Source organism: Arachis hypogaea, chromosome 2 (genome assembly GCF_003086295.3).
Source record: "Arachis hypogaea cultivar Tifrunner chromosome 2, arahy.Tifrunner.gnm2.J5K5, whole genome shotgun sequence".
NCBI classification, from domain to species: domain Eukaryota; kingdom Viridiplantae; phylum Streptophyta; class Magnoliopsida; order Fabales; family Fabaceae; genus Arachis; species Arachis hypogaea.
The window spans coordinates 51,514,870-51,584,615 of record NC_092037.1 but is presented as its reverse complement, the minus strand read 5'-3'; the positions used below and the strand labels follow the sequence as shown (position 1 = coordinate 51,584,615).

Below are 69,746 nucleotides of genomic sequence, written 5' to 3'. Positions count from 1 at the left end.
TTAAAACTAAAATATATGGTCTAAAGATATTTCTATGAATAAAATATAAATTTTAATGTATGTTTAAGATCTAATAGATTTAATAATTTGTACCAATATACCCCCACACCCCTCATAAAAGAGGAAGAACAATAAAATACCACAAAAGAGAAAAAAAAATATCACATAGAGATGTAAAAAAAAAACTAAAATAAACTAAAAGATAAAACAGAGAAAAAATAAAAAATGAGATGATAGAAATGGCGAAGAAAAAGGTAAGAGATGAAAGAAAAGGGGATGAGAGGAAGGCAAAAAACGTTAGAAAAAAACAGAAGTAAAGAGAAAGGAATAAAAATGAAAGAAAACAAAAGAAGAAAGAAAAATGATAATAAAATAAAAAAGTGGAAGAGAGAAGAGAAAGGCCATTGCTTTGCAAGGTTAGTGGTGGAACCCTCCTTTCAAGGCAACAACAAAGACGAAAAAGAGAAAGCAAGTTGAAACCCTACGAGAGAAATAATAATGAACTAATATAAAGAGATGAGCGAATTTGTATTATATTTTAAATGGTTTTAATTGATCGACTTTATGTAATTAATTGTGTGTAGTATAGTGATAATTTAGGAACTACGTTTTTTTAAGATCTTGAGATCATACCTTAGTCCTAGGTAGATCCATAATTTATATAATATGATTATGCTTTAGAAAATCATTCTTGTTGTACTAACACACACATATTTATATTTAGGTAAAGTATACTTTTTCTATAATTTACCCAAAAGTATACAAACACTTACATATTTAGAAAATCATTTTTGTTGTCTCAAAAATTTTCGATTTGCATCAAATATATTCTTGATGGTTAAATTTTTAGAAAAGTTAAGACCAATTTAACAATAATGCATGAAAATTATACTTGATTTACTTGTGTTAAAGGTTGTTCTTATGAAATTGTTGTTGAATTGGTCTTAAAAATTTTGAAAAATTAGCTGTCAGGGATATATTTGATGCAAATAGAAATTTTTTGGAACAAAATAAAACTTAGAGATATTTTTAAAACTTTTGTCAAACTTTAGAAAAAAAATACTTTACCCTTTATACTTTCAAACACACTTCACGATCTAACACTTCCACTTAACTTTCACATACTCGTCCTTTATTCACAAATATTTGCGCCACATACACCTCTTTCATACATATAAACAAAAATTTTATTCACACATTTATTTCAAAAAATAACAAATAAACATATCACAAACATGAAGAACGAAGATTGAAAAAAATAAAATACGTATAAAATAATAATAAACCAGAAAAACTTAACTTCACTGATTTTCTGATATGCTTCTAAGTAAAAGATTTTTTTGTGATAAAATTTTTAGATTTCTTCCTCAAATTATTTTAACAATGATGATATATGAACTCTCCTCTTTGCACTTTATTTTTTTTAACTTTCTATTTGAAAATTTTTGTCCTTAGGTCCCTTTTTTTTAACCCTTCTTTTACTCTTGTACTAAATTGTTTGTGATAATATTTATAAGAAAGATGCTCATTCATTAATGCAAATTGAGGCAAAAAATTCTATCACCTGCACATATTTTGGCGAGTATTTTTAATGATTGTTTGCAAATAAGTTGATGATAGCCTTATTTTTCAAGATCTTGGTGCTGCTAATTTTATTAGAAGATCCTATTTCTGATTTTGATTTGCTACGAGTATGCTACTTTTGATTTTTCATACTTTTGATTTTTTTTTATTATTTTTCTTTTGAATATTGATGTAAGAAAAAATATTGAAATAAAATATTTTATTTTTATGATATTTTTGTTTTTATTTTTCTAAATAATAATAATAATAATAATAATAATAATAATAATAATAATAATAATAATAATAATAAGTTTTTATGTGAATAAATTTAGATATCAACACCAAAATTTTTCAACCTAATTCACAAAGTTCTAACCATTCATCCACGAATAAAATAAAAAGTGAATTACAGCTATGTCAATTAGGTCATTCCAACCATTTTAATTACAACTATTTATGTTCAAGTATGTAATTCAAGATTGACATAGATTATAAGTCAAAGTCAAATAACTAAATTACTCTATTTTTAACCTAGATAATTCATCAAATACTTAAAGTATCTAAATAAGCATAAACTTGCAATTAATAAAATTGTAATTCTAAAATCACCAAATTTACAATAAACATAAAACTAACATCAAGACAATACCCAAAAAAAAGTAATTCATTAAACTTAAATAAAAGGTTCAAACATAAAGCACTCATAACATTAATTGAAATAATGTGGGAAAAAATTGCAAACCATAAAAAGAATGAAGAAGATGAACAGTTGAAAGTTTGATTTTTTTCGTCGTATATCCTTAAAACTTTGATGTATTGGAAGCATTTTTGGGATCCAAAATGCAAGTCACGTGCTTTATTATAGACGTATGTGAATACATATACGCGCGACTCATTTTCTTTGTCCAATACAGACATATGCGTACTATGTTGAAGCACTGAATGTTAGTTTTTTTATGCTGCTAAAAATGTCCCATTTAGACTTTTATAGCTCAAGCTATATCAAATTAATGCGAAAATACCAGGATTGACAACATGAAATATTCTTGCCACTAATCATTGGTTGTGAATTACATCTATAATCATTGAGAACTGGAAAAGTTTTCAACATAAAAGGTTATAGAGTTGGAGTTTTTCTTTTCAACAACTCTAGGTTTGTTCCAATTCGATTAGTATAGCTCTTTGTGATGCCTTTTTTTATAAATATATCTTGTATTTCAACACAAAAAAATTAAACAAAATTTATCATGGACAGCAGTTTGATATTAAACCAATTATACTCAAAATAAAGACAAAATTCATTCAAATTATTAATTATTATGATTGGAGAGGAGAATTCAAATGCAACTAAAAATTACATAAAAAATAGAAAAAAATTTATTTAAATCAAAGTAAATGTATACATTTTCTACTTAATAAAATGACTTCTATTAACCTGTCATTGCCTATCATCATTGTGGTTTTGAACAAAAAAATGTGTAAGAGAAGGAGAAATGAAAGGAAACAACCCCTAGGTGTGAATATGAGGATGCGAAAATGATATATGCAAGAAGAATTATAAGAAAAAGAGATGAGATCAACACAAGAGAACTGAAATAAATAAAGAGAAAACAAAAGAATGGAAGAGTAATCCTATCCTATTTTTTTCAATTTTTTAAGAACAAATTTTGTAAGTAAACTTGTAAAGGTATAGGAGGATATTTAGGACAAGTTGAAAAAATTATATATAATTGTTTCTGGTTCAAGACTAATAAAATTCAGTTGAGGTGTATAAATACTCATTTATATAAACTGAAAGCTTTATTCCAATATCAATCTCAGTTTTTTTTTCTCTGGATTCTTCTTGCTTTCTCTCTGCCATCATTCTCATATGGCATCAAAAGAACTCCATGATCTATGTCCGAAGTAGTAGACAATACTACACTTGAGGTGTAAGCCACCAGTCCTACCACTACTTCAGCTAAACCATTCATTATTCCACTCAAATCTATGAAGAAACAAGGATCAACCTCTGAATATCTTCTTTAGATATAGAAAATTGTTAACTCTTCAGTAGTGACAGAACCTCTTCATATTTATTCTGAATACACTAGTGTAATTTTAGATAGTCTCAATGCTAATTATGAGTCTTTCATCATTTTTGGGACTACAAAAGAACTACCATGTGTTATTCTTGATCTTGAGACACTTTTTATTACCTAAGAAGACATAAGTGACCACTTTCACAAACTAGATTCCAATATGGTTCACGTAAATGTCACTCGAACCACTTCATCAAATATCAAGTATGGCAGAAGATCTTGTGATGTTCTTACTTGAGGCCCCTTTAGGTGTAGAGGTTATGAAGGCAGGACCACATATACTGACAGAGGTTCTTGACCTCCACAAGTCACCCTTAATGTCAAATGTATGGATTATTAGGACATGTAGTAAGCTACTATTTCTTCTAATTTGATTAAACTTTTCTATATGCTCAACAACATACTCTTTTTTTTCCAATGCATAATGCATTTTCACCACCATCCTTTCACAATTTAAAAGCACTCATAGTCACCCCCTCCTCAATTTTTGGTCCTTCATGGTGTGTGGATTCAAGAGCTATACATCATTGCACCCCTGATGTCTTCAACCTTTATCAATAATAGGAATATACAGTCAAGAACTGGTTTATATGGGTAATGTCTCAGGTATGTTAATCAAGCATATATAAAATTCTATTTGCATCACATCCCCACTTTTAAATCTTACAACTTATATGATTTGATTCATATTTCTTCTCTGCAATAAGGTTGATAGAGGAATGTATCATTTTGAATATGTCCCCCACACCCGACCCGAAGCACGCGCGACTGGCCACAAAGCGGCTCGAGTCACCACGCCCAGCAAACGATCGGGTCGGTACCCTCGAGGCGGGACTCGAAACCCCCGACCCGGAACCTGGAACGTCCTGCCCTTCTCCACGTGGACTAGGGCAGCTCATGGAAACATCCTGGCCAGTGGGCTAGGTCACCTATGGGCCCTCCCAGCGCAGTATATGAGGGAAGAGGTCAGCTCTTCCCCCAAAAGTATGTGACATCTTACCCAATTCGGCTATCATCTCGTACGGACGCTGACTTGATCATCGAAGTGTCCTTGCAGGTGGCCATCCCTCCCGTCCATGCTGTCTCCGACGTCACCAACTTCCAGCTTACATCTCTACTCCCGCTCTAAGTCCATTCAAGGCCTCATCCACTTATTCTCTCCACACCAACTGACCCGTCGAGTAGCCACGGTATCCTAGGTAACGAACATTGGCACCGTCTGTGGGGACCCTGAAGCAAATATGGAGCGACTCTCCACGTTAGAGAAACTTCGCGAAGGAGGAAGGGTTCGCCTGCGTAGGGCGAGTTCGACAGCTCGCACCGACAAACAACCACGACCCTCCGCTCAGCCAAACTAGCCAATCTACACCAAGACCCCTGAAAGACGTCCCTTCAGAGGGACGGGAGCCGACAGCGCTAAGATTATGCAAGAGCTTAGACACAGAGTGCAAAACCTTGAAAGGGAGCTAGCAACGAGGAGCCAATCCCACAGAGACGTCAGCCAATCCCGCGTCCACTCCCCCTCCCGAATATATGAGAACCGAGAAAGGAGTTCAACAAAACACGAAGATGAAACGCACACACAAACGACCTCCCGCTCTACCCGAGGTAGATCTAAAAACCGCGGGGAGTCCCAAAAGGAAAAAGCCAGAAAACGGCTGGAACCCACCATCATGGGAGCCATTCCTTTCCACCCCTCGATCCTCAAGGTCCGGCTTACAAAAAACTTCGACAAGCCAACGAACACGAGGTACGACGGGACTAAGGACCCCAAGAACACCTCACGACATTTGAAGCAAGAATGAATTTGGAGGGAGTAGGCGACGCAGTCAGGTGCTGAGCATTCCCTGTGACGCTGGCTGGCCCAACAATTCGATGGTTTAATGCACTCTCACAGAGATCCATCACGACCTTCTCAGACATCTCCCAAAGCTTCCTAGCTCGATTCACCACATGCATAGCCAAGGCAAAACACTCAATCAACTTGTTGGGGGTTACCCAAAAACCCGGAGAGCTGACCAGAAAGTTCCTGGACAGAATCAATGATGAATGCTTGGAAATCGATGGCCTCACCGACTCGGTAGCTAGTCTCTGCCTGACGAACGGCTTGCTAAATGAGGACTTCAGAAAGCACCTCACCACCAAGCCTGTCTGGACCATGCAAGAAATTCAAAGCGTGGCTAAAGAATACATCAACGATGAGGAGGTTAGCTAGGTCGTGGCAGCCAATAAACGGCAGCCTTCGAACCCCTCGGCACGGTAGGCCCCTCAACTTGACAGATATAGGGAAGCTCCCAAGGACAGAACCTCGGCAAAACAACCAAAACAACACCCACGGGTAGGGAGGTTCACAAACTACACGCCATTCACGGCGTCCAAAGTGTAAGTCTACCAAGCAGATCGCGGACAAGGGAATCCTGTCCAGACCCAGACCATTGAAAGAAAGAACATGAGGAAACAAAAGCCTTTACTGTGATTACCATAAGAGGTTCGGTCACAAAACACAGGACTGCTTCGATCTCAAAGACGCTTTAGAGCAAGCCATCAGGGAAGGAAATTTGAATGAGTTCTCCCGACTCATATGAGAACCGAGGAAACGAGAGTGAGAATGCTCCGAAGAGGACTGCATCTAGACCGTCAGACCAAGGCAAGAGCCCACAGGGAACGCCGACAACCCCCAACTTTCATGGTCAACATCGTGGTCGGGCACGATACCCCCCAAGTCCAGATCGGCAGCAAAAAAGGATACCCGAGTCCTATCCATCTCAACGGGAGGTCCCGCCGCCTCGAACAGAGAATCCCTGATGATATCTTTCGGTCCAGAAGACCAGTGATTTCACGATCTCTGCGAAAACTCCCCCATGGTAATCACAGTGATGATTGGGACGGGGTTAGTCAGGTGAATCCTTGTTGACACTGGGGCCGACTCCAATATCCTATTCAGGAATGTATTCGACGCCTTGGGACTCAAAGAGTCTGACCTCAAGAGCCACTAGCACGGGGTCATGGGACTAGGCGATAACTATATAAAACCCGACGGGACAATCTCCCTCCCAATTTGCCTAGGAACTGAAGACACCAGGAGGTCGGTTATGGCGGACTTCGTAGTCCTCAGAGACTCCACAGCCTACAACATCATCTTGGGGAGAAAAACCATCAATGAGTTCTCAGCCGTAATATGCACCAAATTCTTAACGATGAAGTTCTTAACGGACAAGAAAGCCGTTGGCTCCATTAGGGGAGACCTAGAAGCAACGGTCGCCTGCGACAACAGCAGTCTCTCCCTAAGGAAAGATTCAAAGAAAGCAGCCGACGTGTTCCTGGCAGACCTGGACGTAAGGATGGAAGATAAGCCAAGGTCGGAACCAGAAAGAGACATGGAGAAGTTCCAAATAGGATACTCGGCAGAGCAGTTTACCTTTGTAAACAGGAACCTTCCCCACAAGCTCAAGGGCCCCCTCATGGAGGTCGTCAGGGCGAACGGCGACCTCTTCGCATGGACGCCGTCAGACATGCCGGGGTTGGATATGAAGTTATGTTCCACCGACTATCCGTCAAACCAGACGCCAAACCAGTAGCCCAACGACGAAGAAAGATGTCTCAGGAAAGGGCCGATGAGGTGGCAAAGCAAACAGCTAGGCTACTAGAAGCCGGGTTCATCAAAGAGCTCGAGTACTCAACGTGGCTATCCAACGTCGTCCTCGTCAAAAAAGCCAGCGGGAGTTGGAAAATGTGTGTCAACTATTCCGATCTAAACAAAGCATGCCCAAAAGACTCTTTCTCCCTCCCCAATATCGACACCTTAGTAGACTCAGCGGCAGGGTATCGCTTCCTCAACTCCATGGACGCGTACTCCGGCTATAACCAAATTCCGATGCACCGACCTGACGAAGGCAAAACGGCATTCAGAACGCCAGCAGGCACCTACTGCTACAAGGTGATGCCATTCGGATTGAAGAACGCTGGAACCACCTACCAAAGACTAATGAGCAAGGTCTTCCACTGCCTCATCGGCAAAACGGTAGAAGTGTACGTCGACGATATCCTGGTGAAAACAGTAGAATCGAGCAGTCTGATTGATGACCTCTAAGCCGTCTTTGAGGCACTAAGGAAATTCAAGATGAGGCTCAACCCACTCAAATGCGTATTTGCCATGGAAGCCAGAAAATTCCTAGGCTTCATGATAACACAAAGAGGGATAGAGGCCAACCCAGACAAGTGCAAAGCCGTTCTCAAGATGACGAGCCCGAGATGCGTAAAAGATGTAAAGCGGCTCGCCGGAAAACTCACGGCTTTATCCCGGTTCCTCGGAGCCTCGACAGAAAAGGCCATTCCATTCTTCAATCTAATGAAGAAAGGGATAGCCTTCGAGTGGACCCCTGCGTGCGAAGAAGCATTCAACCATTTTAAAAAGATATTTTCAGAACCTCCTGTGCTCAGTAAGCCCAGAGAAGGAGAACCTCTGTACCTATACCTGGCAGTGACCATACAAGGGCAGTTATACAAACGAAGACTCCACCAACCCTTACTCAAGTGCTTACGCCCCGACCAAACGAACTACTTCATAAGCGAAGTCCATGCGGGGTGTTATGGTCACCATGTCGGAGGAAGGTCGTTAGCGAGAAAGCTCATTAGGGCAGGGTATTATTGGCCCACAATGATGTCGGACGCTCAGGAGTTCGTCAAGAAATACAAAAAATGCCAAGAAAATGTCAACTTCCACAAAGCTCCACCTAAAGAACTCAGTCTGATGATGGCACCACGACCTTTTGCCCAATGGGGAGTCGACCTCCTAGGGCCATTCCTACCCGGCCCCGGGCAATTAAAACACCTGATAATAGCCATAGACAACTACACCAAATGGGTAGAAGCCGAGCTACTGGCCAACATATCTTCAGCTAATTGTAAAAAATTCATGTAGAGAAATGTAGTCACCAGATTCGGAATTCCAGTGTCTATCATATCAGATAACGGGACGCAGTTCACCGACAAGAAGTTCAAAGAGTTCCTATCAAGACTAGGAATCAAGCAGAAGTTCTCCTCAGTCAAGCACCCCCAAAGCAACGGCCAGGTTGAAGCAGCCAATAAAGTCATCCTTAAAGGACTAAAAAAACAACTTGATGGGAAGAAGAGCTCATGGGCAGACGAGCTAGCTTCGGTCCTATGGTCTTACAGAACCTCTCCCAATCATCTACCAACGAAACCCCCTTCCGACTCACATACGGGGTCGACGCATTCATCCCAGTCGAGATCGGGGAGCCAAGTCCGAGGTTACTCCTCAGAGGGGGAGACGAGGCAATCAAAAAAGACCTGGTCGACGAAACAAGGCAGATGGCACACCTGACAAAAACAAAAACAAACAAGAAACAAGAAAACCAAATCCTACTAGCAAAACTAGCAAACAAACCAAAAATCAAGTTATTCACAATATTAGCATATATACAATAACCAATAATAAGCACACATTGCAATTTCCCAGCAACGGCACCAAAAACTTGATGGGATGATTATTGTCGGTTAGGAATTTCACAAAAATAATTCCGTTGATAGTATAATTTCCAACCAACAAACAATCCTCCATCATAGTTTAATTTTAGTTGTCATGAGTGCAAACTAATAAAAATACCGAGAGTATTAAATCTCGCATCGCCTCTCAAAGAAATTGCAATGTGGTATGCGTAATATTGGTTATGAAGTCCATGAGGTGGTTTGCATATAAGAAGATTATAATTTAAATGACGAAATGTAAATCAAACAACTAAGAAAAGCAACTACTAAAAGGAAGCATTCATGGCAAGAATTGAAAATCTAGACTTTCTATCCTAGTCATTAATCATAATACAATACTTAACAAGAGCTAATCTTATTTCATCATCTCCAACATAGGAAGAAGGTATAATGTTATCTTCATATTGAGAGAAAGTCAAATAGGACTAGTTAATCTCAATCCATAAGTTCTAATCAACTTACTAATTGAATTAGCAAAAGATTAGAGTCAATGGAAGTAATATTAATTAACAACTCTAGATCACCAACATAAGTTGAGTATTAATGGCTCAAGGTCACCTAATTTCTTTTTCCAATCCAAGAATGCTCAAAAACTACTCCAAAGTTCAAACAAGCATTTTGTCAAGCACTTGGAAGGCATAAAAGGAAAGCATGGTAAAATAACAAGAAACATAAATTCTACAACTACCCAATGCAAGACAATAACACTAACAACTCAATTAAACATCAATGACATGAAAATATAAAATTGCATTAAAGAAAAACCAAATCCAACAATAGTGTTCACAAACTAACAAGAGGCATAAAAGAGAAATTAACAAGAGAAACTAAGAAGATTGAAGCAAATCAACAAAAAAAGTAAAGAAAACTAAATCAAAACAAGTAATTGAACATAAATCTAAGAAAATACTAAACTAAAACCCCTAATTTCTAGAGAGGATGGAGCTTCTCCTCTCTAGCCTAAGGCATGTTTCCTACACTATCTAATTACTCCCCCCTTGTTCCCTCTTAAATTCTGCATCAAATAACCTCAGAAATGAGTTGGATTTGGGTCCGAAAAGCTCATAAATCGTCCCCAGCGTATTCACTTTAATGGGGTCACGTGACCAACGTCACGCGTGTGCGTGGACGATGCGTGCGCGTCGCTGGCAGATTTACTTTTCATGCATACGCATGGGCGTGGCCTTGAATCCTCCAAGTGCTCATTTCTTCATGAATTCTCCACTTTAAATGATTTTCTCATCACTTCTTCAATCCGATCCTTACCTTATGAGCCTGAAATCACTCAACAAACATATTAAGGTATCGAATGGAATTAAAGTGAATTAAAATCAGCAATTTAAAGGCTTAAAAAATATGTTTTCACTTTTAAGCACAAATTATGGAGAATTGCAAAAACATTGTATTTCATTGAATAAATGTGAGAAAAATTGATAAAACTCACCAAATTCAACACAAGAAAAACCACAAAATTTGAGTTTACCAGGCCGGCGACTGTCGGTCTCTCATTTGTGGCCATCTAGGTAACTTTAGCTTCCGTGGCTAGCTGAGTGACCAAGCACAAAAAGGCGAGGTTGCCAACATAGTGAGCCCACCCCATGTATCGTCTGATATGCCTAGGAAGGTACAGCTCTCCCGTCTAAGACACACCAAACCATGATCGCCATATCAGCAGTAATCCTGGTCTCATGGGTGCTCGACATCACGTAGTTAGACAGAAGCTGCTGCCAAATGCGGGCTTCATTGGTCAAAGAGCGAACAGAAATGAGGAGTCGTCATGTCAAAACCAAATATCCACTGACTCTCAGGTTTGCCAATCGTTGTCCATACTCTATCCCAATCAAAAGTCATCATCTTCCTATCACTTTCAACCACTTCAAATGCATTTTTCCCGCTCGGTCCAAGCAAAAAGTGGAGGGCATGCTCAATAGCCTCCTCAGTAACCAAAATCTTCTTGCCTCTCAAGTGAACTGCATCAAGGGCCCCAGCGTAATAATTAGCATAAAATTTCTTGTCCCACGATGCATTTATTGTCAGGAGTTCCTAACCTAGGAACCTCCAACCCCGCTGAGCAATTCTGTCATCAGTATATATGCTTAGTTCCTCCGGAATTTGGAGTATCCTCTCAACATGCAAGTTCCTCTTTAGGAACTTTTCAAATTTTTGCTCGAAATACATGTGGCTGAACTTGTACATGTCGGTGGAAGGTGTACTTTGGTCCAGTTTGCCTCTCCCATTGATACGCCTCTCATAAATTGCTACATCGGATGCCTCAGTGGATGCTGAGGTCCGTTTCGTCTTTCCAGACCCTGTGGCCTTGCACTTCCCCTTCTTGTCAACCATCTGAAAAACAAGAAAGGAAATGGGGATATGAACATAATCTAAAGGCATTCAAAGTATGGAGACGTAATAAACAGGCAAAAAGCAGATACTGATTTTTAAAACAACATATATGCAAAGTGAACAAATAATGTAAATTTGAATGGAAGCATGCATGAGATTCAAGTTAAACACAAACAGAAACAACTCCCAATCAAATTAAATAATCCAGGATAGCTAACTTGCTTGTTTCTTAAGGATAAAGAGAAGAAAGAAACATTATTGCTATACACGAATAAAAGAGAAAACAGTTGGTTGAAAAAGAAAGTACACAGTAAAAATTTTCCTTAATTCTGAAAATTTTAACACATTCTAAACATTTTATTATCCAAACTTTGTTGAAATTTTCAGAATTAAAGAACGTTTTTACTTTGTACATAACTTTTGACTTTTCTTTTTCAACTAACTGTTTTCTCTTTTCTTCGTGCATAACAACAATGCTCCTTTCTTCTCTTTATCCTTAATAAACAAGCAAATTAGTTATCCTAGATTATTTAATTTGATTGGAAGTTGCTTCCGTTCACGCTAAACTTGAATCTAATGCATGCTTCCATTCAAATTTACATTATCTGTTCACTTCGCATATATGTTGTTCTTTGAATCAGTATCTGCTTTTTGCCTGTTTATTACGTCTCCCACCTCAGCATCCACTAAGACATCCAATACAACATTTTACGACAGGCGTATCGGTAGAAGAGACCGAAAGGACCAGAGTACACCTCCCACCGACACGTACAAGTTCAGCAACTAGTATTCGAAGCAAAAATTTGAAACGTTCCTAAACAGGAACTTGCATGTTGAGAGGATACTCCAAATTCCGGAGGAGCTAAGCATCTATGCTGATGACAGAATTGCTCAGCGGGGTTGGAGGTTCCTAGGTCGGGAACTCCTGACAGTGAATGCATCGTGGGTTAAGGAATTCTATGCTAACTATTACACTGGGGCCCACGATGCAGTTCACTTAAGAGGCAAGAAAATTTTGGTTACTAAGGAGGCTATTGAGCATGCCCTCCACTTTTTGCCAGCATCGAGCGGGAAAGATGCATTTGTAGTAGCAGAAGCTGAGAGGAAGATGAAGACTTTTGATTTGGATAGTGTACTGGCAGCGATTGCCAAACCTGAGAGTTAGTGGATATTTAGTTCTGACACGACGACTCCTCAGGGGATTCATGTTCGCTCTTTGACTAATGAAGCACGTATTTGGCAGCAGCTTCTGTCCAACTAAGTGATGTCGAGCCCCCTTGAGACCAAGATTACTGCTAATATGGCGGTCATGGTCAGTGTGTCTTGAACGGTAGAGAGTTGTATCTTCCTAGGCATATCAGACGATACATGGGGCGGGCTCACTATGTTGGCAACCTCGTCTTTCCGTGCTTGATCACTCAGCTAGCCACGGAGGCTGAGGTTACCTGGATGGCCACAAATGAGAGACCGACAGTCGCCAGCCACAAGAAGGAAATTCCACACTTGAGTTTGCATCTAGACGACGAGGCAGACAGCAACCAACATCTTCTACAGAGGTAGGACCTTCAGCCTTAGCTCCTTCAGACTTAGCGGCACCACCAGCATTCTTATAGCAACTATACCACCTAATCCACCAACTGTTTGACAACATAGCCTGTTCGGAGCGCCACTCCATACGCCACTATGAGCACTTGAGGAGGATCATCCTCTCCGGCGGTACTAACATCCCACTTGAGCCAGATACTCCATCTAAGCATTTTGGTGCGGCGAAGGCCTAGCATGATGAGTTAGAGGAGGCACGAGACCCACTAGCAGACAGTGAAGGTGATGCTAGTGACAACTCTTTCTATTCCGCCTGATTCTGAGTACCGAGGACGGTGCTAATTTTTAGTGTGGGGAGGTCGTCCGACCAATCGGCCGAATTTTGAGTGAAATTTTCTATTCTATTATATGTAATTATGTTGCATATAAATTTCTAAAGTGGATTGATCAATTTACTAATTCAAAATATATATTTTTTATTTTTAAAAATAGTAATGAAAAAATATTTCAAAAAAAAAGTCACTCCATTAGAAACAAAAAGCCACTACTAGAATCTGAAGTCACTCCTTTAGTCTCTTCTAACAAAAAGATATTCTTAAAATATCATAAAGAGTTGACTTCGTAATCGAATGGGAGACGAGTGGTTGAATGATTGTTTGGTTACATATATAGGAAGAAAGACATTCAATCAAGTTGATAATAAAATAATTATTCAACATTTTCAAAATAAAAAAATAAAAAGAGAAGTACCTTCGACCTTTGAAGTGAAAAAATTTAGCGATTAATGTGCACTTTTATTTTTTTAAATTTAAATATATCTTTTGATAGTAATGTGTATTATTTTTGCCCCTTCAACATAAATTTTCTGGATCCGTTACTGATTGTTGAGTTCTTCACTTCTTTAGTCTTTAATGTTGATCCAAGTGTCATAGAAGTGAAGTTGTTCATTTTTATGTAGTTTGAGCTTGAGTTGGTCCTTGATTGACTGATTTTTATGTTGCAATGAGAATTTGCAATGTGAAATGACTTAGTGCTTATGTACATTTGTCTATATTCTTGTGTGTAACATCTTGGGGATGAATTTTGGTATTAATGTTGGAGGATGATGGACCTTTTGGTACTATGCTTAGTATTCAACCTTTTGCCCCCAGTATGGTTACGTTACATTGTTTGATAATTGAGTCCCTCAATTGCTCCTCGCATACCGTGAGAAAGTAAATATAGCTAAACTCAAGGAACAATTAGATGACAAGCGGTCTCAACGAAAATAAAAGCGAAAAAAGGCCACAACTGATCTAAAGGCTGTTTTTAGAGCCTAGTCTGAGGCTCAGGAGAAATTAAGGCGACACATTGATGCTGCCTTAAGAAGAGAGAGAACTACATAAAACAAAAAATAAACTTCAATTTTGAAAGGTTTGTCACTAAAGTAGTAAGAAACGGTATTCCCTTTGCTTTTGAAGCTTATAAGTTGTCATTTTGTCTGTATGTTGTAGGAGTTAGAGAGAGAAAGGTGTTTGCTAGTTGAAACCTTGAGGTCCAAACTGGTATGGCTCTGCTTATGTTTAAGCTACAATATGTATATTTCATAAATAGGTTTGTGCATTCGTTCCATTTTCTTGCAGGAGGATACTACAAAAAAAATGGTTGTGTCTGATAATAAGGTTCACCAATTGGAAACTGAATTGCATGAGAAGCTGACCACTACAAATCAAACAAAAAGGTAAATTATGGTTGTGTGCATTATGTCCCCTTTTCATATTTTGCATTTTCGTTCAACGAGATAGTAACCAAATCCAAAAATATGAAAAGGAGACATAATACACGCACAAAATCATATAACTACCTTTGTTTGATTTGCAGGAATCAGCTTCTCTTCGTACAATTCAGTTTCAACTGGAGGAACCTTATTGTCAAACACAACAATCTTTTACCTAATCCTCCTACAACAAAATGGAACGAAACCACAGACCTATTTATGAAATACACAAATTGTCGTCCATTGTAGGCTAGACATAAATAAGAACCATGTCAGTTTGGACCTCAAGGTTTCAACTAGCAAACACATGACTCTCTCTGACTCCTACAATATACAGAAAGAATGGCAGCTTACTTCAAAAGCAAAAGGAATATAGTTTCTTACTACTTTAGCAACAAAGCCTTCAAACCTAAAGCTTATTTATTGTTTTATGTAGTTCTCTTTCTCTTCTTAAGGCAGCATCAGTGTGTCGTCTTAATTCCTCCTATTAATTCCTCCTAAGCCTCAGAATGGGCTCTAAAAATAGCGGCCTTTAGATCAGTTGTGGCCTTTTTTTGCTCTTTTTTTTCGTTGAGTCCTCTCGTCATCTAATTGTTCCTTGAGTTTAGCTATATTTACTTTTTGACTGCATGTAGATGAGCAACTGAGAGGGACTCAATTATCAAACAGTGCAAGTTGAATACAGCTAGCGTAACCATGCTGGGGCAAAAGGTTTAATACTAAGCATGATACCAAAAGGTCCATCCTCCTCCAACAATCAGTACCAAAATTCATCCGCAGGATGTTACACACAAGAATATAAACACATGTACATAAGCACTAAATCATTCCACATTGCCAATTCTCATTACAACATAAAAATCAATCAATGAAAGAGCTGCTCAAGCTCAAACTACATAAAAATGAACAACTTCACTCTTATGACACTTACATCAACATTGAGGACTAAAGAAGTGAAGAACTCAACAATCAACAATTAAATAGCTCAGAATTATATAGATCATACCTACTTATTATAGCATTTGCTTCAGCACATGACTGCATAGAAGCACTCGCCTTCCATTGATGTCTTCAATGGCATGTTTCTGTTCAGCATTTACTCTATTAACATCGCCTAGTTCCTTGTGATTTAGATCTACACTTTGTTTAAATTTTTTAATTGATAAAGGTAACATTTTGCAACAGACTCCTTGGCTGATTGTAATTCCTATAAAATGGATTGCAGATTAGGTAAGACATTGTAGACCACATATTAATATAACAAAGAACAACTTGAGATTGAACATTCTTATTTTAAAATATGCATGCAGAGTTTTAGGAGAGAACATAAATTGAAAATACATCAGCTACATACATGTTCATGACGATCAGCAGCTAACACGGTTGTCATTACGCAAAGTATCAATTAATACGACCTGATTCTCCAACGGCTTCCTCAGCTCCTGCCAAGAATAAGATAGGATACAATTGACATGAGAAAAAAGAAGGGTAAGAAAGGAAGAGTTTACCATGCTTAGGATATTGCATCCTTTTAAATTAAGGTACTGTGTTTGATCTTTGAAGGCTTCGAAAATCATCAAGAGAAATGGGACCTGATGACAAGTCATCATATACCCATTTTTCAAGCTAATTTCACTTGTTTTGTTAGCATTTATGCACTTTCTTGTATCCTAAGTAAGTGATTTGGAGTGAAAATGCATAACTTCTTTAAATCAAGCAACCACCATGAATTTAGTGTTAATCCATGAGGTTTGAGCTAATTTTAATTGAATTTTAATTGATTTATAAGCCTCTTGAATTTAGTGATACTTGGAGTGGTTGTTTTGGTTTATTGTAGGTGAAGAAAAGAAAAGAAAAGGAAAAGCGTGGCCTAAGAAGTGTAGCCCAAGGAAAGGAAAGCGTGGCCAAAGCAATAGGAAGCGTGCCGCATGCAAAGGGGGAGGCAACATTGCCCTCCACAAGGGCACACTGCCCTCTAGGAGGGCAACATAAGAGAACCAAGAAGAGAAGGCAACTCTGCCCTGCCCACTACAAGGGCAGAGCACAAAATGGTGCCTTGGAACCAAGAAGAAGAGAACCTTGCCCTGCCCTCCACAAGGGCAGTATCGGGCTCTCCAAGGAAAGAAATCAAAGGAAAAATGCCTATGATGCATGCCACAAGGATCGAACAAGGAACCATGAGGAAGCTAGGACTTAAGGTTGATTGCCGTGCCAAGAAACCAAGAAAAATGATGAGCGTGTGCTTCTGCCGTGTTTCGAACACGGGACGTGAAAGAGGGAACATTGCCCTGCCCTTGGCGCGGGCAGGGCAGCATCTTGTGTGTGGCGCACCAAGAAGCAAATCTGGCGCACCATGGCACGTTCCTGGCAGCATCTGGCGCACCATGGCACGTTCCTGGCAGCATCTGGCGCACCATGGCACGTTCCTGGCAGCATCTGGCGCACCAAGCTCGATCCTGGCAGCACCAAAATTTCCTGCCCTGCCCTCCGCGAGGGCAGGGCAGCATCCTATGCACCAAGGAAATTTCTGGCGCACCAACTTTTGATTCTGGCGCACCAATTCCTGATTCTGGCAGCACCAAAGCAATTTCTGGCGCACCAACTTTTCCTGCCCTGCCCTTGGCGCGGGCAGGGCAGCATCTCACGCACCAAGGCCGCACCAGCTTGCACCACGGACGCACCACAACGCACCAATTTTCTGCCCTGCCCTCCACAAGGGCAGGGCAGCCTCCTGGGAGTCACAATTTTGGGCCGAAAAATTCAATTAAAAATCCAATTGAATTCATTTCTTCACCAATTCAAAAGCCCATCCAAATCCCAATATCCAAGAATAGAAAGTGTATAAATAGGAGTTAGTTTGATGTAATTAGGGACTTTTACACTTACTTTTGAATTTTACTTTTACTTTCACCTTTCTTTTGAGCTTTGGCAATTGTTCTTGGGTAACTTGACTGAGAATTCTGAGAATTGGGGAGGAGAATTGATCTCTCTTCTTCCTCATTCTTGCCTGAGCACTTCTAATCTTCTGTTTCTGAGTTTTGGGTGTGTGAAATTGAGGAAATTCTGTCTCAATTCACATCTAAAATCTCTTCAAATCCTTTTCTGCATAATTGAATTTGATTTCTGTTCTTCTACTGCTTCTCCTTTAATTTTCTGTCAATTACTTTGTGAACTTGGATCTAGGAAGGCAAATAGAGATCTAGGCTCTGCTACCTAGTCTCTTGAGACCTGAGACCACAATTTACTTTTGGTTCTTCTGTGAACCTCTACTGCATTTTATTTCCTTTCTGTTTGAATGCTTATTGCTTCTGATTCAATTTCTGCTCAATCAATTATTGCAATTTACTTTCTCTTTGTTTAGATTCTGCAATCCCAGTCCTCAAATCCCTTTTACATTCAAGCAATTTACATTTCTTGCCATTTAAGTTACTGCAATTTATATTTCTTGCACTTTAAGTTTCAGTCATTTAATTTCTTGTTCTTTAAGATTCAGTCTATTTACTCTCCTGTTCTTTAATTTACTGCAATTTCCCCTCTCCCTTTACATTTCAAGCACTTTATCTTCTGTCAAATACAACCCACTTAACCAAAACTTGATTCGCTTGACTAAATCAACCACTAAACTAAAATTGCTCAATCCTTCAATCCCTGTGGGATCTGATGTGTGGAAAACGATCCAACACAAAACTCACCGGCAAGTGTACCGGGTCGCATCAAGTAATAATAACTCACATGAGTGAGGTCGATCCCACAGGGATTGAAGGATTGAGCAATTTTAGTTTAGTGGTTGATTTAGTCAAGCGAATCAAGTTTTGGTTGAGTGGGTTGTATTTGACAGAAGATAAAGTGCTTGAAATGTAAAGGGAGAGGGAAAATTGTAGTAAATTAAAGAACAGGAGAGTAAATAGACTGAATCTTAAAGAACAAGAAATTAAATGACTGAAACTTAAAGTGCAAGAAATGTAAATTGCAGTAACTTAAATGGCAAGAAATGTAAATTGCTTGAATGTAAAAGGGATTTGAGGACTAGGATTGCAGAATCTAAACAAAGAGAAAGTAAATTGCAACAATTGATTGAGCAGAAATTGAATCAGAAGCAATAAGCATTCAAACAGAAAGGAAATAAAATGCAGCAGAGGTTCACAGAAGAACCAAAAGTAAATTGTGGTCTCAGGTCTCAAGAGACTAGGTAGCAGAGCCTAGATCCCTATTTGCCTTCCTAGATCCAAGTTCACGAAGTAATTGACAGAATATTAAAGGAGAAGCAGTAGAAGAACAGAAATCAAATTTAATTATGCAGAAAAGGATTTGAAGAGATTTTAGATGTGAATTGAGACAGAATTTCCTCAATTTCACACACCCAAAACTCAGAAACAGAAGATTAGAAGTGCTCAGGCAAGAATGAGGAAGAAGAGAGATCAATTCTCCTCCCCAATTCTCAGAATTCTCAGTCAAGTTACCCAAGAACAATTGCCAAAGCTCAAAAGAAAGGTGAAAGTAAAAGTAAAATTCAAAAGTAAGTGTCAAAGTTCTCAATTACATCAAACTAACTCCTATTTATACACTTTCTATTCTTGGATATTGGGATTTGGATGGGCTTTTGAGTTGGTGAATAAATGAATTCAATTGGATTTTTAATTGAATTTTTCGGCCCAAAATTGTGACTCCCAGGAGGCTGCCCTGCCCTTGTGGAGGGCAGGGCAGAAAATTGGTGCGTTGTGGTGCGTCCGTGGTGCAAGCTGGTGCGGCCTTGGTGCGTGAGATGCTGCCCTGCCCGCGCCAAGGGCAGGGCAGGAAAAGTTGGTGCGCCAGAAATTGCTTTGGTGCTGCCAGAATCAGGAATTGGTGCGCCAGAATCAAAAGTTGGTGCGCCAGAAATTTCCTTGGTGCATAGGATGCTGCCCTGCCCTCGCGGAGGGCAGGGCAGGAAATTTTGGTGCTGCCAGGATCGAGCTTGGTGCGCCAGATGCTGCCAGGAACGTACCATGGTGCGCCAGATGCTGCCAGGAACGTGCCATGGTGCGCCAGATGCTGCCAGGAACGTGCCATGGTGCGCCAGATTTGCTTCTTGGTGCGCCACACACAAGATGCTGCCCTGCCCGCGCAGAGGGCAGGGCAATGTTCCCTCTTTCACGTCCCGTGTTCGAAACACGGCTGTGGCACACGTTCTATTAATTTTCTTGGCTTCTTGGCACGGCAATCAACCTTAAGTCCTAGCTTCCTCATGGTTCCTTGTTCGATCCTTGTGACATGCATCATAGGCATTTTTCCTTTGATTTCTTTCCTTGGAGAGCCCGATACTGCCCTTGTGGAGGGCAGGGCAAGGTTCTCTTCCTCTTGGTCCCAAGGCACATTTTGTGCTCTGCCCTTGTAGTGGGCAGGGCAGAGTTGCCTTCTCTTCTTGGTTCTCTTATGTTGCCCTCCTAGAGGACAGTGTGCCCTTGTGGAGGGCAATGTTGCCTCCCCCTTTGCATGCGGCACACTTCTTCTCTCTTTGGCCACACTTTCCTTTCCTTGGGCTACACTTCTTAGGCCACGCTTTTCCTTTTCTTTTCTTTTCTTCACCTACAATAAATCAAAACAACCACTCCAAGTATCACTAAATTCAAGAGGCTTATAAATCAATTAAAATTCAATTAAAATTAGCTCAAACCTCATGGATTAACATTAAATTCATGGTGGTTGCTTGATTTAAAGAAGTTATGCATTTTCACTCCAAATCACTTACTTAGGATACAAGAAAGTGCATAAATGCTAACAAAACAAGTGAAATTAGCTTGAAAAATGGGTATATGATGACTTGTCATCACAACACCAAACTTAAATCTTGCTTGTCCCCAAGCAAGCATCAAAACTAAGAGTAAATGGAATGAATAAGAAAAGGATATTTATCCTTATTATGCAGATAGCAGAACTTGATATATGGGGCATTTATGCAGACAATGACAACTCAATTATTGTTGCTGTTACATGATATACATTTTGCATCAAAGGTTTGCTAAACTTGCTGTTATAAGACTCACTTTTTGATTCCTCCCTTGCTAACTTTTCTTGGCTTATAATGCTTAACAAGCTTATTATTCTTTTGGAGGTTTGGTGTCAAATGTTGCAGTAATAGCCTTTGGCTTTATTTTTTTTTCTTTCTTTTACTCAACATCTCTCCACCACAGACACTTGGCTCACTAATTCTTCCTAGGATCATTGATGCCCAGCATCTCTTTGGATAACTAAATGTTCTGTATCTAAGTTGCTCTTTATTGTGGATTTTCAATTGGCCATCCCAAATCAGTTGATCTAAGTGACCGGGTTTTAAAATACCCCTTAGAATTTACTCATCCAAGCAGATCTTAGTACAAGAACACCACAGGCATATGTCCTAAGGTTCAAGCTATTGGTGTCCAACCTTTATTCTTTATTTTTCTTGCCATTTTGGCTTTTTCTTTCCCTTTTCTTTCTGTTTTTGTTACCAAGGGCTTTTTCATTACTGATAAGAGTCTTTGTAACAGCAAGTTAACTCACAATTGGATGAGAATGATATTATGCAACAATTATTTCATGAGTTATGCATTTAATCAAACACATATACCACCACCAACTTCCATTCATATTTATGCAACATTGGATATTTCACTTTTCAATTCAAACCAAACTCTTTTATTTAAGCATATGGGAAACAAAGCAATTTTCAAGCTAAGTGATGGATAACAAGCATTATGCAGATTTAGCATTTTTCTAGCTATTTATTAACTAACTAAAATGAAAAGCAAAGAACAGAAATTGCATAAAGTAAAAGAAATAATTGATGGAGGCATATCATGTTTCAGACATGCATCTCCTTATTAGAGACATGAAAGAGGAAATATGAAAGAGCTTTGCCACCTTCTAATGATCATGGCTGCTGCTTGATTCTCCCTTCTTCTTCTTTCTCTTCCCTGTCTTGGAATAATCTCGGATCTCTTCACCAGGACATCTTCTACCCCAAACAGAATCTAAGAGTCCTGAGAGCCCAAAATCTTCCAATCTTTTAAAGGTTGACTCAGTGTATTGATGAGATTTTGCTTGTTGCTTGGCTAAGAATTCAGGGCATTGTTCAAATGGCTTGATCTCAGGATTGAGTGTTGGCAGATTGTGGGTTAAGTACTCCAACCTTGCTTGCATGTTTTCATCATACTCCATTCTTTGTACGTGTCTAACTTCTCCCATGGTATGATGAACATTCTTCCATTGATACAGGGTGTGACTATATTCCCTTGCTTTAACTTGACTAAAATACAGCTTATCATATGATTCTTTGAATTCTTTGTATTGCTCTTTTTGTCCTTCAAGAATCTGTGCTTGAAATTCTTGCTGCTGAGTCATCATTTGTTGTTGCCATCTCTCTTGTTTCTCCTCCATTTGATGCTGCCAAGCCTCTCGTTCCTCTTTTTCTTTCAAAAATTGCTCCATAAATTCAGGATGGGGCTCTAGATATTTCTCTTGGCCCTCCTGATTTTGGCCTTGTTGGGCCTGCATGAGTTGATTTTGACCTTGTTGAGCCTGCATGAGTTGCTGAGATAGTTCTTCAATTGATCTTTGCAATTGGCTCATATCTATGGCATCATAAGCTTGATTTCGTCCTTCCTCTCTTTGTGATCTCCTTTGTCTAGGAGCTACTACCCCTTCTTGGTCTTCTTCTTCATTCGTTCCCTCCATGCTCTTCTTGGTAATCCATTTCCCTTTCTTCACTTTTGTTGTGTCCTCATCTTCAAAGAGTACGTTAGCTCTGTCACATAGCCTTTGGATGGTGCTTGGATGTCCAAGACCTTTTGATTTGCTTGTGCTATCGGCCATTTCTTGAATACTGTCGGCTATGAGTTGTGCAAGATTGATCTCACCTCCATGCAAGATGCAGTATGTCAAGAGTGCTCGTTTGATTGTGACCCAAGAGGCGTTTCCAGTAGGAAGGATAGATCTCCTCACTATTTCATACCATCCCTTAGCCACAGGAGTAAGATTTATCCTCCTTATGTGACTTGGAATTCCCTTTGAATCTCTTTCCCAATCTGTATTTTCCATGCATAACCCCTGCAGGATCTCATCAGGATTATTTTTTATTTGCAATCTAGCCTCATAACTGGGCTCTGCATAGGTTATGGTTCTCAACTTGAGGGCTCTTGTGATAGCAGCTGGGCTAAAACTCACTTCAACCCCTCTGACATAACTTGTGTAGGGAGCACTATTTTTGTTTTCTTTTGCAGCATTTGCATAGAACTCCCTGATCATTACTGCACTGATGTCAGTCAGAGGAGCACACAAAAGTTCCCACCTTCTTTCTCTAGTAATTTGCCTCATGATGGGATATTCTCCTTCCCTCAAATCAAGGCCTTTCTCATAGATGACATTCTTTGCCTCCATGAACCTATGATATCTCCCTTCATGGAATTGGGATCTAAACTTGCTTGCATCAAATGATGGAGGTTCGGTTACCATAGGTTCTTTTCCCGGCCTTCTTTTTGAGCTTGAGGAGGCCATTGAAATTGAAGTGAAAAGGAAGAGGAAGTGATAGTAGAAGAAATATGTGTTGTGTTTAGGGTGAATTTTGGTTCGGTTTTGATGTGTGAGGTAAGGGAATTATGTTGGTTTTGGAAGTGGAATAGAGTATGGTTTTCATATGAAAGTGGCTTGAATGGGAATGTATATACCGTGTTGGTGCAACGGCTATTAATAGGCCAAGTTTTCAAGCTTTTCAACAAAACCACAATGAATGAATGAAGAAGGAACCGTTAGTGTTCATGAAGGGCTGAGATTGAGTTGGTCATCTCAAGGATTCATGGAATGGACGGTCTGCATGCATGGTTGAGGCTTGACGAGGATCCTCCTCCCATTGGCTGCATGCATTTAGGTGTTCAATGTTGCATGCATGCAAATTCTGTTCCCCATGAACGCGTTCTCCTAGGCACATGTGACCTCCCTCACATAGCTTCTCCTAACCGTGCCCCTCCTTGCGTTTGTCTTAACCTTTTTCTCCTGCATAAATCAAAGCAATCAGCCTTAGATCATAAATATAATCGTTGGCAATCTATTTGCAAGAATAAAATAAATTGTTTTGGTTTGCTTAATAGTTAAAAATTTTTTTGTGATCAATTGTGTCCCTAAATAAAATGTTAAAAGTTGGTGAACACCAAACTTATCTTTTATTGAGGAGATGGCTTAACACTGCAAACCGTTCTCACAATTGATGCATTTTAAAAAAAATTGATGTATGATCCCTTATCTGTATGGTTTTGAGTCCATGATTGGAAAATGATCCTCTGAACATTGTTGCACATGCAGACACCAAACTTAGTGTTTGGTCACATGCTTTATCAAAAGACTTATGCATATGCTCTAAAAGACAATCCTCTTCTTTGAACAATGAACTTGGGTGTGCCTTAAGGTACACCAAACTTAGAAGTTTGCCATGTGCTTCAAAATGATATATGCATTTACCAGGCATGAAAATTCAAAATCATATTCAGAGGAATCATAGCTTATTAAATAAAAGAGAAGACAGAAATCTTAAACCATGGGTTGCCTCCCATGAAGCGCTCTTTTATTGTCATTAGCTTGACATTGACCTCCCTTTAGGGTGGTTGATGTTGGTGATGTCTCAACTTGTCACCTCTCACTGTCAGCTTTCTCTGTGTGCTTTGATGCTCAATTTCCATATGCTCAAGAGAAAGAATTTGGTTGACAGTGTAATAATCTTCTACTCCCTGCTGTTGATATACTAGTTGCACCTTATCACCTTTAGAAAATCCTTCAGTTGGGATTTTCTTGTTCTTCCAACCTTTGTGAGCCTTTTTCTTGCTCTTCATCTTTTTCTTTCTTGTTGATCTTTCTTTCTTGACAGTTACTTGGGTTGTAATACCTTCCTTCTTGCTTATCACCCCTGCTTCCTTGTGAATCCCTTTTTCTTCTTGCATCTGTTTGTTTTTCTGTTCTACTTCCTTGTCAGTCGATTGCTTTGGAAGAAGATCATCACTCATTTTGCTTGTTTCTTCTTCCTTTTGTAATTCTGGAAAGACTTTCAGGATGATGCTCTCCTCATGCATCTTGAGGGTTAACTCTCCTTGCTCTATGTCCACAATGGCTCTAGCAGTGGCCAAAAATGGTCGACCAAGTATTATGGAGTCATTTCCATGTTCTGAAGAATCCAGGATCACAAAATCTGCTGGATAGATAAACTTGTCAACCTTAACTAAAAGGTTCTCAATCAGCCCTTTAGGATATACTATTGATTGGTCCACCAATTCCAAAGACATCTGTGTTGGTTTCACCTCCTCTATGCCAAGCTTTTTCACTAAAGAATATGGGATTAGATTTATGCTTGCTCCTAAATCGCACATCCCCTTGTTAATGAGTAGGTTTCCAATAGTGCATGGTAAGAAGAAACATCCAGGGTCTTCAAGCTTGGGAGGGAGTCCCTTTTTAATGAGTGCACTGCATTCTTCACTGAGCATTACAGTCTCCTTTTCATTCCACTGTCTCTTCTTGTTGATGAGCTCCTTTAGAAACTTGGCATACAGAGGTATTTGCTCCAAAGCCTCTGCCAAAGGTATGTTGATTTCCAACTTTTTGAAAGTCTCAAGAAATTTGTGGAAGTGCTGATCCTTTGTTTCCTTGTGAAATCTCTGTGGATAAGGCAGTGGTGATGTTAAGCTCTTCTCCCCTTGATGCTGTTTTGGAATTGCTTCTTCCATGATTTGTTTTCCTTTCTTCAAATTCTGTGGCTTGTTGTTCTCTTCTGTGAGTTCTCCTGGGACATTCTTGGTCATCATGTCCTTGTTGATGGCTTCATCATTCTTTGTTGGCTCAGTGTCATTATGCTTGGTTGCCCCTTGGTTACCATCTGTTAACACTTTTCCACTTCTCAGTTGCACGACCTTGCATTCTTCCTTTGGGTTGGGAATGGTGTCACTAGGTAATGAACTTGATGGCTTCTCAACAGAAATCTGTTTGGAGATTTGTCCAATCTGCCTCTCTAGGTTCTTCATGGAGGCTTCTTGGTTCTTGGTTGTCAATTCTTGGTTCTTCATCATTTTCTCCATGAGTAGCTCTAGATTGGTAATCCTCTGTGAGTCTTGTGTAATTGGTTGGTTTTGGGGTGTTGATGGATGATGATAGGTGTTTTGATTTGTTGGGTGGTTGTTGGGTGGATAATGGTTAGAATTTGGGTAGTTGTTTTGTGGTTTTCTATATGTATTTTGGTTAGTGTTTGGCTGGGGGTTGTGGTTTGTGTTTTTCCAATTGTTCTGGCTTGTGTTTCTTTGCCATGGTTGTTGGTTTTGATTATGGTTGTCTCCCCATCTGAGGTTGGGATGGTTCTTCCAAGATGGATTGTAAGTATCCCCATAGACTTCATTTGTTCCAGGATTTTGGTTGTGCATGTATTGGACTTGCTCTTGCTGTTGCTCCTCTTGAGTTTCTTCATTTTGCACCCAAGTGGTTGGTGGTTGGCTTGTGGTGCTCACTGCTGCCACTTGCAAGCCATCAATTCTTTTGGCCATTTGCTCAAACTGTTGTTGAATCTGCTGCTGCATCATCTTGTTTTGAGCTAAAATTGAATCCACTCCTTCCAACTCCATTACTCCTCTTCTCTGTGATGGTTGGCGTTGTCTTTGATGAGCAAAGAAATATTGGTTGTTGGCCACCATATCAATGAGGTTTTGAGCTTCCTCTGTGGTTTTCATGAGTTGTAATGAGCCTCCGGCAGAGTGATCAAGAGCTTCTTGAGCTTTAAGAGTGAGTCCTTCATAGAAATTCTGCAACTTGTCCCACTCAGTGAACATCTCTGGTGGACATTTCCTCAATAAAGCCTTATATCTTTCCCATGCTTCATATAAGTTCTCGGCCTCCAATTGAGTGAACGTTTGAACCTCAGTCTTCAACCTTAGGATTCTTTGAGGTGGATAGAATTTGGCAAGAAACTTGCTCACCAAGTCATCCCAAATGTTGATGCTTTCTTTTGGAAAGGTCTCTAGCCATTGAGTGGCTTTATCTCTGAGAGAAAATGGGAAGAGCAGCAACTTGTAGCTATCAGGAGGTACACCATTGGTTTTCACCGTGTCACAGATTCTCAAGAAGGTAGACAGATGTTGATTTGGATCCTCCAAAGGCCCTCCTCCAAAAGAACAATTGTTTTAAACCAGAGTGATGAGTTGTGGCTTGAGTTCAAAATTGTTTGCGTTGACATTGGGAGGAAGAATGCTACTCCCACAATGCCTAGCATTTGCAAATGTGTATGAAGCCGAGACTCTTCTCTGTTGTTGATTATTGTTGGCTCCTTCTCCTGGTTGATTGGTATCTCCTTCCATCTCTTGGAATTCCTCCTCAGATTCTTCTTCTCCAATAACGTTCTTCCCTCTTTCAGCTCTTCTTATTCTCCGAAGAGTTCTTTGATCAATTTCAGAGATGATAGGGGAAGATCTTCCTGTACCTGACATACAAACACACAACAATAATCACACAAACTCAGAAAGCCAATGAAACTTCACTCTATAGCTAGAATGAAGTTTTAGTTAGTTTAAGCAAAAATTCAAACAGTTAGTGTGTTAGTAGGAATTAGAATAACAGAAAAGAAAAAGTGCTTAATCTAGACCTCCACTTCACTTAATCATTGTCAATCTATTTCAATCCCCGGCAACGGCGCCAAAAACTTGATGTGTGGAAAACGATCCAACACAAAACTCACCGGCAAGTGTACCGGGTCGCATCAAGTAATAATAACTCACATGAGTGAGGTCGACCCCACAGGGATTGAAGGATTGAGCAATTTTAGTTTAGTGGTTGATTTAGTCAAGCGAATCAAGTTTTGGTTGAGTGGGTTGTATTTGACAGAAGATAAAGTGCTTGAAATGTAAAGGGAGAGGGGAAATTGCAGTAAATTAAAGAACAGGAGAGTAAATAGACTGAATCTTAAAGAACAAGAAATTAAATGACTGAAACTTAAAGTGCAAGAAATGTAAATTGCAGTAACTTAAATGGCAAGAAATGTAAATTGCTTGAATGTAAAAGGGATTTGAGGACTGGGATTGCAGAATCTAAACAAAGAGAAAGTAAATTGCAACAATTGATTGAGCAGAAATTGAATCAGAAGCAATAAGCATTCAAACAGAAAGGAAATAAAATGCAGCAGAGGTTCACAGAAGAACCAAAAGTAAATTGTGGTCTCAGGTCTCAAGAGACTAGGTAGCAGAGCCTAGATCCCTATTTGCCTTCCTAGATCCAAGTTCACGAAGTAATTGACAGAATATTAAAGGAGAAGCAGTAGAAGAACAGAAATCAAATTTAATTATGCAGAAAAGGATTTGAAGAGATTTTAGATGTGAATTGAGACAGAATTTCCTCAATTTCACACACCCAAAACTCAGAAACAGAAGATTAGAAGTGCTCAGGCAAGAATGAGGAAGAAGAGAGATCAATTCTCCTCCCCAATTCTCAGAATTCTCAGTCAAGTTACCCAAGAACAATTGCCAAAGCTCAAAAGAAAGGTGAAAGTAAAAGTAAAATTCAAAAGTAAGTGTCAAAGTTCTCAATTACATCAAACTAACTCCTATTTATACACTTTCTATTCTTGGATATTGGGATTTGGATGGGCTTTTGAATTGGTGAAGAAATGAATTCAATTGGATTTTTAATTGAATTTTTCGGCCCAAAATTGTGACTCCCAGGAGGCTGCCCTGCCCTTGTGGAGGGCAGGGCAGAAAATTGGTGCGTTGTGGTGCGTCCGTGGTGCAAGCTGGTGCGGCCTTGGTGCGTGAGATGCTGCCCTGCCCGCGCCAAGGGCAGGGCAGGAAAGGTTGGTGCGCCAGAAATTGCTTTGGTGCTGCCAGAATCAGGAATTGGTGCGCCAGAATCAAAAGTTGGTGCGCCAGAAATTTCCTTGGTGCATAGGATGCTGCCCTGCCCTCGCGGAGGGCAGGGCAGGAAATTTTGGTGCTGCCAAGATCGAGCTTGGTGCGCCAGATGCTGCCAGGAACGTACCATGGTGCGCCAGATGCTGCCAGGAACGTGCCATGGTGCGCCAGATGCTGCCAGGAACGTGCCATGGTGCGCCAGATTTGCTTCTTGGTGCGCCACACACAAGATGCTGCCCTGCCCGCGCAGAGGGCAGGGCAATGTTCCCTCTTTCACGTCCCGTGTTCGAAACACGGCTGTGGCACACGTTCTATTAATTTTCTTGGCTTCTTGGCACGGCAATCAACCTTAAGTCCTAGCTTCCTCATGGTTCCTTGTTCGATCCTTGTGACATGCATCATAGGCATTTTTCCTTTGATTTCTTTCCTTGGAGAGCCCGATACTGCCCTTGTGGAGGGCAGGGCAAGGTTCTCTTCCTCTTGGTCCCAAGGCACATTTTGTGCTCTGCCCTTGTAGTGGGCAGGGCAGAGTTGCCTTCTCTTCTTGATTCTCTTATGTTGCCCTCCTAGAGGACAGTGTGCCCTTGTGGAGGGCAATGTTGCCTCCCCCTTTGCATGCGGCACACTTCTTCTCTCTTTGGCCACACTTTCCTTTCCTTGGGCTACACTTCTTAGGCCACGCTTTTCCTTTTCTTTTCTTTTCTTCACCTACAATAAATCAAAACAACCACTCCAAGTATCACTAAATTCAAGAGGCTTATAAATCAATTAAGATTCAATTAAAATTAGCTCAAACCTCATGGATTAACATTAAATTCATGGTGGTTGCTTGATTTAAAAAAGTTATGCATTTTCACTCCAAATCACTTACTTAGGATACAAGAAAGTGCATAAATGCTAACAAAACAAGTGAAATTAGCTTGAAAAATGGGTATATGATGACTTGTCATCAGGATCGACCTCACTCATGTGAGTTATTATTACTTGATGCGACCCGGTACACTTGCCGGTAAGTTTTGTGTTGGATCGTTTTCCACACATCAAGACCTTCGGGGGGCACCAATGCCTAAGCCTTTTGTTCATACCCTGGGTCGAGCTGTCCGACCCAGCATGCTCTACTGACAAGTCGACCGACTTCTTCAGGTCAGGACGATCCGACCTCCTCTCAAAAAGCTCGGTCAAATCACCAGGAAAGCCCAAAAAGGGCCCAAACAGAGGACCACGCCCCAAATCCTAAGGCAGCCCAAAGCCTACAGAGAGAAAAGCGGTTCCTTTGAAGATAAGATGACCTCACTTGAAGATAAGATAAAGATAAGATAACTAATTTATCTTATCTAAAAAGGTCACTCCACACTTCTATAAATACACTGGAGCACTCAGGTATACTCATACTCTGATTTTACTAAAAACCTGTTTAATACCCCCTTGCTAACTTAAGTATCGGAGTCCCTTGCAGGTACCACCACCCTCCGGTGACAAAGGATCAGCAGCATTGGCAGCCCAACAAGTTGGACACAACAGCTCCGGCCACCACTTACACGCCGAACACGTCATCTCTAACCAGCATAGAAGATCTCGACCGAGATCGACCTACAGTTTTAGGTAACCCTTGGAACATTGGCGCCGTTACTGGGGAACATGGAAGTCATCCCATCACCATAGCGGACGACCATGACAATAACCACAATTCAGATCTAGAGGATAGAACGCCGGACAAAAACGCAGACACTACACCAAAGGATACCCCTCAACAACAAAAAGAATTTTCCAAATGCAGGAGCCATGGAGGCGCTTCAAGACCGTTTAAAACAACTTGAAGAAGAAGCCCTACGTCAACGAGAGGCTGAGAAAGACCTATAAAAGGAAATAAGGCGACGCCGGAAATTGGAGGACAAACTCCTAAAGCTCAAAGCCGATCTCAAGACCAAAGCTAATCGATCCCCTCAGGAAGATAGCTCCCGCAAAGACCAGGATCCATTCACCAAAGAGATCATAAAGACCAAAATCTCAAAGGACTTTAAACTCCCGGATATGACTTTGTACGATGGCACTACAGATCCCGGCCATCATCTTAGCAATTTCAGAAGTAGAATGTACCTCACCGACGCCTCAAATGCAGTTCGCTGCAAAGCCTTTCCAACTACTTTAACAAAGACAGCAATTAGATGGTTCGACAATGTACCTCCTAGGTCCATCTCGAGTTTCGACGACTTAGCCAAGAAGTTTTCGGCCAGATTCTCCATCCAAAAAGATAAGGCTAAGCACGCCCCAAGTCTATTAGGAATCAAGCATAGAGAACAGGAAAATCTTCGCAACTACCTGGAAAGATTCAGCAAAACGTGCCTGGACATACAAAGCCTACCAACAGAGGCTGCCATTATGGGCCTCATCAATGGCTTGCGAGAGGGACCTTTTAGCCAATCTATATCAAAAAAATACCCCACATCTCTAAACGAAGTGCAAGAATGAGCAGAGAAATACATCAACATGGAGGAAAACTCTCGACTATGAGAGACCTCAAAATCCGGATTCACCTATCCCTCCCGGGATAAAGATAAAGAGTCAAAAAAGAAAGAAGATCGACATGGAAAAAAATTCAAAAAATACCACAATTACACCCCTCTTCAGGTGTCCCTTGTGGATGTCTACAGAGAGATTTGCCACACTAAAAAATACCTCCAGCTCGACCGCTCAAAGGCAAAAAAGGAGGATAAAATTGGACAGAATATTGTGAATATCATCGAATCCGTGGATATTCCACCAATGAATGTTTTGACTTAAAGAATGTCATAGAAAAACTAGTAAGAGAAGGAAAATTAGATCGGTATCTGGCCACCCGGAACGATGAGCAAAGAAAAAGAAGAAGGAAAAAAGATGTCGGACGAACCGAGCGATCACCTCGTACACTAGAAAGACACGTCCACATGATACACGACGAATTTGCGGGAAGAAAAATCTCCAAATCATCTCACAAAAGATATCCTAAAGAAGTATATCATGTTGAGGAGAAAGAGGAAGCACCCGACATCCCCGCAATTACTTTCACCAAAGAAGACGCATCCGGTATCATCTCAGGACACGACGATCCCATGGTCATCACTGTTATACTGGCAAACGCAAATCTCCACCGCACACTGATAGACCAAGGAAACTCCGTCGACATCTTGTTCAAAACTGCCTTCGACAAGCTCGGCCTGGAAGAAAAAGAACTTAGAGCATATCCGAACAGTCTGTTCAGACTGGGAGACACCCTGGTTCAACCACTTGGATACACCTCGCTACACACAACCTTCAGAAAAGGAAACCAGTCAAGAACACTCAAGATAGATTATATCGTGGTCGACGTAAGTTCAGCCTACAACGCCTTAATAGGTTGGACAACATTGAATCAGCTCGGCGCAATAGTCTCGACTCCACATCTATGCATGAAATTCCCAACTGTAAAAGGGATAGCTACAATAAAAGCAGACCAGAAGATGGCGCGCCGCTGTTACCATGAAAGCCTAAACCTCAGGCAGAGGAGAAAAATTCCACACAATCGAACTCGGTGGAATGTAGAGGCGGGAAGAACTCCGCCCACAACCCGAAGGTGAAGTAGAGAAAGTCAAGATCGGGGACACCCCGGACCAAACGACTAATATCGGTACAATCCTAAAAGGAGACATAAAAGAATCATTCATACAGTTCTTGCGAGATAACGTCAACCTCTTTGCATGGAAGGCCATAGACATGCCAGGCATAGACCCCAAGTTAATGTGCCACAAGCTATCAGTCTACACAGGATCTCGGCCAGTACAACAGAGGCGTAGAAAGCTCGGACCAAAACGATCCCAAACTGTGGAAGAGCAGATACAAGCTCTACCGGAGGCAGGATTCATAAGAAGTCAAATACCCACTATGGCTAGCTAACGTCGTCATGGTGAAAAAATCAAACGGAAAGTGGCGAATGTGCACCGACTATACTGATCTCAACAAAACCTGCCCAAAAGATCCTTATCCACTCCCAAGTATCGACACTCTGGTAGATGCCTCCTCCGGATATAAATACCTCTCATTTATGGAGCATACTCGGGATACAATCAAATCTCAATGTATCCACCCGACCAAGAAAAAAAATTCTTTTTTAACCCCAAAAGCAAAGTACTGCTACATCGTCATGCCTTTTGGTCTTAAAAACATGGGAGCTACTTATCCGAGATTAATGAATAAGGCCTTTACGGATCACATCGGAAAAATCATGGAAGTCTACGTGGACGACATGTTAATAAAGACAAAATGAAGCGACGCTATTTTCCGACCTGACCCAAGTATTCGACATTATAAGACGACATGGCATGCGACTCAATCTTGAAAAATGCACCTTCGCAGTAGAAGCTGGCAAATTCTTGGATTTTATGCTCAGACAAAAAGGAATCGAGGCAAATCCGAATAAATGCTGGGCCATACTCGACATGAAGAGTCCAACTTGTGTCAAAGAGGTACAACGACTCAACGAGAGGTAGGCAGCCTTGTCCAGATTTCTAGCCGGATCGGCAATAAGAACTCTTCCCTTCTACGCCACTCTAAGGAAGGTAAAGAAGTTTGAATGGACAACGGAGTGCGAGCAAACCTTCCAAGATTTCAAAAGATTCATGGGACAACCACATATCCTAACTCGACCGCGGAAAGGAGAACCACTCACGTTGTACCTCGCGGTAGGAAGTCGGGCAGTAGCCTCAGCACTAGTTCGAGAAGACCACAGTGGGCAACAACCCGTATACTTCATTAGTAAAGCATTACAAGGATTCGAGCTGAACTACCAAAAAATAGAAAAATTTGCCTATGTTCTCATACTAACATCTTGACGACTTCGTCCATACTTCCAAACTCACACCATTAGGATTCGGACCAACCAGCCCATAAAAAGAATTTTACAAAAAACAGACCTAGTGGGCAAAATCTTGCAATGGGCAGTCGAGTTATCCGAATTCGATCTTCAATACGAAACTCGGACAGCCATCAAATCACAATACCTGGCCGACTTCATTGCAGAATTTACAAACACACCGGAAATCCCCACAGAATGGAATCTCTACATGGACGGTTCCTCAAATAAAACTGGAAGTGACGCAGATGTGATAATTGAAAGCGACCAAGGAACCTAAATCGAACTCTCCCTCAAATTCGGGTTCCCTACCTCGAACAACCAAGCAGAATATGAGGCACTACTAGCTGGTTTGAAGTTGGCTAGGGAGGTTGGAGCTCAAAAGCTTATGATCTTCAGCGACTCACAAGTAGTCACTTCACAAATAGTAGGAAGCTACCAAGCCAAAGATCCCACCATGAAAAAGTACTTGGACAAAACCAAGGAACAGCTCAGACAACTCGAAGAATATGAGGCCCGTCACATATCCCGAGAACAGAATGCCCGAACTAACGCACTCTCAAAACTAGCCAGCACCAAACCAGTGGACAACAATAGAAGGCTCATCCAAGAAATTCTGCAAAACCCATCAATCTCGGAAGAAGAAAAAGTCCTAGCCATAACAGGTCAAGATCAAGAATGGATGACTCCCATAATTAATTACCTCAAAACATAAACACTCCCCACAGAAGAAAATGAGGCAAAAGAGGTTAAAACAGGAAGCACCATACTACACTATCATAAACAACACTCTATACAAAAGAGGGATTTCAATACCATTGTTAAAATGTGTGCCGACTTCCAACACAAAGGAAGTTCTAGAAGAAATACACAGTGGTATTTGTGGCAATCATCTCGGAGCGCAAGCACTTACCAAAAAAGTACTCTGGACAGGATTTTATTAGCCAACTCTACAAAAGGAAGCCACATAGTTCGTAAAGACATGTCCACCATGTCAGAAACATGCCAACTTTCACATCGCCCCGCCAGAAGAACTCATCAGCGTGACATCACCTTGGCCATTCGCAAAATGAGAACTCGACCTTCTTGGACCCTTCCCTCAGGAATCGGGATAAGTTAAATTCCTCATAGTAGGAGTAGATTATTTCACAAAGTGGATCGAGGCAGAACCCCTAACTAATGCCACTACTCAAAGAAGTCAAAAATTTCTATTTAGGAACATTGTCACAAGGTTCAGGGTTCCATACTCCATTACCACAGACAATGGTACCCAATTCACATATGCAAACTTCAGAAAGTTGGTGGCCGACTTGAGCATAAAACAACAATTCACTTCCATAGAACATCCCCAAGCCAATGGACAAGCCGAAGCTGCCAACAAAGTCATATTGGCTGGGCTGAAATGGAGATTACAGGACACAAAGGGAGCCTGAACTGAGGAGCTCCCACAAGTCCTATGGGCATATCGAACGACGTCACATTCCACCACAAAGGAATCACCCTTTCGATTAGCGTACAAAATAGAGGCAATGATCCCAGTAGAGATTGAAGAAGGGTCGCCTAGAGTGATCCACTATAGTGAAGAAGCCAACTTCCAACTTCAAAGGGAAGAATTCGACCTACTTCTGGAAGTTCAAGAAAGAGCTCGGATTAGGGAAGAAGCATTAAAACGTCGAATGGCTTCGAGATACAATCAAAAGGTAGTATAGCGAATTTTTGGTGAGAACGACCTCATCCTAATCCGAAATGATATCGGAACAACCCGACTTGGAGAAGAAAAGTTGGCAGCAAACTAGAAAGGAGGCTACTGAGTCATAGAAGTACTACGAAAAAGCTACTACAGACTGTCCGAACTCGATGGGCGAAAGCTTCCTAGGTCATGGCACCCCTGCAACTTAAGAAGGTACTACAGTTAGGGATGATAAAGGATTTTAGGGTAAGGCGCATTCTTTTTCCTGAAAAAGGTTTTTTAATGAGGCGCCAAGCCAAGACCTACAAATCACCCGACTTAGAGGATAAAACTCCCGCATGTATATATTTGCATTTTCTTTTGAATAAAATCTGTTTAGATCTTCTACAAATCCTCAAGCCGCATTAATATGAACCATTCATCGTCCGATTATAAAGCTACAGATCGGCAGAAAGTGAAAATCAAATTCACTACACAATCACGATAAAGACCAACAGAGATGAAAACCAAATTCATTAAAAGGTCGACCAAACGAGGATTAAATCCAATTTCTACAAAATCGGCAAAGATGAAAACAGAATAATGCAAGAAGTTATCGAAAGTGATCCATAGAAAGGACCTGACGATGTCTTAATAAAATGGATTGCTAAAAAATAACTTAAAGACTGGCCGACGTAAAAAAGTCAGACCAGTCGCAATAACCAAAATTATAAGTAAATCCCTGAAAAGAGGTCTGGCCAGCCCTATAAAAGAGGATTACTATAACTTAGAAGGGTTCAACATGATAAAGTCGGCCCAAGACACAAAGTTATAAAAGTAATCCCTGAAAGAGACCAGAACAAAGTCCAACAAAGAGGATTACAAAAATAACTTAGAAGAACCCGACATGATGAAGTCAGCCCAAGACACAAAGTTATAAAAGTAATCCTTAAAAAAGACCGGAACAAGGTCCAAAAAAGAGGATTACAAAAATAACTTAGAAGGGCCCGACATGATGAAGTCAGCCCAAAACACAAGGTTACAAAAGTAATCCCTGAAAGAGACCTAAACAAAGGTCCAAAAAAGAGGATTACTAACAACGACCTGGACAAAACCAACATGACGAAATCCACCACTCAAAAATCTTAAGAGACCTGAACAATGTCCAAACAAAACAAATTACTGAAATAACATCAGGCAAAGGCTCGAAGGAATCAAGCCAATCCAAAGAGGTCAGACAACGAAAGTTCCAACACTCCCAAAACCTAGAAAGGTACCAAAATGAGTGCAGACAGATATGTTACGAAAAACACAAATTATAATAATAGCAAACTCAAAAGGCTATCAAAACAAACCCCAAGAGCTTGGAAATTACTTTGTTTTTCAAGATAAAAGTTGCTAAATAAGCAACTAGGAATGTAGCAAAGGTCAGTACCACCATTTACAAAATATAAAGAGTTCAAAAAGCCCACAAGCCAGGCTGTCCACACAAACATCCAAAAAATTCATTAAGGATGCAAAGGCTTCTCGGCAGCATCAACAGGGGGTGAGAGAGGGCGAGTCTGAAGAGGCACAGTGTCCACTGTTCCATCATCTCAGTTCAAGATTTGACAATCAGGTTCCAACTCGGAATGACCGACTTCAGGAACTGAAGAAGTTGGCACCAGAGGGGCTTTGGTAGCAGGCACAGATGGAGGTTCAACATCATCATCTTCGTCAGGGACAATCTTGCCATCATTCACAACATTGTCTAGGCTGAAGAGAGTAAGGTCGACCTCGGGAGCAAGAACCCGAACCTGCTCCTTCAGGTTCTCATAAGTAGCAGTTACGCTGCCCACAAGGTGACCCTGGAGATCGGCATAATCAACCCGGGCCGACTCCAGCTCCCCCCTGAGACGCATCACTTCCCTGTAGGTTGTGACATAGCTATCATTGTACCTCAACGTCGTGTCTTCAGCCAACTGCACAGAAGCCGCCAAGACAACGAAACTAGCCTTTTCACTTTCCAACTCCTTCTCCAGCTTGGTCACTTTCACTTGGAGCTCCTCCTTCAAACCCTTCATTCTGTCAAACTCCCGCTTAGCCTCCTCTATAGAGGCCTTGGTAGCATGAAGGAGAAGATTTTGGGCAGTTCGGTACAGGACAGCTCCCATATGTGCCATCTTGATGCTACTCCTAATTATAAAATCTAAGTGATGAAGGAGAGAAACATCATCCATAGAAAGGGTACCATAAGGACCGATCTGCTGGTCGACGAATCCAATAGGGCCAAAATCAGGCGCATCCAGATTGAAGGGTTCAACGGTCCGAGGTCTTTTGGAAGGAGGAACGGCCGTAGAAAAAGCCACAGCAGCAGTAGAAGACTGTGGAGGATCCACTAAACGAACTCGAGGAGTAGGGATCATTCTCCTCGGGATAGGAGAGCTCGGCACAGACAGCTTCAACAAGACCTGAGAGGACCCTTCCCAATCCGCTCGGGTCGAGATGTTCTGAGCTACAGTAGCCTTTCTCGCCTTTTTGAGGGCCTTCATCGCGTCATTATTCTTGGCCATCTCTGAAAAATGATAACCAACAGTTTTACAAACCAAGAAAGAAGGAGAAAGCAAAGTAAAAACAAGAAACAAAATGTATCAAGTAATACCCAAAGCAGTTCGAACAAGGGATGGGTTCCCTAAAGATTTTTTAGTATCCAGATGAGAAGGTTCTCCCCAAATATCCTCCAAGACATTCACAAAGGCCAGCTCGACCTCGTCCAACATCTCCCAAGTATACCGGGATACCACTACGTTTCTCTGCCACTCTAAAGAAGAGCGGAGTTTGTTATTTTCGTCCAGAAAGAAAGGCCGGGCTTCTTCAACAGCCCGGACCTTAAAGAAGTAATTCTTAAAATTCCGAAAAGACTCGTCATACATGGAAAAAACCTTATGCCCCTGGGCAGACCTAAAAGAAATCCAAAAAACCTTCTTCTTGGTAGTCCCAGGCTTGGTCAACACGAAAAGATACAAAAAGAAAGTTTGAGAAGGTATAACAGCAAATTCTTGACAAACCAGCTGAAAAATCTTGATGAAGCCCCAAGAATTTGGATGAAGCTGCGAGGGAGTTACGTTACAAGACCATAACGTTACAAGACCATAACAGATCAGTTTCAAAAGAAGTAAAAGGAAAGGTGATGTTCATTTGGTTGAAAAGAAGTCATAGGCATAGAAAAAGGGACGCCACCCTGAGTCAGGACAAGAAAGCAAATTCTATCATCAGAATCAAGTGCCACTAACTCATAATTGCTCTCCTGATCTTCACTGCTACAAATACGGTGATGTCTTCTAAACGCTACACAAAATTCAAAATTGGCTAAAGAAAAACACAGCAACACAAGAGAGTCCAGCCAATCGGACATCCCCTCAGAAACCTTAAAAGACGCCTCGACAATATTTTTGCGAGAAGACATGGTCAACTAGTCCTACAAACAAGAAAAGAAGATTGGATTACTAAAAAGGTAAAAACATCTCGGACGAAATCAAAACAACTCGGACAACATAATCCAGCGCAGTACAAACAACAAAAGGAAACCCTAGGACCCACACCAAAAAAATCCAGGGGCATCCTTTAGGGGTAGTTAACAGGACAAGGACTTAGGAAAACCTACAAGACTAACATTCCAACAAAACTCTCAGCAAAGACAAAGAAAAGCCCTCTCTCAAAAAACGACATCCCGAGAAGAAAAGAAAAACATTATCCCAAAAAAGCTACAAATCAAAAAGAGTCATCAAAATAACTACTTTCCAAATTCACAGTCTTAGCTTATCAGCAAACGGAACTACCAAGCAGCAAAACGTAACAAGAAGAAGTCATTAAAGACGCCACCTTTTTTAGAGAAATAACCCCCCTCCACAGGCAAATGACACAAAATCAAAACGAGCCATCAGAAAATCGTTATTTTCTACAAAGGTTCGTCAACAAAGTTACTATTCATACCCAAAGTCATCACAGTTACCAACATGGCGAAAAGACATCAAAGGAACAATCTTTCCAGGAAAGCAAAGGCCTCAGTGACAATATGCAAAATCAAACTTTACCTAAAACCAGATGCAAAGCAACGAAGGAAGTAAAAAAGCAAAAAGAAGAACCAACCTGAAAAAAGCAGAAAGCTTCGACAAAGTTAAAGGTAGAAGATGAAATCAAGAGTCGCCCTTTCACAATAAGGAAAAGTACTGATAATTGCCAAGCAACGTCGCAGGAGAAAATGCGAAAACTGCAAACTTTATAAAACAAAAAGAGAGAAAGAAAAGGAAAGTTACAGAGAAGAGAAACCATTTTTTAAGCATGAAATTCAAAAACAAAGAGGCTGAGAGAAACGGGGCAATTAAAAACCAATTAATAAGGGTATTAAACCCTCGCACATTCCCAAGGCTACGAGCGCTAAATGCAAAAACGTGCGCTTTTAAGAAGAAGCAAAAGAAAAATGTTCCATATTCAAAAAGGAGAACCCTTACAAAGAAGAAATCGACAAAATGCTCGAGTTCGGCTTCACCATAAAAGGATCGAAGTCCTAAAACTGAAGACTCGACCTTAAAACAGAAGACCGAGCTCGAGCAAGAGCATTGTTCATACCCTGAGTCAAGCTGTCCGACCCGGAATGCTCTACTGACAAATCGACCGACCTCTTCAGGTCAGGACAATTCGACCTCTTCTCAAAGAGTTCGGTCAAATCACCAAGAAAGTCCAAAAAAGGCCCAAACGGAAGACCACGCCCCAAATCCTAAGGCAGCCCAAAGCCTACAGAGAGAAAGACAGTTCCTTTGAAAATAAGATGACCTCACTTGAAGATAAGATAAAGATAAGATAACTAACTTATCTTATCTAAAAAGGTCACTCCACACTTCTATAAATATATTGGAGCACATTGGCAGCCCAACAAGTCGGATGTGACAGCTCCGGCCACCACTTACACACCGGACACGTCATCTCCAATCAGCACAGAAGATCTCGACCGAGATCGACCTACAGTTTCAGATAACTCTCGGAACACCTTTCAATCTCTTGCTTTCAGAGGCACAACCCTCTATATTCAAGATAAGAAAAAGTAAGACAAGTTTTAAAAAACCACCACAAACTCATATATAACAAATATCTATATCAACCCTGATGTATCTTTCACATAACTTTGTGATAGAAAATTACATTATATATCATAATTATCAATTAGAAGTTATATAAAGTTCACAACGAAGAGGAAGTAAATAGGATCACATGAAGTTATATGAAGCTGCTGCAAATGTCAAAATCAAATGTACAGGAAAATTATGAATATCACAACATGCTATAATATAATTTTCAAGCTTGAATTCTATAATGAACATAATAGGAGTAGAATGCTATAATGACAAAAACTAGAGGATTAGAGATGTTAATTCCTCTGAAATGTTAGATCTCAACATGCAATTATTGTTCTCTAACAAATCATAAGTAATTGAATCCCAATTTTTTGGTGATTCAATTTCACATGACTTGATCAATTGCCAATTTCTTAATCAATTGCTCATGAGAAGAGGTGAAGATTGGTCTCAGATTTAGTGTATCACAATTCTCTAGATCTTGAATATAGTTTATTAAATGTCACATATCAAAGCAAAATTGAGAATCAAAGAGAATTGAGAGAGAAGATTTTCAAGCTTAGTTTCATAAATCAACCTTTCAGTGAATCACAAAATCAACCCAAATTCAAACCACCTTCCAATGCATTTGAATCATTTAGAATTCACAACGAAAATCTCTCTTAGAAACAATAATACATGAATTGAAATTAGAGAATCAAAAAGTGCATTCTATTAGAACTTAACAGAGTTCTTCTCCTCAACGAGAGAGAATTAGTGGGTCATTGCTCTAGGAATTACAAAAAGAGAAATAAGAGAAGTAGAAGTGAATTGTAGTGTGTAACCCCCTAAACTAGCTATGGAAAACCTCTTTTATAGCATTCACCCCCTTTCTAACTTAAATTTACAATTTACCCCATCCCACATTCTACACTCATCATACGCACACATATGGACGCATGTCTCATTTTAAAAGACACGTGACTCGCAAATTGGAGGCCTTTTTGGCCCAATTCTGATGCCTGAAAGCCATATTGGATACCACTCTTGGGGGAGAACAACACAAACTCTCATAATCACATTTTTATATTTTGGTTAGGTTTTTGTTCATAGTTTTTATAGGAAGAAAAACTCCAACTTCTCTCTAGGTTTTTCTAAGTTTTACTCAATTTATGCCTTAATTTTGGATTCTAGCTTGTTTTAATTGTAAATTGCTCTTAATTTTCTTGTTCTTAACACTATACTTTACTTTGATTTTTTTGTAGTTAAAGTTATTTTTTTTAGTTCATGGACTTGTGAATTCTTGAATTTTCATTCATGAATTTGATATTGAGTTTTCTATATGGTTGTTTGAGTTGTTAGCATTGATTACTTGCATTGTTTAGTTATAGTTTTCATTAATTTTTGTAATTTGCCATGCTTTATTTCTACACCCACCAAGTATTTGATGAAATACTTACTTTAATTTTGGAGTAGATTTTTATCTCTTGGCGTGGGGATTACAGAACTAGGCAACATTGATTCATTGATGTCCAACATAAATTGATCATTTTGGGTGGTTAGTTGATCGTATTTCCACTAACGCTAGCCTTTTACTAAGTTTAATTAGTAAGTTGGATAGGATTTGTAGATTAACACCAATTATCCCTACTTGACTTTCCCTAATGTTTAGGAGTAGACTAAGAGAGATTAACTCATCCCAATTGTCATAGTTGTAGTATATAACAAGGATAGAAAATCTTAACACTCTCAATCCCTAGCCAATATCCTTTAATCAATTGATTGTTATCTCTTTTATTAACTCATTTCTTTGATCGTTCCTAGTTCAATTTAATTGTTTGCTAATGTAGTTATCTTTTAATTGTGGTCATCTTAGTCTCATGCTTGCTTAATTAATTGCTTACTTGCTCATTGACTTTACTCTTTTGCAATTTAGTCGTTAGTTGCTCCTTTAATTTCTTGTCTCTTTAGTTGTCGCAATTGTGTTTGAACCCCCCGATTTCATGACCAACTTTAATGCATACGATTTCGGTTTACTTCAAGATTTTGGATAGCCTTTCAAAAGGCGTTTGGAACGCAACTGTGTTTGAGTACAGCGCACCATCCTCAAACTAATGATTAGTCGGAAAGAACAATCCAAACTTTGGAGGATATACTAAGAAATGTGTGTTGGATCAACCGGCTAGTTGGAATCGTTATATGCCTTTAGTGGAATTTGCATACAATAACAGTTTTAATGCAGGCATTAGAATTGCTCAATATGAAGCTTTGTACGAGAAGTGTCAGTCTCCGTTGTGTTGGTATAAAATCGAAAAATCAAGTTTGTTAAGTTTCGAATTAGTGGCAGAGACCACAGAACAAATCAAGTTTCGAGATAGAATTCTTCATGCTCAAAGTTGCCAGAAAAGTTATGCTGATAAAAGACAGAGGCCTTTGGAGTTTGAAGAGGGTAATCATGTATTCTTAAAGGTTACTTCGACTACGGGAGTAGGTAGAGCTATAAAGACAAAGAAGTTAAACCCTCGTTACATTGGTCTGTTTCAAATCTAAAGAGGATTGGGCCAGCAGCGTAGCAGATAGCTTTACCGCTGCTCCTCTCAAATCTGCACGATATATTTCACATTTCACAACTTCGAAAGTACACTTTTGATGTAACCCATGTGCTAGAGCCAAAATCGGTTCAACTGAGAGAGAATCTGATGTTTCAAATTATTCTGGTCAGAATTGATGACGTTAGTGTCAAGAGACTCCGTGGAAAAGAAGTCCTATTGGTTAGAAATACTCTACTTAATTTTGTTTTGTTTTATTCATAAAAATTAGATTCAATATCACAATATCATAAACTTCATATTACTTTTCAATTACTAAAACTATAATTTTTCAATTATGAAAAATACCCAATTATTATAAAATTAGATAAAAATTCTATTTAATTCAAATTCAATTTATCAAAACTTGATTTAATTACATTTAATAAAATAATTTCTGAAAGCAGGGCCTTGACCGAATAAAATAGATCAAAACTGGTTCATAACATACCTTTAAAAGTTCGGGTCTTACACATGTAGTACATGTTAAGTCTCATATTTTTGTCTTATTACTACAACGAGAATCAGACAATACTAATTTTACTAATTTGTACCGTACTAATTTGAACCCAATGAGAAGTAATATTCACATTCACTATTCCAATATATTTAAAGAGAATGGATCAATTATTTGAAATTAAAGAGCATCCAAGAAATGAATTGATATTTAAATAACTTATGTATAAAGAAGGGCACTACTCCATTCATGGCTGATGTATGTGATAAAAGTGCAGAGAAAATGAAAAGAAAGAAATTTATACCTTAATGAAAGTTGGAACCAGAATGGGAAAATTAGCAAGTATTCTCAAGTTAGCAACATGGTTCTGAAAATCGGACCGGACCAGCGGGTCGAACCGGTCCAATCGGAAATCGGCCATAAAAGCATCCAGTCCACTGTTAATAACTGTTGGAGAGAGAACCGTTTAAAAACTGTTGAACCGGCCAGTAACCGGCCAGTTCTAAGAAAACAACGCCGTTTTGTGATTTAAAAAAAAAAAAAACCAAAACCATTCATGAAACACCCCCTTCCCCGAATCAAGAATCATTCGTGCACCCCATTGGACCCTTCTGAAGCAAAGCAAAGAGAACCCTATCCCTAGGTTCCTTGCCGCCGCCGTCCCTAGGTTCTCAGCGCCTCAGCTTCTTCCTCTTCCCCCTGTCCGAAATTAGCACATCGTCCCCATCCTCCCTGACTTCTCTGTTCGTGGCTTGGAGCAGCTCGTCGTTGGGTCGCCACTTGCAATTGCCTCGCCTATCGCCGTCGTCTCACCGGTTGCCGTCCGTGTCTCCTTCGAAGGATAGAGATGGCTCTGTTTAATTTTGCTTCTGGTTACTGATGGCTCTGTTTAATTTTGCTTCGCATCTGCTTCTTCCTTTTAATTTTACTTTGGTTAGTGGTTACTGATGACTGATGAGTGATGAGTGATGGCTCTGTTTAATTTTGCTTGGCATCCGCTTCTTCCTTTTAATTTTGCTCTGGTTAGTGATGAGTGATGGCTCTGTTTAATTTCTAAATGCTTGGTTCTTCTTGTTCTTTTTAATTTCTGAAATTTTTGTTCAATTTTTTTTGTAATGTTTGTTGTTGTTTTGTAATTGCTAGGTGCAGGTTTAGTGTCATCACTGTTTTTGGAATGTTTATGTACTAATGTTTGTTGCTGTTTTGTAATTAGGGATTATGCTCTGTTAGCTTTATTGATTTCAAGTTTAGTGTCATTAAGGATTACTTGTTTTGTAATTAGGGATTATACTCTGTTAGCTTTATTGATTTCAGGTTTAGTATCATTAGGGATTACTTGTTGCTATTTTGTAATGTTTGTTGTTGAATGCTAAAATAAAAATCAAATCAAACGCTATATGTTGCTTCCATATATTTTCTTTGATAGTATTTTTTCGGTTATAAATTCTGGTTTTGAGTCAAAACCTTGTATTTGTTTTGTCTATAGTTTGATTTGAGATAATTAGATCTTATCCGATCCTATAAAGTTCAAATTACTCGTTTGGATTTTTGGTGTAGATTTGTTGGTTACCTGTTTAAAGTGTGTATTTCTTGTAATTGGATCTTTTTTGAACTGAATTGTGATTTTAGGCTGCAATAGGTGTCGATAGTTCATCTTGGGGGTAGTTTTGGGATCATTTACTTGTTAATTCTCGGACATTCAGTTTAGTAAGGATCTTCTTGTACAAATTTGTTATCTTTCTTTAAGTTCCTTATAGATTTAGTTGTAATAAATTTATATTAAATGCTTAATCATTTTGAACATGTCTATTGGCGTAATTTCACTTTGTAGTATATATCATCATATCTTAAATGGTTTATGAAGTCTTATCTTTAAACGAGGTGTTTTTGTACTCTTTATTTTTAGTTAGGCCACTTTCAAGATGGAGTATTAATATTTTTTTTCTTTTCAGTATATATAACATTATTAGCTGTTTTTATCTGTGTAGGTGGCCACAAGTCCACAACTGAAGGAGTATATAGGTTATGTAATATTTCTACAGAGATTCAGGCATAAATATGAACAAAACTTCTGTTGGAATATATTTCTTTTATTTGTCTAGACTTTGTCTGCATGTTTATTGATGGCTGTAATTATATTTTAGGGTAAATTGTATTTTATTTATTTATTATTTTATTATAAACAATTTTTTCGGTTGAATCACGGATGAACCGGTTGGACTAGTGAACCAGTGATCAAAGCGGTTCGATGACCAGTCCGGTTTTCAGAACCTTGGTTAGCAAATAATTAGGAGTGCAAGAGAATAAGTGCTTTACCGTAACTTTAATAGCTAAACAGAAAATGACTAGCAAGGCGAGCCCATTTATATAGAAAGTAATACAAGAATGGAATGGTATAGAAAAGGATGGAAGCAGCATAAGAAACCTTAACCTGAAAAACAATATCTGTTGTGCCTAGTTCCAATGGTAAATCATTCTTCTTCAGAAGTTTCTTTACTTCTAGCAGCAATTTAGTACCACTGTGATTCTTAGCATGCATCTGTAGTAAATAAATGACACTAGATTATCAAATAAACCCAATAATTCATGCCATAAACTTCAACTAAAAAGAAGACGGAGTATAAGATCCAAAGTTTAGGCACATATGATGTATCTATACTAAAATCAAGGGACATGCTTTAACACATGCTTTAGTAACTTCTTGACAGGGATTGCTGTTAAAATTGTCATGAATTCGGAGATTTGATAGCCTGTACTTGCAAAATAGATTGAAAATCAAAACCATAACAATTTTGATTAATCAAATTTGCAACAGAAAGGGATTAAAGTGGACAAGAGTAAACACCAACAAAGCTGCGAAGGTTCTCCAAAATGTCGAATAGGAGTCTTATATCTTGTTGGTGTTTACAATTTTCAATCATTGAGCATAACCAAGCATTAGGGGGCATTGATCGTTTTCCAAACTCCAACATCAAAGATCAAAACCTTGATTCCTATAAGACTACTACATAAATAAAATCAACAAGCTTAAAAAGATGCAAGTAACATTAGTAAATCTTTATGTACATGTACAAACATCAAAACAAAGTTGAAATGTTTGACGGTTAATTCCGGATAAAAGATGGCAATGAAACATAAGAAACCATAAGAGAGATACTGAGTATCTTTTTTCTATAAGCATTGCAAATCGCATTCAAGACAGAACTTATTCTAGCAGTCAAAACCAGACAGAACCTAACAATCATTAATTAAATGATTATGGGAGTATTGTAACATCCACCAATAACTAACTATACAACACAAATATAAGAAGTAAAGAACAGTTAAACCACCTTGTACTTAGCAACCTCCTCGCTGACTAAATAACAGTCACATCATTAATTCTTAGTGTGCATCCTAACAGAACGCTTCATCATGGGGTTCTTCCCCATAAGAACAATGGAATCACCACGAAGACCCCTTCGAATGTTCTAGAGCTGGTTAGATCCAACATTAACAGCACGGACAACAAGGATCTAAGTGTACTCCTCGAGAAGCTTGCAGAGCTTAACTTCGTAAGCGATCTTCTTCTCAGCCTTGGTTGGTTTTGGTGCCATTAGCGATGGTAATGAAGATTCCGAGTTTCGAAAACAAAGAAAAAGAGGTGCAAAATCGAGGGCCAAGACGAAGCGGTGGTGTTATGTCAAGGCGGACAGCGAAACGACGCTGTCTCTTTAATCTCTTCTCTTTGTAGGAATCAATGTGTTGATCATAAAGCTCCTTCACAGCCGCTGCATTCAAAAACCCAAACCCTAATGAAAATGCAGAATAACTAAATCCCTGAGTTCAGAACGCCCAATCCTCCCCCCTCCAAAAATGAACAAAACCAGATCAAAAATCCATACATACCATCTCTATTCAGTGCTATTGGACTACTGTCTTGTTCACCGACGAGCAGAGGAGGCACGAGATTGAGGTAATCAACGATGGCGACCCAGAGGGTTACGAGAGGGGGAGTGAGCGCCAGTGAGGTGAGGGCTGTGATGGGTTGCTAAGCCACGGTGAGAGTGGCGACGTGTGACGGTTACAGTTAGGTGAGGGCTGCGACGAGTAAAGGGGTTGAGTGCCGATGAGGGTTGTGAGAGAGGGAGTATTCGCCTAAGACAATTGTCACCGAGGTAGCGTTTGTTTGTAGAGACACGACAGAACACGACACTGAGATAAAGACAATAGGACAGAGATATTAAAAATTATGTTTTGTGTATCGTGTTTGAATAAGATGGATAGAACACTAATGTAATGTCCAGTATTATGTTTGGATACATATGGACAAGACTAAAATATTATATAAAATGATTAAAATAGTCATGTGATTCCAAATTTTTTAGTATAAACTAATTTAATAAATAATGAGAGTACGTAGGAGTACAGACAGTAGGAACTTAAAAAAAATATTTGAAGCTTTAAAATATTTTAATAAAAAATTATATAATAGTATTTATATTAAAATAAAATTTATAAATATAATTATTTTTTTAAATTTATTATTAATATTTAAAAATACATATGGTTAATATTAATAAAAAAATCTGAGTTTGATTAATAAAAAATTTCATTTAGGTTAATAAGCCAAATTAATTTTAAATACAAAATCAGTTTTAAAAAAAGAATCCATTTTTAAATGGAAAAAAAATTAATTTTTCCACATAAAAATATTTTTATTTAGAAAATTAAATTTTTTTTATCTAAAATTTTATTTTTCTTTTCAAAAAATTAATTTTTCTTTAAATTATATAAAATCAATTACAATTTATAAATTATTTTTTAGCATTTTAAAATATCAATTTTACCTTTATAATATTTATCTTTTAAAAGTCTCCAGACTAATTGTTTTTGTTATTATTTTTATTACAAATCAAATAATATAATATAAGGTTAAAATGATGTTGAAGCAAGAATGATAAGAAAAAAGAAATTATCCAGTCCAATAAAAATTTTTATAAAAAGGAGAGAGTACCTGAGAAAAAAAGAGAAAGAAAAAGAACGTAGAGATAAAAAAAGAGCATGGAGTAAAAAAAATACTTTCTGAGAATAACGCAAAATAGGAAAAATAAGAAGGGGTAACAGTGGAATAATAAAAAATAGCACTATGGACAAAAAAGAAAAAAATTCATAAAAACAGTTCGTGTCCCTCTTCCAAATCCCGTGTCCATCATTGTCCTTCGTAAAAGAGTGGACACAAAAGTATAAAAAACTGTCCCGGAGACAATATGTTCAGTGTCCATGTCTTTGCTTCCAAACGCTTTTTAAGAATGTGCTGTCCATGTCTCCGTGTCCTGTCTCCGAAAACAAACGCTACCCGAGAGTCAAATTTTGTAATTTCTATTCATTAATTAGTTATTATTAATATTTTTAATAGTATAAAATTATATTTAATATAATATAATTATTTTTTATTAAATACTAATCAAATTTTAATAAAATTATTTGTCCCTTAAACTTTTTCTTATCACTATATATTATACTAACAGAAAATTCAACGCAACGTACGGGTAAAAAATATCTATTAGCTAAATTTTTTTATTCAATTTAACTCAAAAAAAATTAATTGTTTTTTTATTAAAAAATGTATAATTTATAGTCTCAAAAAAATAAATACATCAACTCTAAAATATCATAGCTTGAATACTTTTTTTTTAAAACTTGTAGTGCCTTAGCGAAATAATCTTTCATTTTATTTGTAAGCAAAATGATTTGGTAAAATTTTTAAAAAATTATTGTATCTTACAAAACAATAATTTTATATTCCTCTTAAATATAAATGAGTGAGTCACCAAAAAAAATACAAATATGAGTAATAGACTTTTTTGATAGACTTCCTTTACCTTTTATTTCTTTTTTTTATTTTTTCTTTTATTATTTATTCTTAAATGTTGTAAAAATGACACATCAATGAAATACGATTGAAACTATTTGAGACTTTGAATTGTTTATAATTTTAATAGGTTGTTGAGTGATATAATGTGATTTTTATATTTTTAATGAGATTAAACATTATAAACGAATTAATCAACTTAGTATATAATTTTAAAAATAATAATTAATTTATTTTGTGTAATTTTTACGTACAAAAATAATTTGTTATTTATTTATCAGTTATAATATTAAATGGAAAAAAATAACATACTAAGAAATACCTCTCTAAAATTTGTTACTTATTAAACACATCACACATGACGTTAAATTAAGTTACTTGCTTTTTTAGGCAATGCTCTAAGATTTTATGAAAAAGGAAGATTTTAACTCGGAAGATTAATAAATTAGGGTGTGAATGTTTTCTCTATGTTTAAATGTTATAAATGCTTAAAAAAATATTTGTTAAATAAAAAAGGAAAAGATAATTCACCTGAAAGGAGATAATTTTTTATTTTATTTTGTATAGTATAATTTGTGTACTAATTAACTAATTCTCTTGCCTTTCATGAGTATTGTCGAAGTCTGATCAAATCAATTTTTCTTCAAAACAGAAAAATCAACACAAGACACCACAATTTAGATAATTACAAATCTTAATATAATAGAATTGGCTAACATAATGAGCAAAAACATATATGTCAAAAACGCTCATTACTATAAAACAAAGTCTTTGTTGAAAAATTATAAAAGAACTCAAATTGATAAGTAATATCTCAATGAACTTTGCCTTAATATATAAAATCCCTGCAATCCTATAAATTGAGTAAAAAAAAAATTTTTGAAAACCTTAGGCAGTAGTAGCAGCAGCTCCACGGAATCCTTGGTGCAACCTTTGTACCTGATTAGAAGTAATAACAATAACCTTTAAAGTCATACCCTATCCTCCATAATAAAAAAATCACACATAATTTTTCCCAAACTAATAATAATCATCAATGACAATAACATTAGTAATGGTAGTTAAAACAAAAAAAATTGTTCAATAAAAAAAATAAAAATAGAAATTTAATCCCCGAAAAAAATTACCTTCTACCCCTATTGCTGTAACCTTAGAGCTAATAGCTTGTCTTGCCTGCATCTTTTTTTTTAAATAAGAAATCACGCACTAAACCTATCAGAGACATGAGGTCAGTAGCAGTTACAAAGGCTTAAAGTAGAACATAAACACACTACTATCTTGCTAAATAGACCAACAACTTAAAAAAATTACTATTCTAAATCAAGCAAAGAAGATAAAAACCATCCTATAATAATAATCAAGACCACAATAAGACAAAGTATATGTACATATTTCATCCACTCCTCAAATCATTATATTATTGAATTTTAAATTTTCCTCTCTTGCGCTCTTCTTTATTCGACACCCAAGTTTGGTTCCAATACTTTATCTCCCATTTCAAAACCTGTGTATTTATCTCCCACTGCTGCTTATACCTCGCTGGAATCGGTGCCGCAATCCATGACTTTAAGCATTCCTTAGCTCATCTACAATGCAGACCCATATTATATAGTACATCGCCCCAAAGACTCAATGCTACATCACAACTAAAGAAAAGATGGCGTACATTCTCTGGCTCTTTACCACACATTAGACATTTATAGAGGCTGGCGAAATCCCACAGCTACATAAGTTGTATTTAGTGTTACAATTTTTTCATTAAAACAAACCAGTTTAATAGCTCAATGATGAGCGGATAATTTATACGCTTTTTGGCATTGTTTTTATATAGTTTTTAGTAAGTTTAAGCTACTTTTAGGGATGTTTTCATTAGTTTTTATGTTAAATTCACATTTCTGGACTTTACTATGAGTTTGTGTGTTTTTCTGTGATTTCAGGTAAATTCTGGCTGAAATTTAGGGACTTGAGCAAAACTCTTAAGAAGGCTGACAAAAGGACTGCTGATGCTGTTGGAATCTGACCTCCCTGCACTCGAAATGGATTTTCTGGAGCTACAGAACTCCAATTGGCGCGCTCTCAACGGCGTTGAAAAGTAGACATCCAGGGCTTTCCAGCAATATATAATAGTCCATGCTTTATTCGAAGATTGACGACGTAACTTGGCGTTGAACGCCAAGTTCATGCTGATGTCTGGAGTTAAACGCCAGAAAAACGTCATGATCCGGAGTTGAACGCCCAAAACACGTCATAACTCGAAGTTCAACTCCAAGAGAAGCCTTAGCTCGTGGATTGATCAAGCTCAGCCCAAACATACACCAAGTGGGCCCCGGAAGTGAATTTATGCATCAAATACTTACTCATGTAAACCCTAGGAGCTAGTTTATTATAAATAGAACATTTATCTATTGTATTAGAAATCTTTTGACAGTTTAATCTCTTGAATATTCGGTCACTTGATCATGGAGAGGGCTGGCCATTCGGCCATGCCTGAACCCTTTGCTTATATATTTTCAACGGTGGAGTTTCTGCACACCATAGATTAAGGGTGTGGAGCTCTGCTGTACCTCAAGTATTAATGCAATTCTATTTTCTTTTATTCAAATCTCTCTTATTCTTATTCCAAGATATTCATTCGCACCCAAGAACATGATGAGTGTAATGATGAAAGTGACGATCATTATCATTCTCACTTATGAACGCACGTGATTGACAACCACTTCCGTTCTACATGCAACCGAGCATGAATGTGTATCTCTTAGATTCCCCAACAGAATCTTCGTGGTATAAGCTAGATAGATGGCGGCATTTATGAGGATCCGGAAAGTCTCACCTTGTCTGTGGTATTCCGAGTAGGATCCTGGGAATCCGGAAGGTCTCACCTTGTCTGTGGTATTCCGAGTAGGATTCCGGTAATGAATGATTGTGACGTACTTCAAACTTGCAAGTGCTGGGCGTTAGTGACAGACGTAAAAGAATCAAGGGATTCTATTCCAGTAGGCGCAGGAACCAACCAGTGATTAGCCGTGCTGTGACAGAGTGCGTGAGCGTAGTTTTCACTGCAAGGATGGGATGTAGCCACCAACCATGGGTGATGCCTCCAGACGATTAGCCGTGCGAGTGACAGCCGCATAGGATCATTTTCCCGAGAGGATTGAAAGTAGCCACCGCTGATGGTGAACCCCTATACACAGCTTGCCATGGAAAGGAGTAAGAAGGATTGAGTTGAAGCAGTAGGAAAGCAGGCGTCCTTGAGCCATACAGTATCTCCATACATTTATCTGAAATTTCCACCAATGAATCTGCATAAGTATTCTATCCCTTTTATTATTTCTTCTTTTTATTATTAATTTTCGAAACCATAAATCAATTTAATCTGCCTAACTGAGATTTACAAGGTGACCATAGCTTGCTTCATACCAACAATCTCTGTGGGATCGACCCTTACTCACGTAAGGTTTATTACTTGGACGACCCAGTACACTTGCTGGTTAGTTGAACGGAGTTGTGAAAAGAAAAAGCTTCTCTAACAATGCCTGGAATTATTATTGATCACAATTTCGTCCACCAAGTTTTTGGCGCCGTTGCCGGGGATTGTTCGAGTATGGACAACTGACGGTTCATCTTGTTGCTCAGATTAAGTAATTTTCTTTTCAAAAATCTTTTTCAAAATTTTTCTTTTATTTTTCGTTTTTCTAACCATGTTTTTCGAAAAAATTAATAAAAATACAAAAAAATTAGAAAATCATAAAAATCAAAAATATTTTGTGTTTCTTGTTTGAGTCTTGAGTCAAATTTTAAGTTTGGTGTCAATTGCATGCTTTTAAAAATTTTTTCTTGCAATTTTCGAAAATCTCATGCATTCATAGTGTTCTTCATGATCTTCAAGTTGTTCTTGACAAGTCTTCTTGTTTGATCTTGATGATTTCTTGTTTTGTGTCTTTTCTTGTTTTTCATGTGCATCTTTGCATTCATATTATTCATGCATTAAAGATTTCTAAGTTTGGTGTCTTACATGTTTTCTTTGCATTAAAATTTTTTTCAAAAATTATGTTCTTGATGTTCATCATGATATTCAAAGTGTTCTTGGTGTTCATCTTGACATTCATAGCATTCTTGCATGCATTCATTGTTTTGATCTAAAAATTTCATGCATTGAATATTTTTGTTGTTTTTCTCTTTCATAATTGAAAATTCAAAAAAATCAAAAAAATATCTTTTCCTTATTTTCCTCCAAATTTTCGAAATTTTGGATTGACTTGGTCAAAAATTTTCAAAATTAGTTGTTTCTCACAAGTCAAGTCAAAATTTCAATTTTAAAAATCTTATCTTTTCAAAATCTTTTTCAAAAATCATATCTTTTTCATTTTTTTTATAATTTTCGAAATTTTCAAAAATCTTTTTCAAAATATTTTCAAAATCTTTTTTTTTATCTTTATATCAAATTTTCGAAAATTAGCTAACAATTAATATGATTGGTTCAAAAATTTGAAGTTTGTTACTTTCTTGTTAAGAAAGGTTCAATCTTTAAGTTCTAGAATCTTATCTTGTAGTTTCTTGTTAGTTGAGTCTTTTTAAAAATTAAATCTTTTTCAAAATATCTTTTTATTAAAATTTTTATCTTATCTTTTTATCTTTTATCTTATCCTCTTATCTTTTTCAAAATTTGATTTCAAATCTTTTTCAATCAACTAACTAACTTTTTGTTTGTTTCTTATCTTTTTCAAAACCACCTAACTACTTTTCCCTCTCTAATTTTCGAAAATTCTCCCTCTCTTTTTCAAAAATTCTTTTTGTTTTAAATTTTAATTTTAATTATATTTTGTCTTTGATTTTCGAAAATTACTAACCTCTTTTTCAAAAATTATTTTCGAAATCTTCCTTCTCTTTTCTTCTTCTATTTAATTATTTAATTACTAACACTTCTCTTCACCTCTCTTCATCCAAAAATCCGAATCCCCATCTCCATTCTTCTAACCCCTTTCTTCTTCTACTAACATAAGGGAATCTCTATACTGTGACATAGAGGATTCCTCTTTCTTTTCTTGTTTTCTTCTCTTTCATATGAGCAGGAACAGGGAAAAAGGCACTCTTGTTGAAGTTGATCCAGAACCTGAAAGGACTCTGAAGAGACAATTAAGAGAAACTAAATTACAACAATCCAGAAACAACCTTTCAGAAATTTTCGAACAAGAGAAAGACATGGCAGCCGAAAATAATAATAATAATAATAATGCAAGGAGAATGCTTGGTGACTTCACAAAGCCAACATCCAAGTTTGATGGAAGAAGCATCTCCATTCCTGCCATTGGAGCCAATAACTTTGAGCTTAAGCCTCAACTAGTTGCATTAATGCAACAAAACTGCAAGTTTTATGGACTTCCATCTGAAGATCCTTATCAGTTTTTAACTGAGTTCTTGCAGATCTGTGAGACTGTAAAGACAAATGGAGTTAATCCTGAAGTCTATAGACTCATGCTTTTCCCTTTTGCTGTAAGAGACAGAGCTAGAATATGGTTGGATTCACAACCTAAGGATAGCCTGGACTCCTGGGATAAGCTGATTACTGCCTTCTTAGATAAATTCTTTCCTCCTCAAAAGCTGAGCAAGCTAAGAGTGGATGTTCAAACCTTCAAACAAAAAGATGGTGAATCCCTCTATGAAGCTTGGGAAAGATACAAGCAGTTGACCAAAAGATGTCCATCTGACATGTTTTCAGAATGGACCCTATTAGATATATTCTATTATGGTCTCTCTGAATTTTCGAAAATGTCATTGGACTATTCTGCAGGTGGATCTATTCACCTGAAGAAAACGCCTGAAGAGGCTCAAGAACTCATTGACATGGTTGCAAACAACCAGTTCATGTATACCTCTGAGAGGAATTCCGTGAATAATGGGATGCCTCAGAAGAAAGGAGTTCTTGAAATTGATGCTCTGAATGCCATATTGGCTCAGAACAAAATGTTGACTCAACAGGTCAACATGATCTCTCAAAATCTAAATGGATTGCAACATGCATCCAACAGTACTAGAGAGGCAGCTTCTGAAGAAGCTTATGATCCTGAAAACCCTGCCATGGCAGAGGTTAATTACATGGGTGAACCTTATGGAAACACCTATAATCCATCATGGAGAAATCACCCAAATTTCTCCTGGAAGGATCAACAAAAGCCTCAACAAGGCTTTAACAATGGTGGACGCAATAGGCTGAGCAATAGTAAGCCATATCCATCATCTTCTCAGCAACAGACAGAGAATTCAGAACAAAACACTTCTAATTTAGCCAATATTGTCTCTGATCTGTCAAAAGCCACTTTCAGTTTCATGAATGAAACAAGATCCTCCATTAGAAATTTGGAGGCACAAGTGGGCCAGCTGAGTAAGAAAGTCATTGAAACTCCTCCCAATATTCTCCCAAGCAATACAGAAGAGAATCCAAAAGGAGAGTGCAAGGCCATTGATTTGATCAAAGTGGCCGAATGCACTAGGGAGAAGGAGGACGAAAATCCTAGAGAGGAAGACCTCCTGGGACGTCCTTCAAGCAAGAAGGAGTTTCCTATTAAGGATCCAGAGGAATCTGAGGCTCATATAGAGACCATAGAGATTCCATTAAATTTCCTTCTGCCATTCATGAGCTCTGAAGACTATTCTTCCTCTGAAGAGGATGAAGATGTGACTGGAGAGCAAGTTGCTCAATATTTAGGAGCTATCATGAAGCTGAATGCCAAGCTGTTTGGTAATGAGACTTGGGAAAGTGAACCCCCCTTGCTCATTAGTGAACTAGATACTTGGATTCAGAAAACTCTACCTCAAAAGAAACAAGATCCTGGCAAGTTTCTAATACCTTGTACCATAGGCACCATGAGCTTTGAAAAAGCTCTATGTGATCTGGGGTCAGGGATAAATCTTATGCCACTCTCTGTAATGGAGAAGCTGGGGATTATTGAGGTACAACCTGCCTTGTTCTCATTGCAATTGGCAGACAAGTCATTGAGACAAGCCTATGGAATAGTAGAGGACGTGCTAGTAAAGGTTGAAGGCCTTTACATCCCTGCTGATTTCATAATCCTAGACACTAGGAAGGAAGATGATGAATGCATCATCCTAGGAAGACCTTTCCTAGCCACAGCAGAAGCTGTGATAGATGTCAACAGAGGAGAATTAGTCCTTCAATTAAATGGGGACTACCTTGTGTTTAAGGCACATGGCCATCCCTCTGTGACAAAAGAGAGTAAGCAGGAAGAGCTTCTCTCAGTTCAGAGTCAAGAAGAGCCCACACAGTCAAACTCTAAGTTTGGTGTTGTGAAGCCATAACCAAACTCTAAGTTTGGTGTTCAGATCCCATATCCAAACTCTAAGTTTGGTGTTGGGACTACACACTAAAATTGACCTGATCACCTTGTGGCTCCATGAGAGCCACTGTCAAGCTATTGACATTAAAGAAGCGCTTGTTGGGAGGCAACCCAAGTTTATTTATCTAATTTTTATTTTATTGTTATTTTGTGTTTTATTAGGTACATGATCATGAGGAGTCACGAAAAAAATCAAAAAAATTAAAAACAGAGTAAAAAACAGAAGAAAAAATTTTTTTCACCCTGGAGGTAACGCAGACTGGCGTTCAACGCCAGTAAGATGCATCTGACTGGCGTTCAACGCCAGAACAGAGCACCATTCTGGCGCTGAACGCCAGAAACAAGCAACATCCTGGCACTGAATGCCAGGAATGTGCCTGGAGGAGACAAGCTGGCGTTAAACGCCAGCAACAAGCATGAAACTGGCGTTCAACGCCAGAAACATGCATTACATGGGCGTTGAACGCCCAGAACGTGCACCAATGGGCGTTTGAACGCCAGAATGATGCACGAAGGCATTTTACATGCCTATATGGTGAAGGAATGGTATTTCTTTTCACCCTAGGATCTGTGGACCCCACAGGATCACCTCAGGATCTGTGGACCCCACAGGATCCCCACCTACCATATTCCCACCTTTTCTTTTAATCCTAATCACACTCTCCTAATCCAAATCTCATTTCACTCTTTCCCACATCACACTTCCCAAAAGCCTTCACCAATCACTTCAATTCCTCTTCCCAATTACCCCATTCACCATTCACATCAACCCTCTCTTCCCCATAAACCCCACCTACCTTCATAAAATTCAAATTCAATTTCCCACCCATTCCCACCCAAATTGGCCGAACTCCCACCCTCCCCTCTCCCTATAAATACCCTTCCATTCTACTTCATTTTCACACAACACAACCCCTTCTTCCCCCACATAGTCGAACCTACTTCTTTCCCCTTCTACCATCTTCTTCTTCTTCTTCTTCTACTCTTCTTTTCTTTCTTGCTCGAGGGCGAGCAAAATTTTAAGTTTGGTGTGGTAAAAGCATAAGTTTTTTGTTTTTCCATTACCATCAATGGCACCTAAGGCCGGAGTATCCTCTAAAAAAGGGAAAGGGAAGACAAAAGCTTCCACCTCCGAGTCATGGGAGAAGGAGAGATTCATCTCCAAGAGCCATCAAGACCACTTCTATGATGTTGTGGCAAAGAAAAAGGTGATCCCCAAGGTCCCTTTCAAGCTCAAAAAGAATGAGTATCCGGAAATCCGACATGAAATTCAAAGAAGAGGGTGGGAAGTCTTAACCAACCCCATGCAACAAGTCGGAATATTGATGGTTCAAGAGTTCTATGCCAATGCATGGATCACTAGGAACCATGATCAAAGTATGAACCCGAATCCAAAGAACTATCTCACAATGGTTCGGGGGAAATACTTAGATTTTAGTCCGGAAAATGTGAGGTTGGCGTTTCACTTGCCTATGATGCAAGGAGATGAACGCCCCTACACTAGAAGGGTCAACTTTAATCAAAGGTTGGACCAAGTCCTTATGGACATATGTGTGGAAGGAGCTCAATGGAGAATAGACTCCAAAGGCAAGCCAGTTCAACTAAGAAGACTGGATCTCAAGCCTGTGGCTAGAGGATGGTTGGAGTTCATCCAAAGATCCATCATTCCTACTAGCAACCGATCTGAAGTTACTGTGGATCAGGCCATCATGATCCATAGCATCATGATTGGAGAGGAAGTAGAAGTTCATGAGGTCATCTCCAATGAACTCTACAAAATAGCCGACAAGTCCTCACCCATGGCACGGCTAGCCTTCCCTCACCTTATTTGCCATCTATGTTACTCAGCTGGAGTTATCATAAATGGAGATGTCTCCATTGAAGAAGACAATCCCATCACCAAGAAAAGGATGGAGCAAGCAAGAGAAGCTCCTCACGGCCCTCAAGAAATGCATGAGGAAGCTCACCATCAAGAAATTCCTGAGATGCCTCAAGGAATGCACTTTCCTCCCAACAACTATTGGGAGCAACTCAATACCTCCTTAGAAGATTTGAGCCATAATGTGGAACAATTAAGGGTGGAACATCATGAGCACTCCATCATTCTCCAAGAAATAAGAGAAGATCAAAGAGCAATGAGGGAGGAGCAACAAAGGCAAGGAAGGGACATAGAAGAACTTAAGGACATTGTTGGACCTTCAAGAAGAAGACGCCACTAAAGGTGGATTCATTCCTTGTTCTTTATTTCTTTCTATTTTCGGTTTTTAGTATTATGTTTATCTATGTTTTGTGTCTCTACTTCATGATCATTAGTATGTAACCATGCCTAAAAGCTATGAATAAAATCCATTAGTCTTTCACCTCTCTTAAATGAAAAATGTTTTAATTCAAAAGAACAAGAAGTACATAAATTTCAAATTCATCCTTGAATTTAATTTAATTATATTGATGTGGTGACAATACTTTTTGTTTTCTGAATGAATGATTGAACAGTGCATATGTCTTTTGATATTGTTGTTTATGAGTGTTAAAATTGTTGGTTCTTGAAAGAATGATGAACAAAGAGAAATGTTATTGATGATCTGAAAAATCATGAAATTGATTCTTGAAGCAAGAAAAAGCAGTGAAAAAAAAATGGCGAAAAAAAATAGAAAGAAAAAGAAGGAGCAGTAGAAAAAGCCAATAGCCCTTAAAACCAAAAGGCAAGGGTAAAAAGGATCCAAGGCTTTGAGCATCAATGGATAGGAGGGCCCAAGGAAATAAAATCCAGGCCTAAGCGGCTAAATCAAGCTGTTCCTAACCATGTGCTTGTGTCATGAAGGTCCAAGTGAAAAGCTTGAGACTGAGTGGTTAAAGTCGTGATCCAAAGCAAAAGAGTGTGCTTAAGAGCTCTGGACACCACTAACTGGGGACTCTAGCAAAGCTGAGTCACAATCTGAAAAGGTTCACCCAGTTATGTGTCTGTGGCATTGATGTATCCAGTGGTAATACTGGAAAACAAAGTGCTTAGGGCCACGGCCAAGACTCATAAGTAGCTGTGTTCAAGAATCAACATGTTTAACTAGGAAAGTCAATAACACTATCCGAAATTCTGAGTTCCCAGAGACGCCAATCACTCTGAACTTCAAAGGAAAACGTGAGATGCCAAAACTATTCAAAAGCAAAAAAAAGCTACAAGTCCCGCTCATCTAATTAAATTAATATTCATTGATATTCTGGAATTTATAGTATATTCTCTTCTTTTATCCTATTTGATTTTCAGTTGCTTGGGGACAAGCAACAATTTAAGTTTGGCGTTGTGATGAGCGGATAATTTATACGCTTTTTGGCATTGTTTTTATATAGTTTTTAGTAAGTTTAAACTACTTTTAGGGATGTTTTCATTAGTTTTTATGTTAAATTCACATTTCTGGACTTTACTATGAGTTTGTGTGTTTTTCTGTGATTTCAGGTAAATTCTGGCTGAAATTTAGGAACTTGAGCAAAACTCTTAAGAAGGCTGACAAAAGGACTGCTGATGCTGTTGGAATCTGACCTTCCTGCACTCGAAATGGATTTTCTGGAGCTACATAACTCCAATTGGCGCGCTCTCAATGGCGTTGGAAAGTAGACATCCAGGGCTTTCCAGCAATATATAATAGTTCATGCTTTATTCGAAGATTGACGACGTAACTTGGCGTTGAACGCTAAGTTCATGCTGCTGTCTGGAGTTAAACGCCAGAAAAACGTCATGATCCGGAGTTGAACGCCCAAAACACGTCATAACTCGAAGTTCAACTCCAAGAGAAGCCTTAGCTCGTGGATTGATCAAGCTCAGCCCAAACATACACCAAGTGGGCCCCGGAAGTGAATTTATGCATCAAATACTTACTCATGTAAACCCTAGGAGCTAGTTTATTATAAATAGAACATTTATCTATTGTATTAGAAATCTTTTGACAGTTTAATCTCTTGAATATTCGGTCACTTGATCATGGAGAGGGCTGGCCATTCGGCCATGCCTGAACCCTTTGCTTATGTATTTTCAACGGTGGAGTTTCTGCACACCATAGATTAAGGGTGTGGAGCTCTGCTGTACCTCAAGTATTAATGCAATTCTATTTTCTTTTATTCAAATCTCTCTTATTCTTATTCCAAGATATTCATTCGCACCCAAGAACATGATGAGTGTAATGATGAAAGTGACGATCATTATCATTCTCACTTATGAACGCACGTGATTGACAACCACTTCCGTTCTACATGCAACCGAGCTTGAACGTGTATCTCTTAGATTCCCCAACAGAATCTTCGTGGTATAAGCTAGATAGATGGCGGCATTTATGAGGATCCGGAAAGTCTCACCTTGTCTGTGGTATTCTGAGTAGGATCCTGGGAATCCGGAAGGTCTCACCTTGTCTGTGGTATTCCGAGTAGGATTCCGGTAATGAATAACTGTGACGTACTTCAAACTTGCAAGTGCTGGGCGTTAGTGACAGACGCAAAAGAATCAAGGGATTCTATTCCAGTAGGCGCAGGAACCAACCAGTGATTAGCCGTGCTGTGACAGAGTGCGTGAGCGTAGTTTTCACTGCGAGGATGGGATGTAGCCACCAACCATGGGTGATGCCTCCAGACGATTAGCCGTGCGAGTGACAGCCGCATAGGATCATTTTCCCGAGAGGATTGAAAGTAGCCACCGCTGATGGTGAACCCCTATACACAGCTTGCCATGGAAAGGAGTAAGAAGGATTGAGTTGAAGCAGTAGGAAAGCAGGCGTCCTTGAGCCATACAGTATCTCCATATGCTTATCTGAAATTTCCACCAATGAATCTGCATAAGTATTCTATTCCTTTTATTATTTCTTCTTTTTATTATTAATTTTTGAAACCATAAATCAATTTAATCTGCCTAACTGAGATTTACAAGGTGACCATAGCTTACTTCATACCAACAATCTCTGTGGGATCGACCCTTACTCACGTAAGGTTTATTACTTGGACGACCCAGTACACTTGCTGGTTAGTTGAACGGAGTTGTGAAAAGAAAAAGCTTCTCTAACAATGCTTGGAATTATTATTGATCACAATTTCGTCCACCACTCAACATGCTTGGTGCTAAACCATCCCATTATTTCTTCATGAACCTGAAATTGTTCGACACCTCACTTGCCATATTTTTATAATGTACTTACATCATCTTACCTCTATCCCTCTGAAATTCATAAAATCAAACCAACATCTGCAAGTAATGAATGAACAAAGAAATACTTCGAAAGTAATGAATGAACAAAGAAATACTTCGAAATAAAAAAGGTCATTAGAATCTATGACATTACAAAATAAAATTGAGTGTTTTGTGGCAAACACATAAATATATTGGTTATTGAACCTCATTAAATATGCAACGAAATCAAAGTGCAAATCCATTAAAGAATTTTCAAAAGTAAGGAGAAATAAGAACAAACTTTTGGCTCAAAAGAAGTTATTTCACTAAATAAGTAAGAGATCTAGTTCTAACTTAACAATGTATTGAATTATTTTAAAAAAAGGCTGCAAATAGATTCAAAGTAGAAAATCACCAACTAAACAAAAAAAGTGAAGTCTAATACTCTACTATAGCAAAAAATAAAGTTTGAAAATAACAAAAAATGAAATCAATTTTTATATAGCAACTTAGTAACTATTGATGACTATATTTCGTATAAAATATAGTAGTTATTTGCTTGAATATTAATATTCAACAATATAATCAAGAGATATGATTATTTTAGAAATGTATATTACCCACTCCCATTGACTCACTTACTCTCCTAAGCATATTTTTTACTATTTTGACCCTTCTGTTCATTGCATAAAAGCAACAAATATATCGATGATGCTCCTTAATTGAATTATTTATTGCTTAGTCATACAGTTAACATGAAACCCAATTTTTATCATGATAATAGAAATACAAACTTAAATGCATATTTCAAAATTTAAATACTTCTTGGAACTGATATGAGTTCATATTATTATCAAATGATAATGCAAGACTTGGTAAGTAAAAAATATGAGATCTAAAGTGAAAGGAATAGCTGGTAATGCATATAATTGGTTCCTTTTAAAAAGAGAGCTAGCCATAAAGAATTTTGACTATCCCTTAGTGTTAAAAGCTTATGGTGCAGTATTTACTTATCTATCTCCTACTTCCACTCTCCTGCAATGAATTCCAAAATGTGAAATCTCCAGCAAAAGATAGGTAACTTCAGGATTAATCTTATTTATCATATCCATGGCAATTCTCATATTGAAATGGGATAAAAAGTTTGAAAGAAAAAATAGAGGCCAAATACTAAAACAAATTTTATAAAAAAACAACACAATGAGCTAGAAAGAGGTGAGAAAACTGTGACTCTCACAACAAAATGGGAATTTGAAATTGAACATTCAGGACACGCAGCAATGAACACAGTATAAGAAACATATATAAGACCTCTTTAGAGTGACCAATGATATAAAAAGAACCTATTTAAATAATGTAAAATTTTATTTAAATAATGATATACAATGAAGTCACCCAAAATTGATTTAAAACAATCCTAAATAAACACAAAAGTTGTAAAATCTGAAACATTTAAAGTTTTAGAATTTATAGATTCGTGAATTTTTATAACCTTCAATAAATTTAGCCACAATATTTAGCACTATCAAATTGGGACTAAAACACAACTTACCAATCAAGTAGCTTTTACATGACCTTTAATAAGCACCACCGGAAGCTCTTCATCAACACCAGACCTATTCAAAGTAGGGACCAGAATTGCAAGGTTCATGGATAAATGTTAAAAGCTAGCCCCAAATAAACTAATATTAAGTACTAATTGTGAGAACAAACAAATAAAATTTCTTTTTTAAATTAAGCCTATCAAAATTGAAAGTTTACCTAAACTTGTGGAACCTAGAAAACTTAAAATTATAAAATAAAAAAAAATATAGTGTCTCTCATGTTATATCACTATGGACATAATGATAAATTACTTTTTTATTATGTCTTTTCATGAATTTATAAAAAAATAAGTGATATTAATCAACATGGCAACAAAATGCTCGAGGAAAAAGTAAGATGTTGATGCAAGAATATTGATAATTTTATGTTTTGACCACAATGTATAAGACAACAAAAAAAAAGTAGGATGTGATCTTTCAAATATAAAAGGATACCTGATCAGTAGAGAAAATGGCCTAAACTAAGGGCTTGTTGAAGAGAACACTTCCCCTAACCAAACTCACAACACAACGGAGTCCTTGAATCAAAGAGTATCCAGCAGCCAAACCATTCGCAACAACCAAAAATCTGCAAAAATTTTTAATCCATCAAAAACTAATGAATTAGGACAACAAAACATGCAACACTTTTATTGCTAGAAATTAACATAGAACATAGATTAATAGATACTTACACCAAAGCCTTAACATCAGTGAATTTACCTTCCTTCTCAAAGGAGAAAAACACCTTCACTTGTGAATCAGTTCTAATAAGAACAGCTGCAACAACTCTAAGACCAAGAATCATAAACCTTAACACTAACTCAGCTATCTTGATCCTCTTATCGAATAATTTTAGGTTTGTGCTATGGTACGCTAGAACTGTTCCAGGACTAAAACCTACACCCAAATAATTCATTTTCTCTAGACACTAACAATGCAAAAGAAAACAATGGATATGAACACCAACCACTAAAAAGGTACAAATACCAATATATAATTCCAAACCACTCTTGAGATCCTATCAAATCACTGCACTTGCTGAAAGCACAAATATTTTCTATCTTCTTCCTGCAATTACCTTTTCTCCCACTTTTTCCAAATCAGATCAACACCGCAGCCACATTTCCATGTGAAATAAAAACGTATATACGGATCAAAAAGATAGAGAGTTTGTGTTGTATTATTATCATTATCGGCCTACATAATACCAAAACCATTTCTTGAAGAGACATGAAGATTAATTTGGAGACTATATTTTGCAATGAACAAAAATGATACAGCTTGATGTTGTTGGTATAATGCGAAATCAGCGTGACTTACCCAACGAAATGGGAAAGATTCAAGGCACAGAGGCGACGCCGCAAATCACCTATACCAACTACCAGAATGGTCAAATTTCTTCCAAAGATCATAAAGGCAGAGGTTTTTTTTACAACGACTGCACATACGGAAACCAATCTTCTTAATCTTGCTAAAATTAAACCTCCAGAACATCTGAAGCCATCCAGAAACAGAAAACATACCAAACCTCAAATAAAAGACAACAAAAACAGATAGAAAAATCCTAAATCAAAGAGATTAAAGACCCAGTCCCAGACAAAGAAATAAATCGAGATAATACCTTCACGGGGGAGCGCTGGTTGAGATCTCAACCCAACATGTATCACCAAGGCTGTTGACGTTTGAGAGCGCATCAACCACGCAACAGATATCTTAGTCGCCCAGCATCGCCAGCATTTCACCAGCTGAAACTAACAGCGCCATCGCCGTGATTGTGATCTGAGACGAAGATTCCACTCAACTCGGTGAGTTAGGGTTTCCAGATGCGGGTTGACAAAAATGGTGTTTAAGAGATGGCTTTTCAGATGGAGATATATGGCTTACTGAAATGACGTTTTGAGAACCAGGGAGAGCCATAAAGAGAGCGTGGATGGGCAGTGATTATATGGACCAGAATGAGTTTGTGGGCTATGGAGGAGAGAACGAAGCAGAAGGGGGGATTTAGAGTTTCAAAAGGGAAAGAGAGAAATGGAAGTGAAAAATAGATAGATAGATAATAGGAGAGATTTTTTATTCTGATTAATTGAGAGAATGACGCGTGGCTTCAGGAGCCACAGTCATTATACAAGTAGTAGATATCTTTTTAAGTTATGCATTTAAATCGGAACCATAAATCTATTTTACATTATTATTTTATAAAATTATGACTATAAATTCTTTTAGTTTACTCTTTAAAATTGTAATGGTAAATTTTTTTAGGTCATATTTTAAAATTATGAGGATAGATATTTTAAGTCACACTTTATAATTGTGATTACAGATTTTTTTTTTAGATCACGCATTAAAACTGTGATTATAAACTCTTTTTAGGTCATTCTTTTATAAACTATAATTATAGATCCGTTTAAGTCACTTTTTAAAACTGTAATCATAGATTTTTTTTAGATCACGTTTCGAAACTACAATGATAAATCCTTTAGATTACACTTCATAACCATAATCATAGATTTTTATAAGTCACATATTAAAACCGTAATCATATATATTTTTAGGTTACCATTTTATAAAACTGTAATTATAGACTCTTTTAAATTATTCTTTAAATTCGTGCTATAAATTTCTTTAGGTCATTACTTAAAATAGTGATAATATACCTATTTTGGACCACCTTTTTAAAAATAAAAAATCGCGATGATAAGTGTTTTTATATCACATTTTTTAATCGGAATAATATAAAATATTATTTAAAATCTAAAATAATTTTATTAAAAAAAACCCTACTAAAATCGTAAATATAAATATCTATTGTTACAACTTTTAAAAAAAAATAACCAAAAGATTTTTTTTCAGATCGCGGTAAAAAATTATAACATAGAAAGTCTATGATCATGTTTTCTAAACATGACAAAAAAATTATAGCCTATAATCTAAAACTACTATCTAATAGAATCATTTTAAAACGTAGATAAATTTAGTTGTTGTTTTAAAAAGTGTTCTAAAGTACTTATACATCTCAGAAGCTTCCTTCATAACTTGACAAGTGTTTTTGTTACGGCCTAGCCCAGGCCTCTCGCAGGTCGACCCGACCCTCTGATGACCCGATCCGAGCGGTCGGGCACGTACCGCTCACTGCGCGACCCGGACACGCGTTCTTGACAGCTCTCCACTACAGCTGTGAGGAAGCTTCGAGAAAAATGGGCCTGGCCTGGTAGGGCCCACCTCTGACACGATATAAATGGGGAAGGACCAGCCCTTCCCCCAAGGTATGTCATACACTGCCTTACCCCCTTTTTCGCCTGCACATTCGACTAACTTGAGCATCGGAGTGTCATTGCAAGTGGCACCCCCCTCTTTTTCGAGAGCTCGGAACGACGGTTTCCCATCTCACCCTCACGACCCATTCAAGATCACGCCCCAGCTATCCACCCAAGGATCATTCCGAACGTCCGGTACCCGACCTACCGAACGTTGGCGCCCACCGTGGGGCCGACGAGACTGAATGGAGATCGTGCCAGGTCCAGGGGACCAAGGCCGCCCGGGAGGTCTTGAGGGGGCCGCCTCCGTCGCCTCCCCCCGAGAGCGGTTAAGATCCCCTCCACGACGAACCGAGCCACAACAAAGAGTCCGTGAAAGACGCCCCTTCGGGGGAACGGGCAGCGATAGCGCCAGGATAATGCAAGAGTTGCGCCATAGGGTGCAGAACCTGGAACGCCAATTAGCGGATCAGGAACGTCACCAAGAGGCCTCCGACCCTAACTACTTCCAATCCCCCGAAAGTCGAGGCAGAGCCTCCCACCGAAGCAATCGCTTCCGACTCACTCCCGTCTTGGGATCGGAATTAGAAAGCAGTCGAGAGGACCGGGAGCGCCCTAGGAGACAAAACGATACAATCATCTACGCTCGAGGCAAGCGAGCGTGTGTCATGAGACGAGACCGTGAAAACGGAGAAGAGAGGTCCGAGAGAACGTGACGACCCGTCATCATGGGTGCCACCCCATTCCACCATTCTATCCTCGAGGTCCGGTTGCCAAAGCACTTTGACAAACCAACGGGACACAAGACCCACAGGAACACCTCACAGCCTTCGAGGCCCGAATGAACCTAGAGGGAGTGGGAGACGAGGTAAAGTGTCGCACCTTCCTGGTCACCCTGGCAGGCCTTGCGTTACGGTGTTCAATAGCCTCCCACAAGGCTCCATGGCCGGTTTCTCGGACATCAGCCGCGCCTTCTTAGCACAATTCACCACTAGAATCGCGAAGGCAAAACACCCGATCAATCTACTTGGCGTCACTCAGAAAGCCGACGAGACGACCAGAAAATACCTAGATCGCTTCAATGATGAATGTTTGGAAATAGAGGGGTTAACGGATTCGGTGGCGAGCCTGTGCCTGACCAATGAACTTCTCAACGAGGATTTCAGAAAGCATCTCACCACTAGGTCAGTCTGGACGATGTAAGAGATCCAAACGGTGGCACGCGAATACATTAACGATGAGGAGGTCAGCCGAGTTGTGGCTGCCAACAAGCGGCAACCCTCCTACACTCAGTCCAGGCAACACGGTAACGGAGAACGATAGAAGGAGCACGCCAGAGACGGCGGCCCGAGCAGAACACCTAGACCGGTACCCCGTGTAGGGAAGTTCACCAACTATACACCCCTCACTCTCCCCATCATGGAAGTCTACCAACAGATAGCTGAGAAGGGAATCTTGTCGAAGTCCCGTCCACTGAAGGATCAGACTGGCGGTAACAAAAGCCTGTACTGCGATTACCATAAAGGCTATGGACATAAGACGCAGGACTGTTTTGACCAAAAAGATGCGCTTGAACAAGCAATTAGAGATGGGAAACTGGCTGAATTCTTCCATCTCATCAGGGAACCGAGGAGACGAGGTCGTGACCAAGACGGGGAAGACAAGTCCCGAATAGCGAAGCGGCGGCAAGAACCAAGGAACGAGGACCAGGGTCTTACTATAGTAAACATAGTGACCACGAGGAACACAGCACCAAAATCAAGATCAGCATACAAAAAAGACACGAAAGTCCTGGCGATCTCCTCTTCACCCTCACAAAGTTCTAAAAGGGTCCCGTCCATTTCCTTCGGACCAAAAGATCAATGGTTCAATGAGATCCCGGAAAATCCCCCCATGGTCATTACGGCCCGGATGGGAACCGGCCTCATCAAACAGATTCTTATAGATACAGGAGCAGACTCGAACATTATGTTTTGAAACGTTTTCGACGCATTGGGGCTATGAGACACCGACCTAACGACTCACCAACACGGCATCGTCGGGCTAGGCGATCACTTCATCAAGCCAGATGGCATAATTTCCCTACCGGTTTCCCTAGGAGGTGAACAAGGACGGAGATCGGTTATGGCCGAGTTCATAGTTCTACGAGACTCCACGGCTTACAACATCATCTTAGGGAGGAAGACCATCAACGAGGTCGGCGCAGTGATTAGCACAAAGCTACTCATCATGAAGTTTGTCACGGACAACAGATCTGTAGGATCCATAAAAGGAGAGTTGGAAACAGCGGTCGCTTGCGACAATGCCAGTCTCTCCCTGAGGAAAAAATCCAAAGAAGCGTCAAGAGTGTTTCTCGCCGACCTGGACGCCTGAATCGACGACAACCCCAGACCTGAACCAGAGGGGGACCTAGAGAAGTTCAGAGTTGGGGACACAGAGGAAAAATTCACATTCATTAACAAAAACCTCCCACATGAATTGAAAGAACCTTTGGTAGAGATGATCAGAGCCAACGGTGATATGTTCGCCTGGACACCGGCCGACATGCCAGGCATAGACCCACATCTTATGTCGCACCACCTGGCTGTCAAGCCTGAAGCCCGGCCAGTGGCTCAAAGGAGGAGGAAGATGTCGCAAGAAAGGGCAGAGGAGGTGGCCAGACAAACGGCCAGCCTCCTAGAAGCAGGTTTTATCCGAGAACTAGACTACTCGACCTGGTTGTCGAATGTAGTCCTGGTGAAAAAACACAACGGAAAATGGAGAATGTGCGTGGATTACTCGGATCTTAACAAGGCGTGTCCCAAGGACAGCTACCCCCTTTCCAACATTGACGCGCTCGTCGACGCGGCGGCGGGATACCGGTACCTTAGCTTCCTGGATGCCTATTCCGGCTACAATCAGATAACGATGCACCGGCCTGACGGGGACAAAACAGCATTCATAACCCCAAAAGGAATCTATTGTTACACGGTGATGCCCTTTGGCTTGAAAAATGCGGGAGCTACATATCAGAGATTGATGAATAAGATATTCGACGATCTCATAGGGAAGACGGTGGAGGTCTATGTGGACGACATTCTCGCAAAGACCACCTGGCCAGATGATCTCCTGGGAGATTTGGGAAATGTATTCGCGTCCCTCCGAAAAAATGGCATGAGGCTCAATCCACTCAAATGTGCCTTCGCCATGGAGGCCAGAAAATTTCTGGGTTTC

At 38.9% G+C, this 69,746-nt stretch overlaps 2 protein-coding genes and 1 non-coding gene across 5 annotated transcripts; all 3 read right to left on the bottom strand.

The window, feature by feature from the left end:
* Positions 1-15,609: 15,609 nt before the first annotated feature.
* Positions 15,610-23,433, bottom strand: LOC140179067 (uncharacterized). The gene is made up of 3 exons (XM_072217630.1): positions 21,676-23,433; positions 16,151-16,238; positions 15,610-16,003 (listed from the first exon to the last, which is right to left on the bottom strand). The coding sequence occupies exon 1, from the start codon at positions 23,305-23,307 to the stop codon at positions 21,679-21,681; it is 1,629 nt and encodes a 542-aa protein (XP_072073731.1). The 5' UTR covers positions 23,308-23,433; the 3' UTR covers positions 15,610-16,003; positions 16,151-16,238; positions 21,676-21,678.
* Positions 23,434-24,264: 831 nt separating this feature from the next.
* LOC112744100 (uncharacterized) lies at positions 24,265-47,533 on the bottom strand. Of its 3 annotated transcripts, XM_072217621.1 has the most exons (6): positions 47,230-47,480; positions 46,674-47,111; positions 45,773-45,880; positions 39,335-39,462; positions 37,848-38,663; positions 35,728-37,760 (listed from the first exon to the last, which is right to left on the bottom strand). In XM_072217621.1, the coding sequence occupies exons 5-6, from the start codon at positions 38,116-38,118 to the stop codon at positions 36,802-36,804; spliced, it is 1,230 nt and encodes a 409-aa protein (XP_072073722.1). In that variant the 5' UTR covers positions 38,119-38,663; positions 39,335-39,462; positions 45,773-45,880; positions 46,674-47,111; positions 47,230-47,480; the 3' UTR covers positions 35,728-36,801. The 3 variants fall into 3 exon arrangements, with proteins under 3 accessions (XP_072073718.1, XP_072073722.1, XP_072073724.1); XM_072217617.1 differs by lacking the exons at positions 35,728-37,760; positions 37,848-38,663; positions 39,335-39,462 and adding an exon at positions 24,265-27,253 and having other exon boundaries at positions 47,230-47,533; XM_072217623.1 differs by lacking the exons at positions 37,848-38,663; positions 39,335-39,462 and having other exon boundaries at positions 36,513-37,760.
* A 7,266-nt stretch (positions 47,534-54,799) lies between these two features.
* Positions 54,800-54,903, bottom strand: LOC112762956 (small nucleolar RNA R71). Its single transcript, XR_003182792.1, has one exon. It is a non-coding gene; the product is annotated as a small nucleolar RNA R71 (small nucleolar RNA).
* Positions 54,904-69,746: the final 14,843 nt, after the last annotated feature.

Bases quoted from the DNA above. Each gene is read 5' to 3' on its own strand.
- LOC140179067 (XM_072217630.1), bottom strand. From the start codon at position 23,307: ATGGCCTCCTCAAGCTCAAAAAGAAGGCCGGGAAAAGAACCTATGGTA.
- LOC112744100 (XM_072217617.1), bottom strand. From the start codon at position 26,606: ATGTTCACTGAGTGGGACAAGTTGCAGAATTTCTATGAAGGACTCACT.